Source organism: Triticum urartu, chromosome 5 (assembly GCF_003073215.2).
Source record: "Triticum urartu cultivar G1812 chromosome 5, Tu2.1, whole genome shotgun sequence".
NCBI lineage: Eukaryota > Viridiplantae > Streptophyta > Magnoliopsida > Poales > Poaceae > Triticum > Triticum urartu.
In genome coordinates this window covers 386,315,162-386,387,250 of record NC_053026.1, presented here as the reverse complement: position 1 = coordinate 386,387,250, position 72,089 = coordinate 386,315,162, and the positions used below count along the sequence as shown (strand labels likewise).

The 72,089-nt window shown below is 45.2% G+C and overlaps 2 protein-coding genes across 2 annotated transcripts; both read right to left on the bottom strand.

Annotated features, from left to right (window-relative positions):
• Positions 1-25,868: 25,868 nt before the first annotated feature.
• On the bottom strand, positions 25,869-32,826 carry LOC125509197 (L-ascorbate oxidase-like). The gene is made up of 2 exons (XM_048674110.1): positions 31,908-32,826; positions 25,869-27,087 (listed from the first exon to the last, which is right to left on the bottom strand). The coding sequence occupies exons 1-2, from the start codon at positions 32,706-32,708 to the stop codon at positions 26,128-26,130; spliced, it is 1,761 nt and encodes a 586-aa protein (XP_048530067.1). The 5' UTR covers positions 32,709-32,826; the 3' UTR covers positions 25,869-26,127.
• A 5,037-nt stretch (positions 32,827-37,863) lies between these two features.
• LOC125509196 (protein NO VEIN-like) lies at positions 37,864-49,761 on the bottom strand. Its single transcript, XM_048674109.1, is given in 13 exon segments — positions 37,864-39,232; positions 39,609-39,866; positions 40,776-41,093; positions 41,273-41,657; positions 42,516-42,628; positions 42,710-44,258; positions 44,260-44,867; positions 45,061-45,273; positions 45,384-45,497; positions 45,499-47,186; positions 47,834-47,942; positions 48,598-48,711; positions 48,952-49,761. Coding segments are annotated over 10 exon segments (6,138 nt in total). The 5' UTR covers positions 46,906-47,186; positions 47,834-47,942; positions 48,598-48,711; positions 48,952-49,761; the 3' UTR covers positions 37,864-38,059.
• Between the last annotated feature and the right edge of the window lie 22,328 nt (positions 49,762-72,089).

Genomic DNA, 72,089 nt, shown 5'->3' with positions numbered 1-72,089 from the left:
TTGTTTGACGGTAGCATTATAAGATGATCTCTCACTAATTATCAAGAAGTGTTCTCCCTGAGTATGCACCGTTGCCAAAGTTCTTCGTGCTGAGACACCACGTGATGATCGGGTGTGATAAGCTCTACGTCCATCTACACGGGTGCAAGCCAGTTTGCACACGCAGAATACTCAGGTTAAACTTGACGAGCCTAGCATATAGCAGATATGGCCTCGGAACACGGAGACCGAAAGGTCGAGCGTGAATCATATAGTAGATATGATCAACATAGTGATGTTCACCATTGAAACTACTCCATCTCACGTGATGATCGGACATGGTTTAGTTGATTTGGATCACGTGATCACTTAGAGGATTAGAGGGATGTCTATCTAAGTGGGAGTTCTTAAGTAATATGATTAAATTGAACTTAAATTTATCATCAACTTAGTCCTGGTAGTATTTTGCAAATTATGCTGTAGATCAATAGCTCACGTTGTTGCTTCCCTGTGTTTATTTTGATATGTTCCTAGAGATAATTGTGTTGAAAGATGTTAGTAGCAATGATGCGGATTGGATCCGTGATCTGAGGTTTATCCTCATTGCTGCACAGAAGAATTATGTCCTTGATGCACCGCTAGGTGACGGACCTATTGCAGGAGCAGATGCAGACGTTATAAACGTTTGGCTAGCTCAATATGATGACTACTTGATAGTTTAGTGCACCATGCTTAATGGCTTAGAATCGGGACTTCAAAGACGTTTTGAACATCATGGAGCATATGAGATGTTCCAGGAGTTGAAGTTAATATTTCAAGCAAATACCCGAGTTGAGAGATATGAAAGTCTCCAACAAGTTCTATAGCTAAAAGATGGAGGAGAATCGCTCAACTAGTGAGCATGTGCCCAGATTGTCTGAGTACTACAATCGCTTGAATCAAGTGGGAGTTAATCTTCCAGATAAGATAGTGATTGACAGAATTCTCTAGTCACCATCACCAAGTTAGTAGAACTTCGTGATGAACTATGATATGCAAGGGATAACGGAAACAATTCCCAAGCTCTTCGTAATGCGGAAATTGATGAAGGTAGAAATCGAGAAAAACATCAAGTGTTGATGGTAGACAAGACCACTAGTTTCAAGAAAAAGGGCAGAGGGAAGAAGGGGAACTTCAAAAAGAACAGCAAGCAAGTTGCTGCTCAAGTGAAGAAGCCCAAGTCTGGTCCTAAGCCTGAGACTAAGTGTTTGTACTGCAAAGGGACTGGTCACTGGAAGCGGAACTACCCCAAGTGATTGGCAGATAAGAAGGATGGCAAAGTGAACATAAGTATATTTGATATACATGTTATTGATGTGTACTTTACTAGTGTTTATAGCAACCCCTCAGTATTTGATACTAGTTCAGTTGCTAAGATTAGTAACTCGAAATGGGAGTTGCAGAATAAACAGAGACTAGTTAAGGGTGAAGTGACGATGTGTGTTGGAAGTGGTTCCAAGATTGATATGATCATCATCGCACACTCCCTATACTTTCGGGATTAGTGTTGAACCTGAATAAGTGTTATTTGGTGTTTGCGTTGAGCATGAATATGATTTGATCATGTTTATTGTAATACGGTTATTCATTTAAGTAAGAGAATAAATTGTTGTTCTGTTTACATGAATAAAACCTTATATGGTTACACACCCAATGAAAATAGTTCGTTGGATCTCGATCGTAGTGATACACATAATCATAATATTGAAACCAAAAGATGCAAAGTTAATAATGATAGTGCAACTTATTTGTAGCACTGCCGTTTAGGTCATATTGGTGTAAAGCGCATGAAGAAACTCCATGCTGATGGGATTTTGGAATCACTTGATTATGAATCACTTGATGCTTGCGAACCATGCCTTATGGGCAAGATGACTAAAACGCCGTTCTCCGGAACAATGAAGCAAGCAACAGATTTGTTGGAAATCATACATACTGATGTATGTGGTCCGATGAATATTGAGGCTCGCGATAGGTATCATTATTTTCTGATCTTCACAGATGATTTGAGCAGATATGAGTATATCTACTTGATGAAACAAAGGTCTGAAACATTTGAAAAGTTCAAAGAATTTCAGAGTGAAGTGGAGAATCATCGTAACAAAAATGAAAGTTTCTACGATATGATCGCAGAAGTAAAATATTTGAGTTACGAGTTTGGTCTTCAATTAAAACAATGTGAAATAGTTTCACTACTCACGCCACCTGGAACACCATAGTGTAATGGTGTGTCCGAACGTCATAACCGTACTTTATTAGATATAGTGCGATCTATGATGTCTCTTACCGATCTACCACTATCGTTTTGGGGTTATGCATTAGAGACAGCTGCATTCACGTTAAATAGGGCACCATCTAAATCCGTTGAGACGACACCGTGTGAACTATGGTTTGGCAAGAAACCTAAGCTGTCGTTTCTTAAAGTTTGGAGTTGCGATGCTTATGTGAAAAAGTTTCATCTCGATAAGCTCAAACTCAAATCGGAGAAATATGTCTTCATAGGATACCCAAAGGAGACAGTTGGGTACACCTTCTATCACAGATCCGAAGGCAAGACTTTTGCTAAGAATGGATTTCTAGAGAAGGAGTTTCTCTCGAAAGAAGTGAGTGGGAGGAAAGTAGAACTTGATGAGGTAAATGTACCTGCTCCCTTATTGGAAAGTAGTTCATCACAGAAATCTGTTCTGTGACTACTACACCAATTAGTGAGGAAGCTAATGATGATGATCATGTAACTTCAGATCAAGTTACTATCGAATCTCGTAGGTAAACCAGAGTGAGATCCGCACCAGAGTGGTACGGTAATCCTATTCTGGAGGTCATGTTACTTGACCATGACGAACTTGCGAACTATGAGGAAGCGATGATGAGCCCAGATTCCGCGAAATGGTTTGAGGCCATGAAATCTGAGATATGATCCATGTATGAGAACAAAGTATGGACTTTGATGGATTTGCCCGATGATCGGCAAGCCATAGAAAATAAATGGATCTTCAAGAGAAAGACGGACGCTGATATTAGTGTTACTATCTACAAAGCTAGAATTGTCGCAAAAGGTTTTCGACAAGTTCAAGGTGTTGACTACGATGAGAGTTTCTCACTCGTATCTATGCTTAAGTCTGTCCGAATCATGTTAGCAATAGCCGCATTTTATGAAATCCAGCAAATGGATAAACAAAACTGCATTCCTTAATGGATTTATTAAAGAAGAGTTGTATATGATACAACTAGAAGGTTTTGTCAATCTTAAAGGTGCTAACAAAATGTGCAAGCTCCAGCGATCCATCTATGGACTGGTGCAAACATCTCGGAGTTGGAATATACGCTTTGATAAGTTGATCAAAGCATATAGTTTTATACAGACTTGCGGTGAAGCCTGTATTTACAAGAAAGTGAGTGGGAGCACTACAACATTTCTGATAAAGTATATGTGAAAGACATATTGTTGATCGGAGATAATGTAGAATTATTCTGCAAAGCATAAAGGAATGTTTGAAAGGAGTTTTTCAAAGAAAGACCTCGGTGAAGCTGCTTATGTATTGAGTATCAAGATCTATAGAGATAGATCAAGACGCTTGATAAGTTTTTTCAATGAGTACATACCTTGACAAGATTTTGAAGTAGTTCAAAATGGAACAGTCAAAGAAAAAGTTTCTTGCCTGTGTTACAAGGTGTGAAGTTGAGTAAGACTCAAAGCCCGACCATGGCAGAAGATAGAAAGAGAATGAAAGTCATTCCCTATGCCTCAGACATAGGTTCTATAAAGTTTGCCATGCTGTGTACCAGATCTATTGTATACCCTACACTGTGTTAAGCAAGGGAGTACAATAGTGATCTAAGAGTAGATTACTAGACAGCGGTCAAAATTATCCTTAGTGGAATAAGGAAATATTTCTCGATTATGGACGTAACAAAAAGGTTCATCGTAAAGGGTTACATCGATGCAAGTTTTTGGCACTGATCCAGATGATTCTAAGTCTCAATCTGGATACATATTAAAAGTGGGAGCAATTAGCTAGAGTAGCTCCGTGCAGAGCATTGTAGACATAGAATTTTGCAAAATACATACGGATCTGAATTTGGCAGGACCGTTGACTAAATTTCTCTCACAAGCAAAACATGATCACTCTTTGGGTGTTAATCACATAGCGATGTGAACTAGATTATTGAATCTAGTAAACCCTTTGGGTGTTAGTCACATGGAGATGTGAACCAATCACATAAAGATGTGAACTATTAGTGTTGAATCACATGGCGATGTGAACTAGATTATTGACTCTAGTGCAAGTGGGAGACTGAAGGAAATATGCCCTAGAGGCAATAATAAAGTTATTATTTATTTCCTTATATCATGATAAATGTTTATTATTCATGCTAGAATTGTATTAACCGGAAACATAATACAATGTGTGAATACATAGACAAACAAAGTGTCACTAGTATGCCTCTACTTGACTAGCCCGTTAATCAAAGATGGTTATGTTTCCTAACCATGAACAATGAGTTGTTATTTGATTAGCGGGATCACATCATTAGGTGAATGATCTGATTGACATGACCCATTCCATTAGCTTAGCACCCGATAGTTTAGTATGTTGCTATTGCTTTCTTCATGACTTATACATGTTCCTATGACTATGAGATTATGCAACTCCCGTTTGCCGGAGGAACACTTTGTGTGCTACCAAACGTCACAACGTAACTGGGTGATTATAAAGGAGCTCTATAGGTGTCTCCAAAGGTACATGTTGGGTTGGCGTATTTCGAGATTAGGATTTGTCACTCCGATTGTCGGAGAGGTATCTCTAGGCCCTCTCGGTAATGCACATCACTTAAGCCTTGCAAGCATTGCAACTAATGAGTTAGTTGCGGGATGATGTATTACAGAACGAGTAAAGAGACTTGCCGGTAACGAGATTGAACTAGGTATTGGATACCGACGATCGAATCTCGGGCAAGTAACATACCAATGACAAAGGGAACAACGTATGTTGTTATGCGGTCTGACCGATAAAGATCTTCGTAGAATATGTAGGAGCCAATATGGGCATCCAGGTCCCGCTATTGGTTATTGACCGGAGACATGTCTCGGTCATGTCTACATCGTTCTCGAACCCGTAGGGTCCGCACGCTTAAGGTTTCGATGACAGTTATATTATGAGTTTATGAGTTTTGATGTACCGAAGGAGTTCGGAGTCCCGGATGAGATCGGGGACATGACGAGGAGTCTTGAAATGGTCGAGACATAAAGATCGATATATTGGACGACTATATTCGGACATCGGAAAGGTTCCGAGTGATTCGGGTATTTTTCGGAGTACCGGGTAGTTACGGGAGAAGCAATGGGCCTTGATGGGCTTTAGTGGGAAGAGGAGAAAGGGCCAAGGGGCTGCTGCGCCCCCCTCCCCTCTGGTCCGAATTGGACTAGGGAAAAGGGGGCCGGCCACCTCTCCTTCTCCTCCACTTCCTTCTCCCTTCCTCCCCTCTTGGTGGACTCCTACTAGGACTTGGAGTCCTAGTAGGACTCCACATCCTGGCCGCACCAAGCCTTGGCCGGCCTCCTCCTCCTCCATCCTTTATATACTGAGGCAAGGGGAACCCCATGGACACACAAGTTGATCTTCGTGATCGTTCCTTAGCCGTGTGCGGTGCCCCCCCTCCACCATATTCCACCTCGGTCATATTGTAGCGGTGCTTAGGCGAAGCCCTGCGACAGTAGTACATCAAGATCGTCACCACGCCGTCGTGCTGACGGAACTCTTCCCCGACACTTTGCTGGATCGGAGTCCGGGGATCGTCATCGAGATGAACGTGTGCTAGAACTCGGAGGTGCCGTAGTTTCGGTGCTTGATCGGTCGGGCCGTGGAGACGTACGACTACATCAACCAAGTTAACGCTTCCGTTGTCGATCTACCAGGCACGTAGATCACACTCTCCTCTCGTTGCTGTGCATCACCATGATCTTGCGTGTGCGTAGGAAATTTTTTGAAATTACTATGTTCCCCAACAAATAGTAGCCCCTGAGGCAGTGCGTTGTCAAAAGTGACGGCGCGCAGAGGATCATAATCCCAGGTCTAATATGCCGCCTTCATACGTAGGTGGCGAAGTGTCCGGTGGCAAGCCGGAATGATGAATTTGTCGAGCTAAAGCGGCAACTTGACGTGGCAGATGCCGACATCGCGCTTGTCAACAAGCGGCTTGACGAGGCACAAGGTATGTAATTCCTCCGGCGGCACCTGGTAAGAGGAGCTTTATGCCAGTATCTTACAATGTGTGCGCTTGATGCAGATGGTGTTGCTGCCATGGAGAATCTTCGGGCGGAACTTGCCCGAGCCAAGGAGCAAGCCAGGAAAAGTGATGCGGCTGCTGGAAAGGCAATTGAAGAGCTGAAAGCCGAACAAGCTGGTCACTGCCGAAGCAAGAAGGAAATGGCCGAGATGGCCGTGAAGCTGAAGAACGATGCTGACCGTTGCAAGCTTCTTGAAAAAGAAGATCGGGCGGAACAGACGGACCTGGAGAAGGTCGTTGCCGATGCCAAGGATGCTCGCTCTGCGATGAGAGCTATGAAGGAGGAGCTGCGTCAGACCGGAGAGATCACGGCTGGAAAGCCCTTTATGCTGCGGAGGAAGTTCTGTGATCCTAAACATGCTCTGTTAGACCGGATGTGGAGTACGGCGGACACCTATCTGGATTTGGCAGCGAGTGTCGCAGATGCGGCCGAACACTTCCGAGATCAAGAAGATCGCGAAGTGGAAAAGCTCTTTTGGTCACAGTTCCACAATCCAGAGCATCCACTGTCATTAGCCGATCGTTTGGCCGAATGGGCCGAGCTAAATAGGTTGTCCGGACTCGCCATGAAGTATGTCATGAGTCATCTGTGGCCAGAGAGGCCAGAGTCGAAAAGTTATTTCAACTTGGTGCAGCAGTTCCTTGGTGCGGCGCCGCATGTCAATGCGATGAAGAGGTCAGCGTGCATAGAGGGTGCGCGGATGGCTCTTGCCCGTGTCAAGACATACTGGGCGGAAATGGAGGCCACCGCTCTTGCATCCCCAGACTCAGATGGAAGCCGAGTACCTGCTGAGCACTATTTTCAGGAAGTTCTGCAAGGCGCTCGTTTAATAGAGACGCAATGCTCGAAGGATACTATATTCGAATAGCATATATTATTGTGAAACAATATTTTGATAAATTGTAGAAGCTTTTTATACTTGTGCCTGCAAGTATTATAATACCTCATGTGCGGTCGTTTAACATATATGTATATATAATCTGAAAGATGCCAGTCGTCGGCTTCAGCCCCCACGCACATAATGCGGGGGTGTTCGCAGAAGGCGCATTTTCACACTTGATCCAACGTCTTGGTCCTACAAAGGAGGTGATAGCGCAGCGAACTAGGCAATCGGACTATGATGCTTTATCGCTTTCACTTAGCCATAGGAGTTTGACAGTGAGGCTACTTATATAGCCCCTGGTGGCGCCTGCGCTCGCCCGAACTCGGGGCGCGTATGTGCCTGGTCGGGAAGCGGCCCTTCGTTAATGCGGAGGAATCCTAAAGATTCCGGTAAGTCATCGAGTGGTTGACCAGTCTCACGCTATATCATGACAGTCAGTTTTCGGCTTTCTATACTGAGGTGCTCGCCTGGCCGAACCGGGGCACAATCGCAGTAGTTCTCCTGGTGCCGCCTTAGCCGATAGAGCGGAATGTAAGGTAGCAAAACACAGGAGCCGGGCAAACCCAACATTTGACCAAAGACATGATTCGGAGCTGATGCATATAAGGCCAAACTCGCAACGCCGAACACTCCCTAAGGTATTCGGTCTTTATGAGGGCGGGCGGGATAACGCCCTTAGTAATAAGCTCCTAGTGTCCAGGTACGCGCAAAACTCTGACGTGGCCACATGCCAAAACGCCAGCCCCCTCCTTGGTTATACCAAGAAACCAGGGGATGTGTATCAACAAGAGACAGTAAAAAAAGGTTTACGCATGGTCTTAATCTGAAAAGAATCCTCAGAACGGGTCCCTGCTGCATGTCTGCGCCTGTGTCTCCGTTGTGCCGTATGCTGGACGGGCGTAGCACGGTGTTCATCTGTAAAAAAGAGGAACTTAGTTTAGGAAAGATCGTGTCGAACATGAGTTATACTAAATAAACAAAGTATAAATCAAAATGGGTAAAATTGAGCTTCATTGTCTCTTGTTTTATATGCGCGGAGCCCCTGGTACAGGGGTATACGGCTATTAAGCCTTTATCAATTGTATGTTTATGCCGGACTCGTCTAGCCGTGTCTGTGGTCTTGACGACCTATTTAAGTGCCGTGGCTGGTGAAGCCACTTTATTGTGGGGCTGTCAAGGCAGCCGCACTGTCTTCCGCGCGGGAGGAACACTCAATGTTTTCCCTTTAATGAGATGATGCCTCGTGGACCGGGCATCCTAAGCGTAAGAGATGCATAATGCGGTATTGCGTTAAAGCGGGCGAAAGCTTCGCGACCCAGCAGTGCTTGATAGCTACTTGAGAATGGGGCGATGTGGAAAGTTAGCTGTTCGCGACGGAAGTTATCGGGGGAGCCGAACATAACTTCTAGCCGGAGAGAACCCATGCAACGGGCATCCAGGCCAGGCGTTACCCCTTGAAAGAAGGTTTTGCTATGGCGAATTGTTTTTGGGTCTATCCCCATGTTGCGGATTGTGTCCTGGTATAATAGGTTTAGACCACTGCCGCCGTCCATCAGGACATTTGTAAAGTGGAGTCCGCCGATTATTGGATCTAATACCAAGGCAGTCCAGCCTGCGTTCCGGATACTTCTAGAGTAATCCTGATGGTCGAAGGTGATCGGTTTTAACAACCATTGGCGAGACTCCTTTGGGATAGGCCGTATGGTGCGTATCTCTGTTGGCGCCATTCTGTTCGTCACGTGAAGTAAGCTTACTGTTTTGACTTCTTGTGGGAAATCATTTTGTTTCCTGGTGCTCTGCTTGTGGGGTTCGTCGTTGTCCTCACTTGGTGTGTCGAGCCCCTTGTGTTCGGTGTTGAGTTTGCCGGATTGCTTGAAAACCCAACAATCTCTGTGGGTATGGTTCGCAGGCTTCCCGGGAGTACTGTGTATTTGACATATTTTGTCCAAGATTTTGTTTAAGTTGGATAGCTCGTCCCTGTTATCCTTGAGGGGCGGCTTTCTCTGATTCTGCCACGAGCTTTTGAATCCGGTGTTGACCGCCGTGCTCTTTGGGCTGTTTCCCTTATTCCGGCACTGGTCCTTGCTGCGTCGGGATTTTCCGTTTCCATCCCTGACTTCGGATGTACTTGGGTCACTGGTGCTACATCTTGCCAACCAGCTGTCCTCTCCTGCGCAAAAGCACGTCATGAGGCTTGTTAATGCGGCCATTGTTCTTGGCTTTTCTTGGCCGAGGTGTCTGGAGAGCCATTCGCCTCGAACGTTATGCGTAATAGCTTCTAGGGCTTCGGCGTCCGGACAGTCGACTATCTGATTCTTTTTAGTAAGAAATTTGTTCCTGAATTTCCGGGCTGACTCTCCGGGCTGTTGAGTTATGTGACTGAGATCGTCTGCATCCGGAGGGCGGACATAGGTCCCTTGAAAATTTTCTCGGAAAGCATCCTCAAGCTCTTCCCAACTTCCAATGGTGTTTTTGGGAAGGCTTTTGAGCCAATGCTATTGGAAATATGCCCTAGAGGCAATAATAAATTGGTCATTATTATATTTCATTGTTCATGATAATCGTTTATTATCCATGCTAGAATTGTATTGATAGGAAACTCAGATACATGTGTGGATACATAGACAACACCATGTCCCTAGTAAGCCTCTAGTTGACTAGCTCGTTGATCAATAGATGGTTACGATTTCTTGACCATGGACATTGGATGTCGTTGATAACGGGATCACATCATTAGGAGAATGATGTGATGGACAAGACCCAATCCTAAGCCTAGCACAAGATCGTGTAGTTCGTTTGCTAAAGCTTTTCTAATGTCAAGTATCATTTCCTTAGACCATGAGATTGTGCAACTCCCGGATACCGTAGGAGTGCTTTGGGTGTGCCAAACGTCACAACGTAACTGGGTGACTATAAAGGTACACTACAGGTATCTCCGAAAGTGTCTGTTGGGTTGGCACGAACTGAGACTGGGATTTGTCACTCCGTGTAAACGGAGAGGTATCTCTGGGCCCACTCGGTAGGACATCATCATAATGTGCACAATGTGACCAAGGAGTTGATCATGGGATGATGTGTTACGGAACGAGTAAAGAGACTTGCCGGTAACGAGATTGAACAAGGTATTGGGATACCGACGATCGAATCTTGGGCAAGTACAATACCGCTGGACAAAGGGAATTGTATACAGGATTGATTGAATCCTCGACATTGTGGTTCATCCGATGAGATCATCGTGGAACATGTGGGAGCCAACATGGGTATCCAGATCCCGCTGTTGGTTATTGGCCGGAGAGTTGTCTCGGTCATGTCTGCATGGTTCCCGAACCCGTAGGGTCTACACACTTAAGGTTCGATGACGCTAGGGTTATAGGGAAAGTATGTACGCGGTTACCGAATGTTGTTCGGAGTCCCGGATGAGATCCTGGATGTCACGAGGAGTTCCGGAATGGTCCGGAGGTAAATATTGATATATAGGAAGTATGATTTTGTCCACCGGAAGTGTTCCGGGCATCACCGGTAGTGTATCGGGACCACCAGAGGGGTCCGGGGGTCCACCAGGTGGAGCCACCAGCCCCGGAGGCATACATGGGCCAATAGTGGGAAGGGACCAGCCCCTAGGTGGGCTGGGGCGCCTCCCCACCAAGGCCCATGCGCCTGGAGAGAAGAGGGGGCAAACCCTAAGGGCAAATGGGCCCTAAGGCCCATGCCTGGTGCGCCTCCCTCTCTCCCCTTTGGCCGCCTCCTAGATGGGAAATGGGGGCTGCCGCCACCCCTAGGGAGGGAACCCTAGGTGGGGGCGCAGCCCCTCCCCTTCCCCTATATATACTTGAGCAAAGGGGCAGCCCAAGATGCGATTCAATCTCCCTGTTGGCGCAGCCCTACCCCTCTCCCTCCTCGTCTCTCGTAGTGCTTGGCGAAGCCCTGCTGGAGTCCCGCGCTCCTCCACCACCACCACGCCGTCGTGCTGCTGCTGGATGGAGTCTTCCCCAACCTCTCCTTCTCCCCTTGCTGGATCAAGGCGTAGGAGACGTCACCGGGCTGTACGTGTGTTGAACGCGGAGGTGTCGTCCGTTCGGCACTAGGATCATCGGTGATTTGGATCACGACGAGTACGACTCCATTAACCCCGTTCACTTGAACGCTTCCGCTTAGCGATCTACAAGGGTATGTAGATGCACTCTCCTTCCCTCGTTGCTAGATTACTCCATAGATTGATCTTGGTGATGCGTAGAAAATTTTGAATTTCCGCTACGTTCCCCAACAGTGGCATCAAAGCTAGGTCTATGCGTAGTTTCTATGCACGAGTAGAACACAAAGCAGTTGTGGGCATCGATATTGTCAATTTACTTGTCTTTACTAGTCTTATCTTGATTCGGCGGCATCGTGGGATGAAGCGGCCTGGACCGACCTTACACGTACTCTTACGTGAGACTGGTTCCACCGACTGACATGCACTAGTTGCATAAGGTGGCTAGCGGGTGTCTGTCTCTCCCACTTTAGTCGGATCGGATTCGATGAAAAGGGTCCTTATGAAGGGTAAATAGAAATTGGCATATCACGTTGTGGTTTTGGTGTAGGTAAGAAACGTTCTTGCTAGAAACCTATAGCAGCCACGTAAAAACTTGCAACAACAATTAGAGGACATCTAACTTATTTTTGCAGCATATGCCTTGTGATGTGATATGGCCAAAAGGATGTGATGAATGATATATGTGATGTATGAGATTGATCATGTTCTTGTAATAGGAATCACGACTTGCATGTCGATGAGTATGACAACTGGCAGGAGCCATAGGAGTTGTCTTAATTTATTTATGACCTACGTGTCAACATAAACGTCATGTAATTACTTTACTTTATTGCTAAAGCGTTAGCCATAGTAGTAGAAGTAATAGATGACGAGACAACTTCAAGAATACACGATGATGGAGGTCATGATGATGGAGATCATGGTGTCATGCCGGTGACAACGATGATCATGGAGCCCCGAAGATGGAGATCATAAGGAGCAAAATGATATTGGCCATATCATGTCACTATTTGATTGCATGTGATGTTTATCATGTTTTACATCTTATTTGCTTAGAACGACGGTAGCTTAAATAAGATGATCCCTCACTAAAATTTCAAGAAAGTGTTCCCCCTAACTATGCACCGTTGCGAAGGTTCGTTGTTTCGAAGCACCACGTGATGATCGGGTGTGATATATTCTAACGTTTGAATACAACGGGTGTAAGCCAGATTTATACACGCAATACACTTAGGTTGACTTGACGAGCCTAGCATGTACAGACATGGCCTCGGAACACGGAAGACCGAAAGGTCGAACATGAGTCGTATAGAAGATACGATCAACATGAGATGTTCACCGTTGATGACTAGTCCGTCTCACGTGATGATCAGACACGGCCTAGTCGATTCGGATCATGTTTCACTTAGATGACTAGAGGGATGTCTATCTGAGTGGGAGTTCATTAAATAATTTGATTAGATGAACTCAATTATCATGAACATAGTCTAAATTGTCTTTGCAAATATGTTGTAGATAAATAGCTCACGTTGTAGCTCCCTGTTTCAACACGTTCCTAGAGAAAGATTAAGTTGAAAGATATTGTAAGCAATGATGCGGACTAGGTCCATAGTCCGAGGAGTGTCCTCACTGCTACACAGAAGGCTTACGTCTTTGATGCACCGCTCGATGTGCAAACCCCTACAACGTCGTTTGTGGATGTTGTGAACACCTGACAGACACATCCTGATGACTATTTGATAGTTTAGGGCACCATACTTTACGGCTTAGAATCGGGATTCCAATGACGTTTTAAACGCCATAGAACATATGAGATGTTCCAAGAGCTGAAATTGGGATTTCAGGCTCATGCCCGTGTTGAGAGGTGTGAGACCTCTGGCAAGTTCTTTTTGCCAACAAGATGGAGGAGAATAGCTCAGCTAGTGAGCATGTGCTCAGAATGTCTGGGTGCTACAATCACTTAAATCAAGTGGGAGTTAAACTTCCAGATAAGATAGTGATTGATAGAGTTCTCTAGCCACTATCACTAAGCTACTAGATCTTCGTGATGAACTATGACATGCAAGGGATGGAGTTGATCCCGGAGCTGTTCGCGGTGCTTAAGACCGCAAAAGGTAGAAATCAAGAAGGAGCATCAAGTGTTGATGGTTTAACAATACCACTGGTTTCAAGAAGGGCAAGGACTAAAAGGGAAACTTCATGGATGGCAAACCAGTTGCCGCTCCAGTGAAGGAACCCAAGGTTGAACCCAAACCCGAGACTAAGTGCTTCTATTGTAAGAGGAACGGTCACTGGTAGCGGAATTACCCCAAATGCATGGTAGATAAGAAGGCTGGCAACTTCAACAAAGTATATACATGTTATTAATGTGTACCTCACTAGTACTCCTGGTAGCACCTGGGTATTGGATACCGGTTCAGTTGCTATTATTGGTGACTTGAAGCAAAAGCTATGGACTAAATGGAGACTGGCTAAGGGCGAGGTCACGATGTATGTTGGAAGTGTTTCCAAAGTTGATGAGATCACCATCGCACGCTCCATCTGCCTTCGGGATTAGTATTGAACCTAGATACATGTTATCAGGTGTCTAGTTGAGCATGAATATGATTAGATCATGTTCATTGCAATACGGTCATTCATTTAAGTTAGAGAATAATGGTTATTCTGTTTTACATGAATGATACCTTTCATGGTCATGCACCCTATGTGAATGGTTCATTGAATCTCGGTCGTGGTAATACACATGTTCACGCCAAAAGATGTAGAGTTAATAATGATAGTACCACTTTCTCGTGGCACTGCCGCTTAAGTCATATTGGCGTAAGATGCATGAAGAAACTCCATGTCGATGGATGTTTGGAGTCACTTGATTTTGAATCGCTTGACACATGCGAGCCATGCCTCATGGGCAGGATGACTAAGACCCCATTTTCAGGTACAATGAAACAGGTAAGTGACTTGTTGGAGATCATGCATGCTGATGCGTGTGATCCAATGAGAATTGAAGCGTGCAGTGGATATCGCTATTTTCTCATCTTCACTGACGATTTGAGTAGATATAGGTATATCTACTTAATGAAGCACAAGTCTGAAACGTTTGAAAAGTTCAAGCGATTTCAGAGTGAAGTTAAGAATCATCATAACAATAAGATCATGTTCCTACGATCTGATCAAAAGGGGATTTTCTGAGTTATGAGTTTGGCAATCACTTAAGACATTGTGGAATTGTTTCACAGTTGAAGCCACCTGGAACACCACAAGGTAATGGTGTATCCGGACGTCATAATCGAACACTATGAGATATGGTGCGATCTATGATGTCTCTTACCAATCTACCGTTTTCATTTTGAGGTTATGCGTTAGAGACAACTGCATTCACTTTAGATAGGACACCATTTAAGTCCATTGAGACGACGTCATATGAACATTGGTTTGGCAAGAAACCGAAGTTGTCGTTTCTTAATGTTTGGTGCTGCGATGCTTAAGGCTTCAGCCGGAGAAGCTCGAACCCAAAGCGGACAAACACATCTTCATAGGATACCCAAAGGTGACAGTAGGGCATACCTTCTATCTCGGATCCAAGGGCAAATTGTTTGTCACTAAGAACGGGTCCTTTCTCGAGAAGGAGTTTCTCTCGAAATAATTGAGTGGGAGGAAGATAGAACTTGATGAGGTTGTCGAACCTTTACTTCAACCAGAGAGTGATGCAACACAGAAAGATGTTTTCTGTGGCGCCTACGTCTGTTGAAGAGGAAGTTAATGATAGTGATCATGAAGCTTCGGATCAAGTTGCTATCGAACCTCGTAGGTCGACAAGGATATGTACTACTCCTGAGTGGTACGGTAATCCTGTCTTAGATATCATGTTGTTAGACAACAATGAACCTACGAGCTATGGAGAAGCGATGGTGGGCCCGTATTCCGACAAATGGTTAGTAGCCATGAAATCCGAGATAGGATCCATGTATCAGAACAAAGTATGGACTTTGGCGGACTTGGCCGATGATCGGCAAGCCATTCAGAATAAATGGATCTTTAAGAAGAAGACGGACATGGACGGTAATGTTACCGTCTATGAAGTGCGACTTGTGGGAAAGAGTCTTTTCACAAGTTCAAGGAGTTGACTACGATGAGAATTTCTCACCCGTAGCGATGCTTAAGTCCGTCGGAATCATGTTAGCATTAGCTGTATTTTTCGATTATGAAATCTGACAGATGGATGCCAAAACAAGTTTTCTTACCAGTTTCCGTAAGAAAAGTTTGTATGTGATACAATAAAAGGTTTTGTCGATCCTAAGGATGCTAAAAGGTATGCTTGCTCCATCAATCCTTCTATGGACTAGAGCAAGCATCTCGGAGTCAGAATACATGCTTTGATGGAGTGATCAAAGCTTTTAGGTTTATACAATGTTTGCTAGAAACTTGTATTTACAAGAAAGTGAGTGGGAGCACTACAACATTTCTGATAAGTATATGTGGATGACATATTGTAAGATCCGAAATAATGTAGAACTTCTGGAAAGCATAAACGGTTGTTTGAAGAGTGTTTTTCAAAGGAAGACCTGGATAAAGCTGCTTACAAATTGGGCATCAAGATCTATAGAGATAGATCAAGACGCCTGATGATACTTTCAAAGAGCGCACACCTTGAAATGTTTTTGAAGGAGTTCAAAATAGATCAGTCAAAGAAGGGGTTCTTACCTGAGTTGTATGGTGTGAAGTTGAGTAAGACTCAAAGATTGACCACGGCAGAAGAAAGAGGAAGGACGAAGGTCGTCCCCTATGCTCTTGTCATAGGCTCTATACGGTATGCCATGCTGAGTACCGCACCTGATATGTGCCTTGCCACATGTCTGGCAAGAAGGTACAAAGGTGATCTAGGACTGGATCACTAGATAGCAGTCAAAATTATCCTTAGAGGAATAAGGAAATGTTTCTCGGTTATGGAGGTGATAAAGAGTTTGACATAAAGAGTTACGTCGATGCAAGCTTAACACCTATCCGGATAGCTCTGAGTAGAGATACCGGATACGTACAATGGAGCAATAATTTGGAATAGCTCCAAGTGGAACGTGGTAGCAGCATCTACGATATAAAGTTTTGCGAAATACATAGGGATCTGAATATGGCAAGACCCGTTGACTACAACCTCTCTCACAAGCATAACATGATCAAACCCAGAACTGTTTGAGTGTTTATCACATAGTGATGTGAACTAGATCGTTGAGTCTAGTAGACTCTTGGATGTTGGTCACATGGCGATGTGACCTGTGAGTGTTAATCACATGGCGATGTGAACTAGATTATTGACTCTAGTGCAAGTGGGAGACTATCGGAAATATGCCCTAGAGGCAATAATAAATTGGTTATTATTATATTTCATTGTTCATGATAATCGTTTATTATCCATGCTAGAATTGTATTGATAGGAAACTCATATACATGTGTGGATACATAGACAACACCATGTCCCTAGTAAGCCTCTAGTTGACTAGCTCGTTGATCAATAGATGGTTACAGTTTCCTGACCATGGACATTGGATGTCGTTGATAACGGGATCACATCATTAGGAGAATGATGTGATGGACAAGACCCAATCCTAAGCCTAGCACAAGATCGTGTAGTTTGTTTGCTAAAGCTTTTCTAATGTCAAGTATCATTTCCTTAGACCATGAGATTGTGCAACTCCCGGATACCGTAGGAGTGCTTTGGGTGTGCCAAACGTCACAACGTAACTGGTGGCTATAAAGGTACACTACAGGTATCTCCGAAAGTGTCTGTTGGGTTGGCACGAACCGAGATTGGGATTTGTCACTCCGTGTAAACGGAGAGGTATCTCTGGGCCCACTCGGTAGGACATCATCATAATGTGCACAATGTGACCAAGGAGTTGATCATGGGATGATTTGTTACGGAACGAGTAAAGAGACTTGCCGGTAACGAGATTGAACAAGGTATCGGGATACCGACGATCGAATCTTGGGCAAATACAATACCGCTGGACAAAGGGAATTGTATACGGGATTGATTGAATCCTCGACATCGTGGTTCATCCGATAAGATCATCGTGGAACAAGTGGGAGCCAACATGGGTATCCAGATCCCACTGTTGGTTATTGGCCGGAGAGTTGTCTCGGTCATGTCTGCATGGTTCCCGAACCCGTAGGGTCTACACACTTAAGGTTCGATGACGCTAGGGTTATAGGGAAAGTATGTACGCGGTTACCGAATGTTGTTCGGAGTCCCGGATGAGATCCCGGATGTCACGAGGAGTTCCGGAATGGTCCGGAGGTAAAGATTGATATATAGGAAGTATGGTTTTGGCCACCGAAAGTGTTCCGGGCATCACCGGTAGTGTACCGGGACCATCAGAGGGGTCCGGGGGTCCACCAGGTGGGGCCACCAGCCCCGGAGGCATACATGGGCCAATAGTGGGAAGGGACCAGCCCCTAGGTGGGCTGGGGCGCCTCCCCACCAAGGCCCATGCGCCTGGAGAGAAGAGGGGGCAAACCCTAAGGGCAGATGGGCCCTAAGGCCCATGCCTGGTGCGCCTCCCTCTCTCCCCCTTGGCCGCCTCCTAGATGGGATCTGGGGGCTGCCGCCACCCCTAGGGAGGGAACCCTAGGTGGGGGCGCAGCCCCTCCCCTTCCCCTATATATACTTGAGCAAAGGGGCAGCCCAAGACGCGATTCAATCTCCTTGTTGGCGCAGCCCTACCCCTCTCCCTCCTCGTCTCTCGTAGTGCTTGGCGAAGCCCTGCTGGAGTCCCGCGCTCCTCCACCACCACCACGCCGTCGTGCTGCTGCTGGATGGAGTCTTCCCCAACCTCTCCTTCTCCCCTTGCTGGATCAAGGCATAGGAGACGTCACCGGGCTGTACGTGTGTTGAACGCAGAGGTGTCGTCCGTTCGGCACTAGGATCATCGGTGATTTGGATCACGACGAGTACGACTCCATCAACCCCGTTCACTTGAACGCTTCCGCTTAGCGATCTACAAGGGTATGTAGATGCACTCTCCTTCCCTCGTTGCTAGATTACTCCATAGATTGATCTTGGTGATGCGTAGAAAATTTTGAATTTCTGCTACGTTCCCCAACAAATGTCGGGCTGGCCCTTTAAGCTTGAGGGGTAAGTATTTTATGGCGTGAAGGTCATCTCCTCTGGCCATGTGTATGTGGAGGATATAATCCTCGATCCAGACCCCAGGGTCTGTTGTTCCGTCGTACGCCTCTATGTTTACGGGCTTGAATCCCACTGGAAATTCATGGTCCAACACCTCATCGGTGAAACATAGGGGGTGTGCGACACCCCTGTATTTGGGTGTGCCATAATGTTCGGATATTTGTTGTGTTGCATTGCTTACTAGAGCTTGCTTTCTTGGCCCGTAGATAGATCTGGCTGCCATCTTTTTGATGCGGATCCTTTGGTGGATCGCGTGCCGGCTTGTGTGCGGCACCGCTTGCCGCTCCATGCTGGCCATGCGGTCGTCTATCTGACCGGGTGGCTTTCCTATTTTTTGACTGCGGGGGCTCTAAGGCCTCCTCGTCAAATTCAGGTCGTAGCTTTCGCTTTGGATAGCTTTTTGTGCGGCGACTGCCGCCATATTTGTCTGCGGTGTTGTGTACTTTGCTCCATCTGATTCTGAGTGCATCTTCCGCAGTTTTGAGCTTCCGCTTCTGCTTTTTCAGGCTAGGCACGGTGGCGATGAGCCTTTCGTGGAGGTTCTTCTGCTCCATGAGCCTATCCGGCGTAAGGTCGTCCGGACTGTTGTTTTCGCCGGGGACGGGGTGTTCGATTTGTTTATCCGAGTTGCCCTGTTCGGACGGCTGCTCGAAGGCATGTTTGTCGTCCGCCGGCTCGTCCTGCTCTATGCCTGGGTCTGTATGGCTGCTGTCTCTATCGAGGCGGGGCTTGGAGCGGCGCTTACGTCGCCGCTTTGATTGCTTTTCGAGTGAACGATCCCTCGTTGCATCCCTGTGTTCCTCGTCGTCGCTTCCTTTGGGTGTGTCCACCATGTATACATCATGAGACGAGGTGGTTGTCCAGTGCCTTATAGGCGTTGGTTCATGTTCATCTCCTACATCGTCGTCCATACCATTGATGTCTTCGGATTCGAAGTCGAGCACGTCGTTTAAATTATTGACAGTGGCTACGAAGTGGGTGGTGGGTGGGCATCGAATTTCTTCGTCGTCCACATCCCAATCCTGCCGGTCATACTCCGGCCAGGACTCTCCTGACAAAGAGAGAGACCCGAGTGAATTCAGGATGTCGCCGAAGGGCGAGTGTTGAAAGATGTCTGCGGCGGTGAACTCCATGATCGGCGCCCAATCGGATTCGATTGGTAGGGGCGCGGAGGGCTCGGAGCCCGGAGAGGAGTCCGTCACCTTGGAGTCACGGGCTTCGCAGAGGACAAGGCTGGTGTTCAGCTTGATCTCCATAGAGATTGCAGCCCTCGAGGCGGTGTCTAACCACCCATCCTCGATTGGTGTGATCGGCTCCGAGCTAGGGGTCGGAGCGGACACAGGTGCGGCCTCCAGGGCACTGTTCGGCGGCAGAGCTAAATCATGCCCATCGTGACAGTGCGGCGCGCTCGGCTGTGGCTCGAATCCGTCGAAGATCAAGTCTCCGCGGATGTCGGCCGTGTAGTTCAAACTTCCAAATCTGACCTGATGGCCAGGGGCGTAGCTTTCGATCTGCTCCAGATGACCAAGCGAATTGGCCCGCAGTGCAAAGCCGCCGAATACGAAGATCTGTCCGGGGAGAAAAGTCTTACCCTGGATCGCATCGCTGTTGATGATCGGAGAAGCCATCGGGCCTAAAAGTGACGACACAGAGGAACTCTCAATGAAAGCACCAATGTCAGTGTCAAAACCGGCGGATCTCGGGTAGGGGGTCCCGAACTGTGCGTCTAGGCGGATGGTAACAGGAGACCGGGGACACGATGTTTTTACCCAGGTTCGGGCCCTCTCGATGGAGGTAAAACCCTACGCCCTGCTTCATTAATATTGATGATATGGGTAGTACAAGAGTAGATCTACCACGAGATCAGAGAGGCTAAACCCTAGAAGCTAGCCTATGGTATGATTGTTGTTCGTCCTACGGACTAAAACCCTCCGGTTTATATAGACACCGGAGAGGGCTAGGGTTACACAGAGTCGGTTACAATGGTAGGAGATCTACATATCCATATCGCCAAGCTTGCCTTCCACGCCAAGGAAAGTCCCTTCCGGACACGGGACGAAGTCTGCAATCTTGTATCTTCATAGTCCAGGAGTCCGGCCGAAGGTATAGTCCGGCTATCCGGACACCCCCTAATCCAGGACTCCCTCACCTATGTTCGCCTCGGCGTCTCATGGCTCACAGTTTTGAAAAGATCTGGTCAAGGTCAGGGACGTGTTCCGTCAACATGTTAAATTTGAGGTCAATAACGGTGCGTCAGCTCGCTTTTGGTTGGATTGGTGGTGTGGAGATGCCCCCCACGTGACCTCCTTTTCCGGTTTTGTTCTCGTATTGTCCTTATCCTGATATCTCAATCTCTGAGCTCTCTCGCAACAACTAGGACTTGGGTTTTCGGAGATCCCCTTCTCCTGAAGAGTTGGGGGACTGACATCGTCTTGCTGCTCTGTTCCCTGCTCTCCCGGAGGAGGCGGACTCTGTCTCCTGGCCTCACACTGCGTCTGGGAAGTTTTTGGTCAAGTCTCTGCACGCTAGGCTTATTTCTGGTAACCCCTCCTCCAAGTTTAAGCATATCTGGGCAGCTAGGATCCCTTCGAAGATCAAAATTTTCCTCTGCCAGGCCTTTAGGGGCCGGCTTCCTTCCGCCGATCAGATTCAGAAGCGAAACGGTCCTGGCTCTGCCTACTGTGCGTTGTGCTCTAACCTTGAAGACACTAATCTTATTTTCTTCCACTGTGTCTTGGCCAACCTGGTTTGGGGGTGTGTCCGTTCTTGGATGAACACCTCCTGCCCCCCCTCCCCGGTTCCTTCTCTAACATCCGTTTGTTGACGGCCAACTTATAGGGTCAGTCCAGGAGGCTATTTTGGATTGGATTGGTTGCGCTCTGCTGGGCGCTTTGGACTACTAGAAACAAATTCACTATTGAGGGTGTTTTTTCTAATAAACCTGCTGACGTCCTATTTAAAATGTGTATTTTCCTGCAGTAGTGGAAATTATTGATTAAATCGGCGGACCATGACGGTATGGAGGGGCTGATCAACAAAGTGCAGGCGTTTGCAAACCTGATGTCTTCTCCGTCCACTGGCGCTTCGTCGTAGCTGTTGGGCCTTTTGTGTGCGTAGGTGGTGGCCTGCGTGCCCCTTTTGCTTCTGTCGGGTCTGCGTGCCGTTGAACTGATGTCCTCTTGTTCTGTTTGCCCTGTGTTGGGTGGTTCGTTGACTTTGGTTGGTCTATGTGGGCTCTTTTGGTTGTTGCTACCACTCCATATGACTTTATTTATAAAGTTGGACGCATGTTTTTTCTCTAAAAACAGATCGGAACCATTGTGCACCCAGCTTCAAAGCTGCTCAATGCTAAGTCCGTCCAACAACGGTAACACACAACATGAATTTGTTCCAAAAGACAGGGCGATGTCGCTGCCATTTCTGCCGGCAATCTGATGAAGCTGCTCGAAAATGCTCAACGTTTAAACTATTACATTTTGCTCACTGTAAAATCTACAGTATATATAAGTGCATTGGTACAGCATGGACGTATGATAGTACTTTTTTTTTGCGGTTGATAGTACATTCATACTAGTGAATGCATCACACCCACACAGAATAAAAGAAGAATGCATTACTAATAGGATTTTCATATGATGGAACAAATGAATGAATGCACCGAACCAATGTTACTAAACTTCCACACGTTTGATCGATCGTGATCGGTTAGTGGCCGCCGCCCTTGGTGCTGACGCAGCGCCTGATCTCCTCCGGGAGCTCGCCGACGCGCTCGATGCCCTCTGTTTCTGCATTATCTTATGTATTCACTGAGCGACTGCTGGTTTTGATTGGCTTCATACTATCTTCCATCCTGATCCATATTGCCTAGTTGCTATTAGCCTTTGTGCTTTCACTTCATTGAATACTTGACTATGGCTTGCCTAGTGTAGTCTACCTTCCGCTGTATGGTAATAGGTTTAATTCTATTGTTTGTCTTCGAAACTTCCATGTTTTGAAGACTTTCATAAAAATCGCCTATTCACCCCCCCCCTCTAGTCGATCACTAGCACTTTCAATAAGCCTTGCAAGTAATATGACTAATGAGTTAGTTACGTGATGATGCATTACGGAACGAGTAAAGAGACTTGCTGGTGACGAGATTGAACTAGGTATGATGACACCGACGATCGAATCTCGAGCAAGTAACATACCAATGACAAAGGGAACAATGTATGTTGTTATGCGGTTTGACCGATAAAGATCTTCGTAGAATATGTAGGAACCAATATGAGCATCCAGGTTCCGCTATTGTTTATTGACCGGAGATTAGTCTCGGTCATGTCTACATAGTTCTCGAACCCGTAGGGCCCGCACGCTTAATGTTCGATGATGATTTGTATTATGAGTTATGTGATTTGATGTACCAAAGATTGTTCGGAGTCCCGGATGAGATCACGGACATGACAAGGAGTCTCGAAATGGTCGTGAAATAAAGATTGATATGTTGGACCATGTTATTCGGATACCGGATAGTTTCGGATAAAACCGGAGTGCCGGAGGGGTTACCAGAACCCCCCGGGGAAGTAATGGGCCTTAGTGGGCCTTAGGGGGGAGAGAGGGCAGTAGCGAGGAGGTGCCCCCCTCCCCAAGGGGAGTCCGAATAGGACTAGGGAAGGGGGCGCGGCCCCTCTTTCCCTCTCCCTCTCCCTCTCATTCCTTCTTCTCCTACTTGGACTAGGAAAGGGGGGACCGATTCCTACTTGGAGTAGGATTCCCCCCCTTGGGCGCGCCCCTTGTGGCCGGCCGGCCTCCTCCTCCCCTCCTTTATATATGGGGGAGGGGGCACCCCATAGACACACAAGTTGATCTTTAGCCGTGTGCGGTGCCCCCTCTATAGTTTTACACCTCGGTCATATTGTCGTAGTGCTTAGGCGAAGCCCTGCATCAGTAACTTCATCATCACCGTCAACACGCCGTCGTGCTAACGGAACTCACCCTCGGCCTCAGCTGGATCAAGAGTACGAGGGACGTCACCGAGCTGAACGTGTGCAGATCGCGGAGGTGCCGTGCGTTCGGTACTTGATCGGTTGGATCGTGAAGACGTTCGACTACATCAACCGCGTTACTAAACGCTTCCGCTTTCGGTCTACGATGGTACGTGGACACACTCTCCCCTCTCGTTGCTATGCTTCTCCTAGATAGATCTTGTGTGATCGTAGGCAAAATTTTGAAATACTACGTTCCCCAACAGCTTTATCGTGTATGCTCGACCGGGCGGCCTTGGCTGGACACATCTCCCCTGTCATTTCCCACCTCCTTCCCCAAGGCATCACTCACCTCTAGTATGCGGATGACACGATCATTCTAGTGGAGTTGAATGACTGATGTATCGCTAATCTCAAGTTTATCCTTCTATGTTTCGAAGCCTTGTCGGGGATAAAATCAACTTCTGTAAAAGCAAGGTGATTGTTACGGGAGTTGACGAGGCCGAAGCGCTGCGGGTTTCCCACCTGCTTAACTGCTCTCTGGGAGCTTTTCCCTTCAAATACCTAGGGCTCCCTATCTCTCCTTGTCATTTATGTACCAATGAATTCAAACCTTTGGTGTCTAAGGTGGGCAACTAGTCTTATCATGGCGTGGTAGATATAACACCTTTGCTGGCAAAGTGTCTCTTATCAATTCTTGCCTTTCCTGGCTTCCTATGTTCACTATGTTTTTTTTAACTTTCTAAAGGTTCTCATGCGGTTTTTGACAAACATAGATGGGCATTTTGCTGGAACTCTGCGGATAACAAACGTAAATACCAATTTGTTTAATGGGATACCATTTGCAAACCAAAAAGCCTTGGGGGGCTTGGGATTCTGAACACCTAGGTGATGAATAGCTGCTTCACCATTAAATGGTGGTGGAGGATTATGACCGCCACTCCCAGCATGCTCTGGTTCAATATTCTCAAAGCTAGGTACTTCCCAGCTGGTAGCCCTATGTTCGCCTCGGCGTCTCGTGGCTCACAGTTTTAAAAAGATCTGGTCAAGGTCAGGGATGTGTTCCGTCAACATGTTAAATTCGAGGTCAATAACGGTGTGTCAACTCGCTTTTGGTTGGATTGGTGGTCTGGAGACGCCCCCCTCGCGACCTCCTTTTTGGTTTTGTCCTCGTATTGTCCTTATCCTAAGTTCTCAATCTCTGAGCTCTCTCGCAACAACTGGGACTTGGGTTTTTGGAGATCCCTTTCTCCTGAAGAGTTGGGGGACTGGCATCGTCTTGCTGCTTTGTTCCTTGTTCTCTCGGGAGAGGCGGACTCTGTCTCCTGGCCTCACACTGCGTCTGGGAATTTTTCAGTCAAGTCTCTGTATGCTAGGCTTATTTCTGGTAACCTCTCCTCCAAGTTTAAGCATATCTGGGCGGCTAGGATCCCCCGAAGATCAAAATTTTCCTCTGGCAGGCCTTTCGGGGCCGGCTTCCTTCCGTTGATCAGATTCAGAAGTGGAACGGTCCTGGCTCTGCCTACCACTGTGCTCTAACCTTGAAGACACTAATCATATTTTCTCCACTGTGTCTTGGCCAAGCTGGTTTAGGGGTGTGTCCGTTCTTGGTTGAACACCTCCTAGGCCCCCGGTTCCTTCTCCGACGTCCGTTTGTTGACGACCAACTTACAGGGTCGGTTCAGGAGACTATTTTGGATTGGATTGGGCGCCCTCTGCTGGGCGCTTTGGACTACTAGAAACAAATTCACCATTGAGGGTGTTTTTCCTAATAAACCCGCCGACGTCCTGTTTAAAATGTGTATTTTCCTGCAGCATTGGAAATTATTGATTAAATGGGCGGACCCTGATAGTATGGAGGGGCTCATCAACAAAGTGCGGGCGTCTGCAAACCTGATGTCTTCTCCGTCCGCTGGCGCTTCATCGTAGCTGTTGGGCCTTTTGTGTGCGTAGGTGGTGGCCTGTGTGCCCCTTTTGCTTTTGTCGGGTCTGCGTGCCGTTGAATTGATGTCTTCTTGTTCTGTTTGCCCTGTGTTCAGTGGTTCGTTGACTTTGGTTGGTCTGTGTGAGCTCCGTTGGTTGTTGCTGCCACTCCGTATGAGTTTATTTATAAAATCGGACGCATGTCTTTTCTCTAAAAAAAAGATCAAAACCCTTGTGCACCTAGCTTCAAAGCTGCTCGATGCTAAGAGCATAATTCTTTTGATGTCAATTCTGGGCATTGCCAATATTTGGCAACATCAAAAGTTGCCAAAATTTGACAATTTTTTGTGAGACTGACAAAAAAAGCTTGTAGCCAACCAATCACTAGTCAATATTTGGCATTTACCAAATATTGGCGTGTTAACTTTTGGCATCAAACCAATTATGCTCTAAGTCCGTGCAACAACGATAACACACAACATAATCTATTCCAAAAGACAGTAATGTCGCTGCCATTTCTGCCGGAAATCTGATGAAGCTGCTCGAAAATGCTCAACGTTTCGAGGAATCCGACGGGAGAGAAAAACTATTTGCATTTTGCTCACCGTAAAATCTACAGCATATATAAGTGCATTGATACAACATGTACGTATGATAGTACTTTTTTTGCGGTTGATAGTACATTCATACTAGTGAATGCATCACACCCACACAGAATAAAAGAAAAAAATAAGAAGAAGAATGCATTACTAATAGGATTTTCATATGATGGAACAAATGAATGAATGCACGGAACCAATGTAGCTGAACTTCGACACGTTTGAAAGTGATCGGTTAGTGGCCGCCGCCCTTGGTGCTGACGCAGCGCCTGATCTCCTCCGGGAGGTCGCCGACGCGCTCGATGCCCTCCTCGAAGGCGACCCCCATGCCCATGAAGAAGTGCGCCTCGATGTGGCAGTGGAAGGCCCACACGCCGGGGTTGTCGGCCCGGAACCGCAGCGCCGTCCAGCCGAAGGGGTGCACCGCCACCGTGTTCTTCATCACGGGGTCCCTCAGGTTGTAGGTGGCCGGGTGCACCGCCGGGTCGAACCGCCCCACGCCGTACCCGAGCGTCCAGAAGTCGTGGCCGTGGAGGTGCCACGGGTGGGTCTCGCTGTTGTTGGGCGCCAGCATGTTGGCGTTCTGCAGCACCACGTCCACCACCGACCCGAACGCCAGCCGGTACAGCCCGTCGCTGGTGGTGGCGTTGGGGTTGGCCTGCACGCCGTACACGTCGTACCCGGTGTGGTTGTACGTCTCCGGCGGCGGGCGCTGGTCGAAGGCGCCCAGCAGGCCGTGCTTCAGGGCCACCAGGTAGGGCGTGTGCGGCAGCGTGAAGGAGACGTTGTTGATGGCCCACTTGATCCGCCCGTCGATCTTGTTCTGCGAGTTGAGGAGGAGGATGGTCCGGTCGGCGCGCGGCGGCGGCGGGTGCGCGTGCTCCGGGTGCGCCACCGTGGCGAGGCTCTGGTTGATGCGGTAGGCGCTGTCGTTCCACGCCGGGCCGGCGGGGGGCGCCGTGGGCGGCGGCGCGCGCGGGCTGCTGCGGCCGCCGTAGTAGCTGAGCACGGCGGTGCCGGTGGGCGTGCCGGGCTTGCGGCTCACCACGTTGGAGGCGAGCCAGTAGTTGCGGTTGGGGTCCTGGTCGGCCTTGATGAGCACGGAGTAGGTCTCGCCGGAGTAGATGTTGAGGTTCTTCACCACGAACGGCTTCACGTAGTGCCCGTCCGTCTCCACCACCGTCATCTCGTGGCCCTGCATGCATGCGGTTACGTTCGTTAGCCAACAGTATATCCATTATTTTCGCAGCCTTAATTTGCATGGAGATTAATTATGGGTCTGTTTAGAAATCAGTCGACTGCGAAGTCTCAATCAGGTGACGTCATATATGTTAAATTAGGCCTGTTTTATCTTGTGGGCCGCTGGCTTGTATTTTTCCTCCTGCGGGCTTATGTTCTGGGTCATAAAAGGCATGGTGGGCTTCACCCACGTGGTCACGGTCAACATCTTCCTCCTCAACTACAGCGTACAAACGAATGTCGTTCAACCAAGGCCTGTATAATATGATCGATACACACAAAGACTGCTGTATAATATAGATCGATCAGCTGCTCAATCAATTAACTCTAAATACCGCAACAAAAAAATCAGTTACCCCTAAAAAAAGCTGCTCACTCAATTGCACTGGCTTGGGGGTACAATGTCGCTCATCGTCCATTCCTCCTCTTCGTGTCATCTTTCTTCTCTTTTTATTTTTCCTTTTTATCATTTCATTCAAATAAAATTTTATACTTTAAAAGACAAAAATCAATCTTTCAAATAACAAAGAAATAGAAACAAACAAATGAAATTATTAAGTTGATATGCATGAGAGGAAACTTGATCTTCATTTGATTTGAATAGCCAAAATAAATAATAAAATAATAAAAATTTCCGTTTTTCCGAAAAAATAAATGAAGGTCTCCATGAGGAAAAAAGCTCGTAAATCTTATTTTGTTGCCACCCCTGTCTCCATAAGAAATGAAGTTATTGTACATACGCAACTATCCCCCGTCTCCCACCGCCCTCTGACAAAAACAAAGTCCAATTGCAAGCATGTTGCAAGACGTTTAGTTCTAGTCGGAGGACGACACTTGCAGTTGAATGCCTAGTGTACATATACAACCCCCGACCCACTTCTCCCACCGCCCTCCAAAAAAACAAAGTCCAGTTGCAGGCATGTTGGAAGACATGCAGTTGCGGTCAGGGGTGACACATGCAGTTGCATGCCTAGTATACACATGCAACTGTCTCCCTCTCTCGTCGTCCTTCGACAAATAAAGTCTAGTTGCATGCGTATTGGAAGACATGCAATTGCAGTCCGGGCCGATGCTTGCAATTGCATGTGTAGTGTACGCATGCAACGGCCCCCACCTCTCGCACCCCCCTCTAACAAAGCAAGTTCAGTTGCATTCGTGTTGGGAGACATGCAACTGCAGTCGAGGGTTACACTTGCAGTTGCATGCCTAGTGTACACATGCAACTCTCCCCTCTCCCATCCCCCTTCGGCAAAACAAAGCCCAATTACACCTGTGTTGGAATACATGCAATTGCAGTCTGTGCTGATGCTTGCAATTGCATGTGTAGTGTACACATGCAAATGCCCTCCCCCGCCTCTCCCACCCCTCCAACAAAACAAAGTTCAGTTGCATTCGTTTTGGGAGATATGCAATTGTAGTCGGGGCGACACTTGTCGTTGCATGCCTAGTATACACACGCAACGCCCCCCCCCCTCGCCTGCCGCCCTCCTACAAAACAAAGTCTAGTTGCATCCGCGTTGGAAGACATGCAATTCCAGTCTAGGTTGATGGTTGCAAATGCATGCCTAATATACACATGCAACAATTCCCCCTCCCGCCACCCCTTCGACAAAACAAAGTCAAGTTGCATCCGTGTTAGAAGACATGCAATTGCATGTGTAGTGTACACATGCAATTGCCCCCACCTCTCCCAGCCCCTCTAACAAAAACAAAGTTCAGTTGCATTCGTGTTGGGAGGCATGCAATTTTGCGAGCAGGATATGGTTGCAATTCGTGTTGGAAGACAATTGCAACCATGCAACGTGCAAAGATATGTCCAAAAAAATGCTAAAAACACAAAAATGTAACCCCCTACTTTTTTTGCGAGCAAAATTAAAGTGCTAGTTGAATAAGAACACAAAAGAACAAAAAAACACCTAGATCTAAACTACGAAGAATTTCTGCTAGTTATATCTGCTACTGGAAAACTCTATTTGATCCATACTACTGGAATTGAAAAAATACTCCCATATCTATGGGTATCAGTGAATGAATGAAAATATACAAAAGAGAAAAAAAAGACCAAACAAAAGGGGTGAAGGAGATAACTTAATTCATCGCTCGTGGAAAAGGAGCACATGCATCTGCCGGCCCCTCTCCGTCTTCCGATCCGTGTAAACAATGTCGCAGCCCAACAAAAAAAATAACGACAAAAAATGGCAGCTAAACACCTGCCACAGCCCACCGCCCAAGCTAAGCACCCGACACCAAAAAAAGGCCCAAAATAGACAAACAAATGAAAGCAGGCCGGCCGCACGCCCTACACAGGCCAATCGAGACAAAACAAACCCCATGCGCGAATCCTGACGCAAGAAACAATCCAACGGTTAACATGTCGACTTAGACTTCCCGAAGTCTAAGTTGACTGAGATTTAGCAGCACCGATTAACTATGCTATCGAAAATACAAGCGCGCAAATAGGCAAAAACGTTGTTTACGCAAATGGGTAAAGTGTGACAAAAAGGATTAGCTAGCGAATCTCCATTCTCCATTGCAATGGCATATATATATGGGGTGAGTTTTGGACGATCTCGACGTATGGCAGCAATTTCCTTGGCGTTTCCTATGTTTGCTAGCGTATTTGCTCATGATTTCCCTGTCACACCTTGTTCCTCGAAATGTCATGACGGTGAGACACCTTTATTAGGTTAAGTATACATACATGTTGCCTTCGCCCTTGCGCTTTCACATCGTCGTCAACTTGTTAATTCCGTTTCAAAGATTGGAGAGCGGCATGGCAGGGCAGAAGATAAATGTTGGGTTTGTTGAGCAGTACTGTTCCCAACGCTGGACTGGAACATTGTGCTGTGCGCGATATAGACGTGGCCGCTAGCTAGCTTTCATCCAAATCAACCAGCTAACATTATACTAGTATAATTATCTGTGGAACCTAACATATATAATTAAATAGTTGAATGATATGTGTACTCCAACCAACCCCTCCAATCAACGATTTCTAAGTGATCGGGATCAATCGATCGATCATTTGAACCCCAGCTCTGACGTGTATGTGGAATGAGAATAGATAAACACCACAGGGCTAAGAAGCGTGCGTAGGCATGTGTACGTTACTGGGAAATGATCTTAATCCTATCTGTATCTTCCTCACGCTAACGAGTGGATTATGTTGTTAAACTGAACCTACGTGATACGCGCAACAAGATAGGCCTTCCTACGTGATATGCGTAACAAGATATAGGTCATTGACTAGCCAGGAGTCTGCATGTGTTGCTTGTCGCGGGTACATACCGTACTACTACACAAGTTGCATGTTAGCTATACTACTCAAATGTATAATTCTTCTGTCCCATATTGTAAGAGTGCTTTTTGTGTCAAAAATATTCTTGTATTATGAGACGGAGGGAGTGTAGTGGCCAACTAGAACTAGACGTTACATGCATGTGGGTGGTCAGTGGATCGATCCAGTTCATCCTACTTGGAGGTTAGCGGTGGATAGACACAGTGCTACGCGGTTACTTCTAGTCCACGTCCATATATCGATCCAGACACGCGCGCACTCATTATGTTGCATGGTGATGGGTACTGGGTACCACCTATATACAGTGTTTACGCTGGCCGCTAGCTCTATATGGGTAGATGAGAACGTCTGAAACGTCTAGGCTCGAAGTGGATGCAAGTCAATATCTGACAAGGATCCTTGGACCATTAGGTGCAATGTCTTAGTTGTTGTTTTGTTTCGAGCGACGACGTACGTACGTGTCTCAAGTCCTGGACTTCGACGTGGTTTACAAATGCTACTGGCTGGCTAGCCAGGTGGTTTCTGCGAAATGACTCAGGCCATGTTTGGTTTATAAGTCCTAAGACTTTTTTTAGTCCCAACTTATAAGTCTCAATTCCTTAAAAAGTCCCTATCTATTTGGTTTCTGGGATTTATAAGTCTCTATAAGACCATATTACAACTAAAAGTCCTTATAAGTCCCTCCTTGAGAGTCTTATTTCATAAGTTTCAAATGCCCACTTTAAGTTCCTATAAATCCTTCCTGTTTGGTTTAGATGGGACTTATAGAAACTTTTTTAAGTCCCTAAACCAATAAGTCCCTGGAAACAAACACCTTCTCAGCTTCTACCTGCCCATTTGACTCTGGCGGTACAGCCAAACAGAGAAGAAGGTCGATCAACTAAAGCATATGTTTCCGGATCTTGAGGTTTCCACTTGCATCCATTTTGGAATCAGTACTAAACTAGTCCATGGAGAGGCTTATGTATCGTAGATGGAGGTCCAAGTCGCCGGCCGGCCGTTGATCTGGATTGTAGTAACAACTAATATAAAATCTTCAAGGGCGATAACTTGCTTGGAGGGAAGCTCGCCCGAAACACGGCTTCATGTTACAGCCGGCCGGCCTTGATTGCCGGCTAAGCAAAGATACTACCCGGAGTATACTATTACCACTAATGGTAGCAGTGGCAAGCTGGCAGCAAGAAGAACGTGGCGGAGGGCATCGAAAATCAGATCCTCCTCGGTGCAATGTGAATATCTGACCGTGGTCTGCCCCGATCTCTCTTGTCGGCCTGCATGCGCGCACATGCATCCACATGTCCCTGGTCGCCTTTGCCGGCTATACGTTCGTATTGTTATTTTCACTCACACGTACTACGTCTCCATGTGCACACCTCCCAAACGAAGCAGTCAGACAGAACCAAGACCAACTTACGTACGTGCAGCTACAGTACGTGCTGAAGAAAGAAACTTTGAACACCGTCAACGATTGAATTTACCTCGATCTCGAAGTTGAGGGCGGAGAGGGAGGTGACGCTGGCGATGCGGAAGCGGTACGTCCTGCCGGGCACCACGGCGAACACCTGCGGGGCGCACTCCGGGTGCGTCGCGTTGCAGGCGGCGGCGGCGTCGGACGCCATGGCCGAGCAGTTGTACCTGCCGCGGCCGTTGATGAGCAGCGACTGGGGCTCGCCGACCCACACGATGGGGACGGCGGCGAGCCCCGCGGCCTGCTCGTAGGTGCTCTTGTGCCACCAGTCGTTGAGGAGGACCTCGTGCTCGCCGCCGTCGTACGCGAACGGCTCGGCGTCGGCGCTGCCGGGCGCGGCCGCGACGACGATCATGCCGTTGAGCCCGGCCGAGCGCTGCATGCCGTAGTGCGCGTGGTACATGTAGGTGCCGGGGCGGTCCACCACGAACCTGTACTCGAAGGTGTCCCCCGGGAGGATCGGGCACTGCGTGACGCCCTCCGTGCCGTCCGCCCACGGCGTGCCCAGCTGCCGGATGCCGTGCCAGTGGATCGCCACGTTTTCCGTCATCAGCAGGTTCTTGACGGTGACCACCACGGTGTCGCCCTGCACGGCGCGGATGGTGGGGCCCGGGGTGCCGCCGTTGATGGTGACGGCCAGCTTGCGCACGCAGTCCGAGTGCGTGAACTGGTAGCTGATGTCCCATTGCTCGTGCACCGTCTTGGCCTCGGCGACGGCGGCGAGCGCCCACAGGAAGAGGAAGAGGCAGCAGAGGAGAAGCTGTTTCGCGCCTAGCAACGACGACTCCATTGCTGCGCCACCACCGCTCATGGCCTACGGCTAGCAAGCTGAGGAGAGGATGGTGTGGCCTTGGCTAGGGAATGTCCGTTGCTATGTGCCGGAATGGGCAAGGGCACGCGCTCGCTATGGTTTGCTCTGTTGTCCGGTGTATTTATAGGGACCGGGCTTGAAACCATCCATGCCATTGGCATTGCCATGCCGGTCTCTCTGATCCAACGGGCGACTGGCAGTACGTTTGGTGCTACTAATCCATCATCGGTAGCAAGTTGGCACTAATTCATTCCTGTCTTCTTCAAAACTGAAACGAGGTGGAATTAAATAGCTCTCAAATAAAATAGAAGAGGTCGGTGAAAAGTACATACCGCGCCACTGTAAATGAGGGAGCGTCGCAGCGTCGGTCAGCCCGTATATACTGCCCATATTAGCCCCGTGCTGTATACATTCTTCGAGATGATGTAGACTAATAATGCTAAACATACAAAGAGTTACACGCAATTACACGCAGCCTAGAATTTTTTTTATCTACTAACCAATCATAAACTTGCCCTCCCTGATTTTCAGGGGGTGGGCCGCCTCACCACCTATTGACCAATCAAATTAACCCTTTTTATAAAAGCTTGTACTTCCTCCATCACAGTTTAGAAGGCACAGCTAAATTTGCGTGCGTTTCCACAATAGACAAGGTTTAGGGCGCATTGCATTTATTTTTAATAGCTAATTAGTACTCCGATATACTATTTCTATATGCATGCGTAGTGTGAATGCTATTTTTTAGTCCATCCCACAACCAATAGATAACCACCTAGATCCCAGAGAATTTCTAAGCGCGCCTTCTAAACCGTGACGGAGGGAGTAACTCGTTTGTACGTGTAGCATTACTCTGCTGTAGACTGCATGCATGCAAATGGTTTTTCTCTAAAAAAAATGCATGCATATGATCAGATCAGATCAGGTTTTCAACGGTCGCCGAGCCCGCGTGCATACGTTAGTTGGACAAGTTCCTTTGAGGCAGCTGGGTGTTCCCTTTGCTCTCTTTAGTCTCTTTATTACACTTTACAGGCGTGCATATTGTCCTTCCGCGTTTGGAACATTCACCTTACAGCTCTACGTACTCCGATCTTGAGTGAGTAGTAGGGCAGCAGGCTCGAACTTTGTTTGCACATTACATATATCTGAAGAAGCATTCCATGCTCGCTCTGCCATTGGTTAAGCTTGGCGCTCCTGAGGTTGCCTCCATCGGGTGCATGTTACCGTTGCAGCACCCTAACCGCATGGTTAGCTGAGGTCATCGCGTTTCTCCCCGTGTCTTTCTGTCAGTGAAAGCGCATCTTCCTACGGAGTAGTACGTGTCAACGTCTGCGTACGTGTTGTTAATTGAAAGTTTTAGTACTACTGAACGTCAACGGTTATTTTCTCAACAAGGTTTGCACCCGGGACAAGAGCGGTTTCTGACACTTCTCTTTCTACATAAAACGAACATAAGCCGCGAAATGTCCAGTACGAAATTTCGTCCGGTGTCCCCCGCTAAAAGATACGTTTGGTCCACGCGAACGAACAGTATCAATTTTTTATATTTTTTTGCGAAGCGAACAGTATCATTTTTAACAGGGAGCGCACCAACTAGGAAGTTGCGAGCATGACAAGCATGCATGCATGGCTACACTTAATTAATTGCGAGCTGGTGGTCTTATAGCTTGATTTTTTCGGACGCGCTTGCTGATTCTCTGCTGATTTTGCTCTGTAGCTTTGACTGTTGACTGGTATTTGTTTTCGCGAGCAACTCACAGATGCTTCGCGCCTTCATCCTCAAATATGACAAATATGACCCTTCAAACGTTGAGTGACCGATCACTTCTCAAATTTATAAAACTACATCCGAACACTTCATACTAAAATTTTTAAACCCATACAAAAGCATGCAAAGAAAAAACCTACATGCTATGTAGATTACCTAAAGCTACTCCTCATCGGAGATGTCGACTATCTCCGTGCCCGGCTCCGGGTACATGGGCGGCAGCTGCAGCTCCGCCGGCACCTTCGACACATGGGTTCGGGTTGCAGGAGGCGGATGGGCTAGGGTTGGGAGACGGCGGACGGCTTAAATAGCCGGATTTTTGCCTCGGGCAGCAAGCCGGAGCGTCGCCACACGACCTTCACATCGCGGCGACGGAGAAGACGTCCGTTGGACTGCCGGGTTTCTGGGCGATTCCGCGTGGGACCCCATCCTCAACCCTACGTGGGGGACGCGTCCGGGCGTCCTCATATCCGCCTCATATTTGGGTTAGATATGAGGGGTGCGGTCAGCCCTGACGTTTGAGTCCCGTTTTAGACTTTTCTTTTCACATACCGAAATGCTTGGGCTTTACACAAGAACATTTGGAGTTTTGGACATAAAAATATGCATGTTTAATTTTTTTCCATACTTTTTTCACATTTGCAAAAATGGCTTTTGCCGCGCATGGGCATATGCTCCCTAGAGCCGAATTTGGTTTCCGTGCCAAATTTTGCTACTAATTTTGTTATTACCTGTCGCACTGTAATCGTGTTTTGCAACAACCGTGAGTAGTTGAGAACTGAGATTGGCGGTGAGCAAAATCAAGGGCACGTTCAAGAATCAACTGCGATGATATGCTCATAATTTCATCACTAAGAAAACTATTATTCATGACAGCTGGTGTTATTTGACAGTATCCCCTTACCTGGTTTCCCAGAAATCGATCATTCCCATTCTCACGTGTACTACTAATTACAACTAGAAAAGATCTTTAGAAAAGCAAAGCTGTTAGCCAGCTTTATCTTCGACCTTCCAGCCTTCGCTTCCTTGACATTTTCTGTTCACCGACTGTTTGGATGCGGCTTGGTTAGAAAATAATGATGTCTTCTTTCTCTTTCTCCTTTTTGCAAAGAAATTATTGTCGCTCTTTTGAACTGGAATGTTCTGATTTATCAAAGCGATTCTCTTTCCAGAACAGAATGTAAAAGATTTCACTCGCTTTGAGTTAGCTGTCTAGCTAATTAATTATATCACCAATGCAGAATTATTTCACGTGTGGTGCACACTGTGTAGCTCATCCACAGATGATATAATTTCTTTCTCTACGGAGTAAAAAAGCTTGAACGAAGCAAAAGACTCGTTATTTTCATTAATTAACAAAAGTTGTGAGAATTGTCCGTCTTTTTTGCTTTTCTAACAGAAATTGTTGCCTTTTTTGAGTTTAGCTTACATTTCCTTTTTTCTGATTTTACTGTTTACAGGGAGCATTTGAGCTCGATCCGGATTAACCATTCTTCTGTTTTTAGTGGATTTTTTTATAGATGATTCCAATCTATTTATCAAACATCAAGATATTACAAAGAATACTAGAATTAATAGAAATTACATCCAGGTCTGTAGACCATCTACCGACGACTGCAAACACTCAAGCGAGCTAAAAGCATGCCACTGTCATCGTCCTCCCTCACCGGAGCTGGATAAACCTTGTTACTCTTCTTCCGATGTCAATTGATAAACTATTCAGTTGAACATTGTGTAGCTCATCCACAAGGGATGTTATACCGTGTTCTCTACGGTTTTTCCTTTTCCTTTTTGACACAATCCTCCATACGTACCAGACTGATTAAGCACGGGTATAATTAATTAAGGCAGTTTGCGTACGTTTAACACAGAGGCGGCTCTAATTCGTAGCTCTGCACTCAAGCTCATGTCATGAAACAGTAGCGTGTACGTATATGTCATGCATATGCAGACATGCCCTTATCTGCATCAAACCATTGCTCCTTTTATTTTTGTTGCAATGAAAATCATGACGTTGCTGTACTTAAAACAAGGCACTGAGAATCTGGAACGATTTTTCATTTTATTTTTTTATTTTTATTTTTGAAACGAGGCAAATTGCCATTTTCATTGATTAAGAAGAAGGAGAATTGCCCAGTTAATTGACGGAAAACCAGGCTAAAACCGATACAATCCAGTCCATAAAATGGGCACCACCGGCCAACCTGGCCACCGACATGAAACACAGAGCTGCGGGACAGCTGCACAAGCCACGGCGGCACATGCCAACAGATGGCCACACACACAAACAACCGACAGCTCCGACTTTGACGACGAGCATCAGGAGGAAAATATGCAGGACTTGCGCTGACCGTGCTCACCGCAAACGACCACTGAGTGCCTGTCATCGTCGCCGCCTGGACTTGCTCCACCGCAGCTCCGACTTCAAAACAACCAGGCAACCCACGGAAGAGCACTTTGGACACGCCGGGAAAATCCGACTATCAAAGCCCGAGCCGCGACCGAAGCTCCTCTCGACGCCGTCATCGTTGCCATACAGAAATCAATGCCCCCGAAACAGCCTCCTCAGCAAACCACGCGGCGAAGATGCCGCCAACCACCGCGGCGAAGATGCCGTCCACCACCGGTCTCCAGTTGTAGCCGGCTCCAAGACGATGCCCTCAAGGAGGAAGAAGACGTGAAGGCGCCTTCATCGCCTGATCCCGCGGATCAGAGGTTTTCCTCCAGAGCCAAGGCCGCGGGAAGAGGGGAGAGATAGCACACTGTAGCGACGCTTCCAAGAAAGAGAGCGAGTGAACAACGTTTTTAAAAGACGAACTATCCTTTACGCCATTAAATTGCTATTTTCTGCGCAGGCAAGAAATATGTTATTATTCGCATGTCATGACCGTAACACGGTTTTGCACGCGAGGTCATATTTTGCCTAGTAGGGATTTGACTTTTCCCTGGGCTTGTTTTTTAACACAGTACGTGCCCTGTTGATCAACGCAAGCAATGTTGTATCCAAGCACAAGCTACCTTATTCGATAGGTAGTTATGGATGAATTTCTGGAGCATTTACCTGTATAGACGAGTGAAGGGACACGGTCAAAAATCAAAACGCACGCTCTTGCCTCTTCGTTCATGGTAAGTCAAAAATCAAAACACATGCTCTTGCCTCTTCATCCATGGTAAGTCAAAAATCAAAACACACACTCTTGCCTCTTCGTCCATGTTAACTCATACATACCACTCCCTCCGTCCCATAATATAAAAATGTTGTGTTAAAAACACTTTTATATTATGAGACGGAGGGAGTAGCTCGGAAAGTGAGAGGAAATTATGCTCAGCGCTGGAAGCGGAACGTCGACAGAGACACCTGACAGACCAGCGCCCGTGCTAATCGTAAACTGGAGACAGACATTCACTCACTAGATTGCCATCACTAAACACGTTCAGGTTCAGGTAACATCCGCCAAAGGGACAGGTTAGAGAGCTACACCTACACTAGTAGTACTTCTCTACACATGAGCTACACTGCTACACTAGTTATACACAAAATCTAAGAGTTACACAAATCACGGAGGCATCGGTGCGTGAGGCTTGATCAAGATGCAGATTCATCGGGGGTCGGCGATTTCGAGTCGGACTTCAGCGAAACTGAGATTTGGTTGAGTTTTCTATATTTTTTCGACATAACAAGAGCAAAATTCAAATCGTCGACCTTCTGGTGGCAGAGCTTCTGTGGATTCTTCATCATCATTATATTGGCTTTGTCTGAGCCTTTCAGCACGACATGGGCGATGCTGAACGAATCCCCTTTCTCCAGCGCGAATTGCCATTCATTGGGTGTGATGTGGAACCAGTCCTTGTTTGAAGTCACGGTCGCCTTCACCTCCACATACTCTGCCGCGCCACCCTCGGGCGTGATGACAATGTCATAGGGAAACCCAGATTCCTTCTCTTCATTCACCCACTTGACATTGCTAGGTCCCAACTGCCCGGCAAGGTATTGGTGTACCGCAGCTTCACCAAGCCTGCCGGTTCTTGACCGCTCGTCTGGCTTGTGAACTGTGGCTTTCCCAGGCGTGCCAGCTCCTGACCCGCTTCCATCTTCTGCAACATCAGCAAGTTTCTCATCAACGTCGGTTAGCTCAGTTTCATCAATCAGACTTGGTGAGCTTCCTGCTTCCAAGTCCAAACAAGCAGGCTCATCATCAACTTCCATCGTACTCTGTATGCCTAGCATATGTTCTGTTGTTGGATTCTCTTTCACGGCATGATCCCCTTCAATCTTGATGGGAACCGAAGTATCTTCCATGGGTCCACACACGACAGGCTTGCTAAGCTCTGATGAAGATGCAATATCATTCACCTTTATCTCTTCCTGGCTTATGTAAGAGGTTTCAAGATCAGGTGCTGTTTCAGGATTATTTGGTGGGTGGCTTTCAATGATTCCTGGGTTCTTCTTACGCTTGAGGGGGCGTCTGGGTTCATCCGGAGGTTGGAGTTCAGCTGTTGGGGGACTAAATATTTCCTCGGCGACAAACGATGAAGAAAAGGACCAAGCAGGTTCCTGTTCAGGCAACGGAGGCACCTTCTGATTATTGACAATAAAAAACTCAATTTGTTCCACTGCGGAGCCAGATTTTGACATGGTTTTGACCATGTGAAGAAAATTTGCGAAGTGTAGATCAACAGATCCATCAAAGAAAAGTTTAGAAATTTCCAGAAGAATCGAATGTGAATCAGCTTCTTGAGTAGCATATAAAATGTTTCCCTGGAAATGAGTAACAAATAAAATCAATTTCAAAACCGATGATGTTACTTAGCGAAAATCTGAAAGTTTCGATGCAACGCGTCGAGCATGTCCACAGATGACAGTAAGGTCGACATCAAATGTTATTGCTAATAAATGCAACGTAAGATCATGGCAAGATAATTTATATCGTATTTTCCAGCTGTACATATATTAGGGGCTGAGAATATATCTAATTTTTCAGGAGAGTGGTTTTCTACACCCCACAGCTCGGTGTTTTCAGGTGTCCTGCGAGATCTTTAAGAAATATTATCCTACCAACATGCATAAAGATGGGATAAATGATGACGGTGAGTCGGTACTAACTATAAACACTGAAAGAAAGTCAGATACTAACCTGTAAAAGACAAGAGCATTCAAATCTTCCCTCACAAGAACTATCACGTCCTTTCAGCATATACTTGTAGGATAACTTCTCAACAACAATAACTTCAAGACTGCTAAGCTTCGTGGCCTCATTTTGCTGAAATTTATTGTAAGTATCTCCATGCATCTTGTAGATGTAACGTTGCATATATGGTAAAAGCCAATTAAGTAAACTAGCCTTTCCTCTGTTGTTCCCTGTACCAGAATGCATTGGTTCACGGTACACAACCTGTGTGAAGGTGGCAATTGTGGATGAGAATCATACAACAAATGGTTGATCTAAAAATCATACAACAAATGGACACTAGCTATCACAAATTGACTTGAATACATATTGAGCGTATGCTCCTACTTCCTTCTGATAAGCTCAACATTTGAAGGGTCATTGAAGTAAATATGCATGTGTAACTGCACAACTGGCAACACAACGAGGACCATATACCTAATATGGTAATTTTCTGTAATTTATTGGAAAAATCTGAACTCGTGAGATTAAATGATGAATGAGGCTTACGGTTTTCTATCATTACTCAAACTCATTGTATTAGTCAGTTACAAACATATTTAATAAAACTCAAACAAGATTAAGATCGCTGGGTTCAGGCAAAAGAATGAGCATATATTGTGCAAACTCACACTGAAGTCTCAGTAAGATTTTGAGAGTAAAATACTCTAAATGTAAAGGAAAATTCAGCAGGAGGGTTAGATTTTGGTCTGCAACTCCATTTACTTCCGAATTCTAAAAAGATAGAAAATAAATTTGGTTCAACTTAAGGCACACAAATTATTGATATTTTTGCTAGGATACTTAGTATTCCTTCTTCACAATTTTATACTGAAGGTTGAATTTCACAGATATCCTGATTTTGCACTCTGTATGAGAACTCAACTAACATACCAGAAAAAGGAAATATGCAATACAACATACAAGCAAGAATGCCACTTATCCGAATATCGATTCTGTCATGTGGTACGATCTAAACAGTTTGGTGATTCTAAGATTCTAGTCAATAGAATCTATGATTTACGATTGTGACAGCTATGATCATATGATTTGAGATCTTAATATCTTATGCATAGAGTTCCGATCCAATTCATAATCTACGATTTTGACAACCTTGTACAAGATTTTTATTACCTTAGAAAGTGCCGGAATACCTATAATGTTCATCAATGCAGCAACCCTCCCATCGAGTTTTTGTTTGTCGTCAAGAGAAAGTACACCAAATTGTATAAATTCGACCTCACGAGTGTTCTGAAATTGCTGCTTCAGCTCATCATCATCTGCCCAGCAAACAAGACCAAAAGATGGATGGAGGGACACCCATGTGCAACCCAGGGTTGGCAATACCGTTGTTTCCAACTTCTGAAGAGATTCTTTCAAGAACAAGATATCGTCCATCTTATAACTTCCAGAATGGAGATCATTAGCCCATCTCACAAATACACGAAACACCTACATAGAGTACCAAAGTGGATTTAATAATGTAGACGAAAACGTCTAGCAGAAAGCCCTAAGCTACCATAAATTGTATTTTTTTTTTTTGGCCCCGAGGGAGTAGAATCATATTAAGGCTGAAACTGCCAACCCTACACTATGCAGGTTTGGTATTTCGTGCATGAAAAACAACTTACATGATTGGCTACTTGTGAAGGCACTGCAACACTTGATAACCGAAGCAGTACCTCAAGGTACTCAGATGTCGTTGGTATCTTTGGAACACCACATGTCTCAGTAAAGAATTCATGGAGGCTTGGATAAGCCACAGACAACATCTTTCTCGGAAACATATTCCCCTTCATTAAAATGGATGCATATATCTTTTCACAACAGCCTGTTGGGTCATGCCAATACAAATCATTTGAAGACATAAATCTCCCGGTTACAGAATCAGTTGATGGTGAACCATGCAGTGGTGTAAATATAGAGCAGAGTGGTAGGAAATCGCGTTTAATGTTGATCTCTCCACTAGCAGCACCTTCTGACATGAAGGTGTAGAATTTGCACATCTGGTCCATTCTGAAGAAAATGCATGTAAAGAATTGCAAGATTATATGGAGCTATGGAGAAATAGAATCAAAATATATATCAGGTATGTACTCCCTCAGTCATAAAATGTAATACGTGTTTAACTTTTCAGTCTCCCATGTGCGATTTTGACTACTTTTCATTTAATATAGCTACTTGTTTTAGTAAAGGACATATATGACATAAAAGTATATTATAAGAAAAATGCAACAATATTGTTCTTACATACCATATTCATATACTTTCACAAATATTAGTGGTCAGAATTTCAAAGTGTTGACAGCGCACATTATAATGTGCATTTATATCTTGGAAAATGGAGTGCTATGTAGTGTTGTTGGATAGCTGCAAATATTTAAGAATATAATTGTCCTTATACAGTTTAATCCACATTCTAAACTTGCATAGCACATAATATTTAATGTTAACTTTTGTGACAGAATATTTATCTAATGTTACAGCTGAAAATGGAGTGCCATGCAGCGCACATTATAATGTGCATTCTAAACTTGAACATAGGCGAATAGTTTTGAAATGTCAAGATAACTAAATAAGTAATATCTGGTGTTTGACAAAATAGGCAAAATCTGATGGTCAAGCAAAAAATAAGTAATATCTGGAAATGTCACCGCATGTTCTAATTTATAGATAACATAACTTTACTTGGTGTGAGACAAGATAAAAGTTAGTACATTATTAGAAATTTAATGAAATAAATCACTCCAAAACAAACGTCATCCTACCTTACCCTTGGTGTGAGACAAGATAAAAGTTAGTACATTATTAGTAACTACTAACTAGTAGTAGCATTTTTCTGTTGTTCAAACAGTAGATGGAGACACCCCATACCTTGCACTAAAATTAGTTTGTGATGCTATCCAATGATTGAGGATCAATAAAGCGTCACTGTGGGATACTGTTGTCTTGAATCCAATATCCTTCCTAAGTAATGTGCTTGATAACTATTCCACAGGAACAAGGTAAGACATTATGATGAAAACACAATATAGTTTGGCAAGGATAAACTACTACCAAGTACTAACCAGTGGTTTAGCATATGGGGCGACGCTACCAAGAAGAGAGCGCACATTTTTAAAATCACAAAATAGATCTCTTGCGTAATGAAGGTCCTCATCCATACTCGATGCTATCCACTTGAAGTTTCACAGACACTTCATAAAGGAAGAGTCAACTTTTCTCTTTTCACCACAATCTGTTGCATTTGTGAGACTCCTAGATTTTGTACTATAACAATCATTCCAGTATTTGTCTAGAACCTTCAGAAGATATATACAATTTTCTCGCAAATTCTTTGAGGTGAGTATTGATAACATAGTCGTCAATTCTGGTGACTCCCAGTCATACACAATATAAGGTGTTTCAGGTATGCCACCTTGGAAGGGAGTACCATTTTGAAAGTCATCAGCCTCATATATATTTTTCTCAACTTCCATTACCTGAACAAAATCAGTCACGCCTAACTGCTCGAAAAATTGCCTCCAACTTTGCAAATTGAATTGCAATGAAGCGGAACTATGATGTGTCAAATAACAAGTGTCAAGTTCAATCCATGCCATATCTACATTCTGAAGGAGCTTGCCTATGTCCACAGAATTTCCATAATGTTTACTGAAGTGAATGGGTACATCAGCTGGGCACTTATAGCCATTATTCGTAAGTAAGACAGGCATCTTGCGTAATTCTGAGACAATCTCTTCTTTCTCTGGGTTGCAGCTTATACAGGGGGCCCGAAGATGTAGCATGATAAAACTCATATACTCTGTCATCATTTTCTCTTCTGGATTAGCATCTGTAGCATTAGACAATGACACCAGGATGTGATTTTTTATAATGTCATGTCCAGACAACTTCAGCACACCAACTTTCAATAAAATATCTATAAGGTCATTTGTTCTCGTCTCTTCGACAATGTAACTATTTTTGCAGGACATGGAGAGGATGTGTGGGCTCACAATGCGAAGGCTACTGTACAGAACTGGGAAGCTCTGCATGCTGATTTTGGATCCGGGCGGAGAGTCGAGAAGATCACAATTCAACCATATTGGGCCATCTGCTATACAGCTAAATGAACCATCTGAAAGTGGGATGCATTGCATTTTCCTGAGAGAACATAAAGTGTCACTTTCAAAATTTGTTCTAAAGGGAAGATCCTGAGAAGAATGAGACAGCAACGCCGAATGAAGTGTAACAAACCAAGCACATAGCCATTCCAGTCCCAGTGACTCAATGCAACCATCAGTTTGGCAAATAGATGACATAACATCAGTCAAAACTTTCGGTCCATACTCATGTATACCTAAGGCCCTTGATAATGTATCGGATACAGTAACATCTTTTGACAAATATCCAAGGTGAAGATGTTCACGGAGTATGGTATCAGGCAATATCTTTCTAGCCTGTTCATCCCAACCCCTTAGTGTGTTGCATGGGTGGACCCACTGCAAACTGGAGCCCTCCAAAACCATGCAGCAGGTCAGGCGCAACTTGGAAAGGATCAAATGAGGGAGCTGAGAAAAGAACCCATGAACTTCTCCCGGTAGAGGCACAAAACTCATCAAGGCTGTAACAGCCCACTTCTTCTCTAGAAGAAGGCAAGACAAAATCTCCTTGAAGAATGAATTTAAGACCGTAGTTCCTTAGAGGAAGGAAAGCAAACACAGGTTGTTGCTTTAAATAAGGTTCATATTCTCCATCCTCTGTCTCCTGCAAAGAAAATGCCATAGCTATCTCTGTGCTACAGACATCATGACGAACAAGCGAGCCCTGTAATTTCTTAGTAACTACCAACCAGCTCACTGTCTCATTCCCACGTGAGACTTTCACAATGCCATCGGCAAGAGATTTTCTTCTCGTTATTAGAAATTTCTCACTGAGCATATTTTTGAATTTGATGCATTTTAGCCTGTGAAGGAACAAGAGCAGAGATGGGTCAAGATCTGAAAACATGGACACGACGGAGCACATACCAGTGCCCTCCCTGAAGTTTGACCTGAAAGGGAGCAAAATACAAGTTTTCCAGGAGGAGCATGCATCGTAGCTGTCTTCAGGAGATAATATTCTACTCAAAGGATTAGTATCAAAAGGTGGAATTGCAGTCGGCAAGATAAAACCAATCTGGCCTTCTGTAATGTCGAATTTCACATGAAAACCATTTGAATGGATCTCTGGAGCATCAGTTACCTGCAAAAGAATGAATATGTGTTTGTCAAAATTAGGATAATACTATGTAACTCAAAGGAGAACACAAAGTCATAAGAGATGGAAAAGGAAAGGTACACATATAGTTAAACTGACTGATGAAACAAGAGATATATGCACTTAAGATGGTAGCCATATATAAATTCAATTGAAAAATAATTCTATTTACACCTACCCGAAATACTGACTTGAATCCAATGCCTTTATTTCCAATATACCCCATGTTTGACCCTTTCTTTGTAGAATTACCAATGTCACACAACGCTCTAATGTTATCAGCAGAAAAGCCCGTCTCGTTATTAAGAACAGCAATTCCATCATCCTGAAGAACAAACGCTAATGTTGGTTCGACATCCTTGAGATAAGTATTGTCATCAGCATTCTGTATCTGAAATATAGAAGAATAATGACACCAAATCAATATCTGCAGACACGCACCACTCCCAAGCACACAGAAGAAATAAAATAAAAGAGGAATGAATGGGACTAAAAGCATACTAGCTCAAGGATTATGTGAGAGTCCTGAGAATATAGCTCTTGTGAGAGACAATGAAGGGCTCTGCCAAGTCGAGCATGCTGCTTTTTCAGCAAGCTGCTTTTTCAGCAAGCTGCTATCAGTATAACTTAGTGTCTGATCCAAACCAAACTCCTCTTGACGTATAGTTTCAATAATAACAGCTGCTTTCTCAAGATTTATTTCTTCAATCGCTGGGGGCTTGTTAGTAGCTAGTAATTCGGCCATATCTGCCTTGCTTCCATCATGATCTAACACTTGCATATTTTCATCATCTATAGCCTCCAATCTAGGAGACGATTTACTTCTCTTATTTACTACTACCATGTTATCATCTGTGGTAGTAAGCATGTTAGTATTTTTATGTGGATGACCTCCAGAAACAGCCGATGCATGACAAGAAGATGAATTAGTTTCTCTGTTTCCATAAGCATCTTCAGTCCGACATGTTGTGGGACAATCTTCAACCCATTCAGCGATTCCAAGTGATGATCCAATGTTGCGAAGCATGCAAAGCTGCCAAGTTTCATTGCATGCATGCAAGATGGATGAATAGCAATTCTTAGTAACAGTCCGAAGTCCTGACAATAGTATATCTGCTGCCAGACTCCAGAATTCAGAAGGTAGATGGCCAAGACAGTCTAGTATAAATTTCGCGATCAACTGAAGAGTGTGGTCAATGTTTAATAAGCTTTTAGACGTAATCTTTCTTACACAAGTGTTCTCAGGATTTCCTTGAATACGACCAATATAGTGAGAAGAAAAGCTATGCTGTTCAGCAATTTGTGTATGCACTTCCTCGTACATATTTGTCCCCCCTTCAGAACCAGTGCTGGTCAAATCGATGTTGCTATTCATTATAGCATCTATTGCTCGTTGTGCATAACACTTCAGTAACGAAATTGGAGCATTGCTAGAACCATTGTAAATGTGTAGCAAGGATAGCAGCTTCACTGCCACTTGAAACGGTGATTGCTGAATGACAGCTTCTAGAAAATGCTCAACAGTGGCTGATGGATCTATTCTAACGAACCTGCCATCTCTGGTCACAATGCATGACAAATCTTGAATTGGACCTGTATTTACCAACCAATGTATTAAGGAGCCCAGTGAAGGAGCAAACAGCATATCCCAATTTGACCAAAGAAGAAGATCAGACAAGAAGGGAGCCTTGAGTAAGCACTTAATTGCTTCTTGTGAAGAAACTGAACTAGGATAAGATTGTGGAGCAATATCATTCCCCAACACATCACCATTACCTAGCAAAATCCCAGACCAGCGTTTCTGCAACAGTGCAATGGAGAACTTTATGGTGTTTGTTTGCATGCTCTTTCTTTGAGCCTCAACAGTGCCAATGAGTCCTCCTAATTTGTTTTGCACTATATCAACAGTGATTGTTGGAAACTGCCTTTTCAGAAGCATAAGGAGACTATCCACTGAAAATTCACCATTTTCCAGCCAGTTACTCTCAGCTTGACAGAGTAAAACTTCAATTTGTTCATGCATTACACAAATTTCCAGAGAGGAAGAACTAGAAAGCTCCCCATTTAAGAAACCACTCCAGTTAGGGGGGAAATGATGAACATGTCTATCCAAAAACTCAAGGAAAGACCCATGGCCAAGAGCACTAAATTGATGGGCTGAAAAATGGCTCGTTACCCATGATTCACATTCATGAAGTTTCTTCAGAGAGAAAATATTCTTCAGTTGCAAAGATCCTTCACTTACTCCAATGTTGGATTAAAAATATGCAATTGTTCTTTTGATGACATCATCAATTGGAACACCTGCACAAACCAATGCCAAATGTGAATAGGTCTTCCGCATATACTTATGGTTCTGAAAAGGCAGTTTCCAACAACACCCGCATAACAGTGTTGTCTCCGCCTCTCCGAATGACTCGGTAGGCCCAAAATAAGCGAATATCCATTTTGGTTCCTGAACTCATCTGATCTCGGTGAACAGTAAAATCAAAATAAATACTAGAAAAATTCAAAAAAATCTGTTTTTTTTTGCATGCAAGATATTTTAGTGCGCGAGGTCCGCTCCAAATTTCAGCGCATTTGGACATCTGAGCAGCTCTCAGCAAAAACAAAAAACAAAATCGGTCCCGAACAGTAAACTTTTTCATTGGCACAGTGGTAAAGCTGCTAAGGTCACGGGTTCAAGTCCTGGAAACAGCCTCTTGCAGAAATGTAGGGAAAGGCTGACTATAGACCCAAAGTGGTCAGACCCTTCCCCGGACCCTGCGCAAGCGGGAGCTGCATGCACCGGGCTGCCCTTTTTTTAGTATTTCTTTTGATTTTACTGTTCATGCACAGGAGCAGATGAGCTCGGGAGTCATTTAGCCGCTCTCCAAAATAAGCAGCTATTCACGCACACACACACATGCACACAAAAATAAGGAGGGGGGGGGGGGAGAGAGAGAGAGAACTGTCTCGGGGTTTATTGCTGCCCTCATTACTGCATCCAGGTTTATGATCCGTGCCTTCAGGAACGTCAAGTTCTAATGACGGACATAAAGGAGCTCCGATTAATCTAACCTGCATGTATCCGTGTAGAAGGTGAATACAGATACCAAAATGGTAACGTTACGTCATAACAAAAAAACCTCTAGCTGGGGGAAATATAAAATGAATCATAAATATTTAGCTACATTACATAATTGGACATTAATGGACGCATCAGAGTGAACAGAATAAGTGTCAACATAGTAAGACTGACTTTGATATCGTACATATATGTGGATACAAGCTAGAAGCTACAGAAAGGAGCAAACAAAACATGAAATGGACTGTCGTACATATCATTCAGATCTCCTTGTCCCCGCAAGAAAGTATATGTTCCTCTATTTACGTCATGATATTTAAATTAGTGCAAACAACTAGGACCAGGTTTCAGATTAAGTGCAGGGGAGTGCCAAGTAATTTTTGCAAACCACATACACGAATTTATGAAGTAGAGAAATTTGCAACTAAGGGAGATCCAGTATCAACCCAACCCAATAATAAACTTAGGTTGAGTGGATTTTACGCCCAGTGGCCAGATATATCATGTGACAGCTGACTCGGAGCTAAAACGAGTAGAAGCAGCATCCTCATCATACGTACAGCATGGGGAGAAAAGGAAAAAATTCAAGGATATGTGAGCAGACATATAAAATGTATAAATTGCATATAAACAAGATAATCAACTTACAGCAGCATTGAGCAAGCCAATGGAAGGGTATTGCGTGAATATTGTTTTCACTCTGTTCATTTGTTCTGGGGTTACCGTGTCACAGTCATAGGTCTTTAGCATGGATTCCAGGATCTGCATGATGACAAGTTAAAGAAGGTTGCATCAGAAATAAAGAGGCTGGCTGAACTGAACACATCATCATCTGACCTCTGCTTTCAGTGATTTTAATGCGTTGAGATGCAAATATGGATCTATGAGTTATGATGGAACAAGTAGCATATTCATAGGGTGATGATTCCTTGAGATCCTAGTTATTATCTCAACGAAACATGGATTCACCATTACAATATGTAATAAACTTATAAAGCATACCCTGTCAACTGGATGTTGAAGGCACGGCTCCCTCCAGGTCGCTATAAACTCCTGCAGCTCATCCAAGCTCAGGGTGTATGGTTCTTCATGTTTTTGCTGCTGCTTCTTCTTCTTCTTCTTCTTCTTATTCGAGGGAAGTTTGGACCAAGAGTCCGGGCAATCCCGCTGCTTCTGAAAGCTGAAGAGAGATGTTTTTTCTTCATGTTTTTGCTTCTTGATGGGCCGCTCTACCACCCGAAACCAAGAGGCTGGCCAATCGTGGTCGGACATTTCATCATCATCTGAATCAACGCGCATACGAAAGCCCGGGACCTTCTCGACAGTAATTTGTCCGCCTTGAGATCCGCCGCCGGCCACGATACCAGAAGAAAGTGCGGCCGCCAGGTGAGCAGGGGAGCCGGCTTGCTGGCCGAACCTGGGGCCACCGCCACCGCCACGGCCACCGAATCCGCTCCCGTCACCAAACACGATCTGGCCGGCATTATCCCTGCCGCTGCCGAAGTTGCCGGCGAACGGGCCAGCGCCGGCGCCGAAACCAGCGGTTCCACCGCCTAGGCGGCCGCCGTTTCCTTGTCCAGCGCCGAAAGTCCACACCATCCCTGCATGCGGAAGGAATCCTCACAAACGACTGAGATTGGGTGGGGATTCGAGAGGGATTGGGGAGAGAGCGAGGGAGGAAAGGCGGGGCGGGATTAAGAGTCTTAATTCTTCAGCGATGGTCTCTGGGTTCAGTTACGCAGGGGTTTTTCTTGGACAAAAGATTCCCATTGACCGCACGATCCAGCGGCCACCCGCGCGAGCGTGGCGCCTCCTGCTTTCCTCTGCCTCGGCCCGCTGTACTGACAGAACTTTGGCCTGTTTGGATTGCGCCCATGCCTGCCCGACCAAAACGGGGGCAAGCTAAAATATTGGCGAAGGAATTCGTCATCAGAAAGGGCCTATTTGGATGGTAGCCCACGGCTGCCATGCCAAATTCTTAACGTTGACTGGAGTGCTTGGCGTCCGTTTGGATTGCAGCCAAAGTTTTGGCTCACAGCCAATTATTTGGTCACCCGATGAGCTTCTGTGTACGCACGCTGACGAGTTTTCTGACGACGAATTCCTTCGCCAATATTTTGGCTTGCCCCCGTTTTGGTCGGGCAGGCATGGGCGCAATCCAAATAGGCCAGAAACTCGCCAGCGTGCGTACACAGAAGCTCATCAGGTGACCAAATAATTGGCTGTGAGCCAAAACTTTGGCTGCAATCCAAACGGACGCCAAGCACTCCAGTCAACGTTAAGAATTTGGCATGGCAGCTGTGGGCTACCATCCAAACAGGCCCTAAAGCCCCTCAGCCAGGCTCGGAGGCGCAGGTGAGGAAACGCGACGCCCAACTCATGCGACCAGGCGTGCGTCTCTGGGAAAGAATTGGTGGGGTCACCTCTTGGCCGAATCTGTCGCTCTATACGGTCATCTTCACCTCACCTCACCGTCCAAACTTCCGTCACCATTCCCTCACTTCAAGCTCTTTATCCCGCGTGGATTGACACTGACGAACAGGTAAGCGGTGCTTCTTCTCCGCCCGGCGGTACACGATGGCGGCAATTCGTGTCCTGAAATGTCCCGGTGTCCCATATAGTTTATTCGGGAATAAATTATTTTTTTGCGGCGGCATCTCTCAGCAGCTATAACAGATAATTTTCCACCACGGATTGATGGAAGTTTTTGCCGAATTTAAGGAGTTCGTAGTAGTTACCATATCATAGTGTCAAGGCTCTCCAACAACAATTGTTATGCAATCATGAAGATTTCACGGGCGACTTAAAACCGTGCCTGTAGTAAATGATTTGCATAGAAATAAGAGTCCACAATTTAAAACGGTTGATAATAAAAATGCTTACCAAAATAGCAAAATGAAGTGTTTCACTTGAAATACAATATACGCAGAAAGCTCCAAAGTATGTAAACAAAGATGATTGGTAAATTGGAAAATCACCCTGCAAACCTGGAAAATTCCAGTACTCAAATTCTCAAATAGATGTGAATCAGAATAAAATTTTGGAATATCATAGTAATCCAATTCTCAAACAGATGGGAATCACTCCCCAAATTTGGAAATACCGTAACCTAATTCCCAATAGCAACACCGTTTTTTAGATTAAAAACCCTAGCCATAGTTCGAGTCAATGGGAAGAAAGATCAAAGAAAACAGAGGCTTGGACTTGAAATAGATGAGGAAGTTACCTTGCCGTGATTTTTCTCCAGCGATCGAGGGAAAAGCGGCGTGCCACCACGCGATGGTGAGTCGCGGGTCAGCCTACAAGATAGGGCGAGGCCATGAGGACTGGGTACGGAGGAGGCAAGAAACCAGAAGGCAATACACGCAGATCCACAGAGATCGATCGATTAGATTGATCTAACTATCGTGAGGGCATGACCGCATGGGCCGTTAGATGGGCCGCGCGAGCGCTCAGTCGCTGGTGGTGTCTTCCGGTGTCCAACAACAAATTTTACCGGTGTCACATGTCTACCTGGCCTATATATATAGCGTAGTCAGAAAAATTAGCCGGTGTCCTGTGACACCGGTTGGTCTTACGTAGGTCCGCCCCTGTCCTTTCTCCCACGTGTTCCGTCCTCCTTCCGGCTACATCGATGGTTGTGAGTTCGACCACTCCTTCCTCTTTGTTCGTTCCAGCTAGATATGTGAGCATGTGATAGGAGTATATCTGTAAGCATGTTGTAGCATTGTACGCTGTCGATATATTGGAATGTGATGTTGTGGTAGCTAATGGTGATGGATTTGTAGCATGCTAGGTGTTGCTTGTAGGATTTGATGAGCTTCATGTTGTTTTCATGTCGGCAAGAATGATAATATGGTAGGTATGATACTAGTCTGTGAACCAGAGGATGCGTGGTATGCTAGTTTGAAAGTATGTAGAGGTGTGGTTGTGTGTTGAACTCCATGGTATGATATAAGATTGAAGAACGGTCACAGGGTAGTATGTTAAACTTGATGATCTATGTGTACTATGCTTATTGTCCATGTTTAGTGCTCATTCATACTATCCATGTTTAGTGTTCTCCACTCTTGATGATACTAACGCTTGTAGGACATGAACACACAAAAGTTTAGTCAGGACATTGTTGACAGTGCCCTGCACCGGGGGTGGCTCTCTCAGGAGAGCTCGGCCTCGTTGCCTACGAGGGGCCCACATGGCCCAATACAAGAGAGAAGCCCTAGGAGAGCATCGGAGGCCTTCGTGCCCTCCAAGGCTAAGGGCGGCGGCGCCCCAGATCGCATCTACTAACGTGTAAACCCTAGGCCTCCCTGTCTATATAAAGGGAGCTCAGGGAACCCTCTAGACCATCTATTCTCAGATAGGCAAACTCTCGGTAACAATATCATACACTATTGTAACTCCTCGCACGCAGCATCCCTCCACGATGAGGGATCTGACAGTATTTTGCATTGTCAATTTTCTTGTCCGAGAAGGCGAAAAGAAAGTAGGTGGAACAAACCCCCTCGTGACGCCTTCCCAGGGTGCCGTCGAGGGAGATCCCTAGCACCGCCAGCAGCAGTCCACATCACATCCCTTTCTGCCACCGCTGTCGCCGGCGTAGCCTGTGGTGGCGGTGGGCCTGGTGCCGAAGGGCCAATGTGATGGATGCGGTAGGGATCCCCATGGAGCGGCTAGGGCAGGGCCATTGGGGAGCACGCGCACATCGGCCAGGGCGTCGTCCTTGGTTGTGCAGCGGCAGTGGTCTTCCCTATGGATGGCGGGAACCCGTGGGTTCTCCGGCGACGGCGGGCGCGGCGGTGGCCGTGGATCTGGATCCCACCCACTCGTCGGTTTTGCCTATGGCCGGTCGGCGGTTGAGGGGTCGGCGAGGGTTGTTGGTTCCCTGTCGGCTATTCTTGACTATCTTCGGCACCTCTCTTGTGTACACCATAGTTCACTATTCTTGACTATGATGAAGCCCGAATAACTATTAGCACATCGTCGGCAGCTAGAGTCGAGCGATTGTCAGAACTTTGTACAAAAAGACATCATGCCACCAATGAATTGAACCAAAGCAACACTCGAGGTAAGCATAGCAAGAACATCAAAACCCTCACATCCACATGTGATCCGGATCACAACTTGCACCTACTCATATAACTGCTCATGATGCCAATGTAGGGAAACGTAGCAGAAAAGAAAAAAAATCACACCTACGCACACCCAAGATCAATATGAAGATGCATTACGGGTTGGGATCATGATCGTTCCCGTCACTGAGTTGCAGTGGAAGAAGAATGTGTCGGTGTAGATCATACTTGGAGTACCTCAAACCGTCGACGAACGATCCTGCGAACTGCCCATGAATAGTCCCTCGAACCAAAGATCAAAAGCACAACCTCTCTACTTGGTTGCAAGCGTGCAACCTTCACAATCCGGCAGCGCTTCGCCGTCCAGAGCTAATCGTCGCTAGAGAATTAGAGGGAGGAGATTAGAACCACACTGGGCTTCTAATTATGAGAATTAGAGGAACTAGACCTAGCTCTAATTAGTCAACTGGGACCGACTAGAACTAGAAGAACTAGAGGAGGCTCCAAAACTTGTGTCAAAAGGGACCAAAAACCTTTACTATATATAGGTGGAGGGGGGGAGGAGGCGTCACACATGGGGGAGGGAGTTTCCCCCTTGTGGTCAGCCAAGAGGAGGGGGAACCCCCTCCAATTCGGCCTCTCCTTTCCTTCCACAAGGAGGGATGGTGCGCCACCTCCACTTGGGCCCAGGTGGGTGATACGTTTCCAACGTATTTATAATTTTTGATTGTTCCATGCTATTATATTATCCATCTTGGATGTTTTATATGCATTATATGCTATTTTATATCGTTTTTGGGACTAACCTATTAACCTAGTGCCCAGTGCCAGTTGTTGTTTTTTCCTTGTTTTTGTCTTTTACAAAAAATCAATACCAATCGGAGTCCAAACGAAACGGAACTTTTTGAGGATTTTTCTTGGACAAGACGCCTAGGAAGCTTCGGGAGGAGGCCAGAAGGGCCAAAGATGGGCCACAAGCTCACAAGGCATGCCCTAGGAGTGTACCCCCCAAGCATGTGGGCCCATCGTGGCACCCCTAACTCTAATTCCAGCTCTATAAACACCCAAATATTCCTCATATACCAGAGGGCACACCAAAAATACCTTTCCGCCGCCGCAAGCTTCTGTTCTCGTGAGATCCCATCTTGGGGCCTTTTCCGGCACTCTGCCGGAGGGGGATTCGATCACGGAGGGCCTCTACACCAACCTTGCTACCCTTCCGATGATGTTTGAGTAGTTTACCATAGACCTATGGGTCCATAGCTAGTAGCTAGATGACTTCTTCTCTCTCTCTTTGATCTTCAATACAATGTTTTCCTCGATGTTCTTGGAGTTCTATTCGATGTAATCTTTTTTGCGGTGTGTTTGTTGAGATCCGATGGATTGTGGGATTATGATCAGATTATCTATGAATATTATCTGAGTCTTCTCTGAACTTTTTTATGCATGATTAAGATAGCTTTGTATTTCTCTCAGATCCATTGATTTGGTTTGGCCAACTAGATTGATCTTTCTTGCAATGGAGAGGTGCTTTGTGATGGATTCAATCTTGTGGTGTCCTCACCCAGTGACAAAAGGGGTAGCAAGGCACATATTTGTATTGTTGCCATTAAGGATAAAAAGATGGGGTTTTTACCATATCTTTTGGATCTATCCCTCTACATCATGTCATCTTGCTTAAGGCGTTACTCCGTTCTTGTTAACTTAATACACTAGATGCTTGTTGGATAGCGGTCGATATGTGGAGTAATAGTAGTAGATGCAGGCAGGAGTCGGTCTACTTGTCACGGACGTGATGCCTATATCCATAATCATTGCCTTGAATATCATCATAACTATGCGCTTTTCTATCAATTGCTCAACAGTAATTTTTTACCCATCGTATGTTTCTTTCAAGAGCGAAGCCTATAGTGAACCCTATGGCCCTCGGGTCTATTTATATCATATTATTTTTAGATCTATAAAATCAAAAACTCAAAAATACCTTGCTGAAATTTATCTACCTTTACTTTATTTTACATTTTTACTTATCTTTTATATCAATCTCTATCAGATCTCACCCTTGCTAGTGACCGTGAAGGGATTGACAACCCCTTTTTCGCGTTGTGTGCAAGTGTTTGTTAGTTTGTGCAGGTGCATCTATTGAGGACTTGTGTGTTCCTCCTACTGGATTGGTACCTTGGTTCTTAACTGAGGAATATACGTATCTCTACTTTATTGCATCACTCTTTTCTCTTCAAGGGAAAATCAACGCAAGCTCAAGAAGTAGCAGTGGGCCAAGTTGTTTGATGTCGGCTAGGACTACGTCGGTATTTCCCCAAAGAGGAAGGGATGATGCAGCACAACGACGGTAGGTATTTCCCTCAGTGATGAAACCAAGGTTACCGAACCAGTAAGAGAACCAAGCAACACAACGTAAACAGCCCCTGCACACAAATAACAACCACTCGCAACCGACGTGTTAAAGGGGTTGTCAATCCCTTTCAGGTAACAGCGCCAGAAATTGGTGCGCGGACGGGATGAAGTTGTAATAGATTGAATAAATAGATCGCAAATAGAATAAAGTGAAGCAAAGTATTTTTGGATTTTTGGATTAATAGATCTGAAATTAAATGGAAAATAAAAGTAGATCGCAAAGGCAAATATATGAGAAAGAGACCCGGGGGCCATAGATTTCACTAGTGGCTTCTCTCGAGAAAAATAGCAAACGATGGATAAACAAATTACTGTTGGGCAATTGATAGAAGTTCAAATAATCATGAAGATATCCAGGCAATGATCATTACATAGGCATCACGTCCAAGATTAGTAGACCAACTCCTGCCTACATCTACTACTATTACTCCACACATCGACCGCTATCCAGCATGCATTCAGTGTATTAAGTTCATGGAGAAACGGAGTAATGCAATAAGAACGATGACATGATGTAGACAAGATCTATCTATGTAGAGATAAACCCCATCGTTTTATCCTTAGTAGCAACGATACATACGTGTCGGTTCCCCTTCTGTCACTGGGATCAAGCACCATAAGATCGAACCCACTACAAAGCACCTCTTCCCATTGCAAGATAAATAGATCAAGTTGGCCAAACAAAACCCAAATATCAGATAAGAACTACGAGGCTATAAGAGATCATGCATAAAAGAGATCAAAGAAACTCAAATACTTTTATGGATATAAAAAGATAGATCTGATCATAAACTCAAAGTTCATCTAATCCCAACAAACACACCACAAAAAGAGTTACATCATATGGATCTCCAAGAGACCATTGAAGGAAATATGCCCTAGATGCAATAATAAAGTTGTTATTTATATTTTCTTATATCATGATATATGTTTATTATTCATGCTAGAATTGTATTAACCAGAAACTTATTATGTGTGGATACATAGACAAACAGAGTGTCCCTAGTATGCCTCTACTTGAGTAGCTCGTTAATCAAAGATGGTTAAGTTTCCTAGCCATGGACATGTGTTGTCATTTGATGAACGGGATCACATCATTAGAGAATGATGTGATGGACAAGACCCATCCGTTAGCTTAGCACGATGATCCTTTAGTTTGTTGCTATTGCTTTCTCCATAACTTATACATGTTCCTATGACTATGAGATCATGCAACTCCCGAATACCGGAGGAACACTTAGTGTGCTATCAAACGTCACAATGTAACTGTGTGACTATAAAGATTCTCTACAGGTGTCTCTAATGGTGTTTGTTGAGTTGGCATAGATCGAGATTAGGATTTGTCACTCCGAGTATCGGAGAGGTATCTCTGGGCCCTCTCGGTAATGCACATCACTATAAGCCTTGCAAGCAATGTGACTAATGAGTTAGTTATGGGATGATGCATTACAGAACGAGTACAGAGACTTGCCAGTAACGAGATTGAACTAGGTATTGAGATACCGACGATCAAATCTCAGGCAAGTAACATACCGATGACAAAGGGAACAACATATATCGTTATGCGGTTTGACCGATAAAGATCTTCGTAGAATATGTGGGAGCCAATACGAACATCCAATTTCCTCTATTGGTTATTGACCGGAGACGTGTCTCGGTCATGTCTACATAGTTCTCGAACCCGTAGGGTCCGCACACTTAACGTTCGGTGACGACCGGTATTATGAGTTTATGTTTTTTGATGTACTGAAGATAGTTCAGAGTCCCGGATATGATCACGGACATGACGAGGAGTCTCTAAATGGTCGAGACATAAAGATTGATATATTGGATGACTATATTCAGACACCGGATGAGTTCCGGGGGTCACCGGATAATTATCGGAGTGCCGGGGGGTTAACGGAACCACCGGGGGAACTAATGGGCCACATGGGCCTTAGTGGAGAGAGAGAGAGGGCCGACCAAGGGTCCGCACGTCCCCTCCCCTCTAGTCCGAATTGAACTAGGGAAGGGGGCAACACCCCCCTTTCCTTCTCTTCTCTCTCTGTCCTTCATCCCCCCTTCCTCCTCCTAGTAGGACTAGGAAAGGGGAGTCCTACTCCTACTAGGAGGAGGACTCCTCCTCTCCTCACGCGCCCCCAAGGGCCGACCGGCCTCCCCCCTTGCTCCTTTATATGCGGGGGCAGGGGCACCCTAGGACACACAAGTTGATCATTGATCCCTTAGCCGTGTGCAGTGCCCCCCTCCACCATAATCCACCTCAGTCATATCATCGTAGTGCTTAGGCCAAGCCCTGCGTCGGTAGCTTCATCATCACCGTCATCATGCCGTCGTGCTGACAAAGCTCTCCCTCGACACTAAGCTGGATCGAGAGTTCGTGGGACGTCACCAAGCCGAACGTGTGCAGATCACGGAGGTGCCATACTTTTGGTACTAGGATCGGTCGGATCATGAAGACGTACGACTACATCAACCGTGTTGTCATAATGCTTCCGCTTACGGTAGGGTACGTGGACAACACTCTTCCCCTCTCGTTGCTATGCATCACCATGATAGATCTTGCGTGTGCATAGGAATTTTTTTGAAATTACTGCGTTCCCCAAAAGTGGCATCTGAGCCAGGTCTATGCGTAGATGTTATATGCATGAGTAGAACACAAAGGAGTTGTGGGCGTGGGTATATACATATTGCTTGTCGTCACTAGTTGATTCTTGATTCAGCGGTATTGTTGGATGAAGCGGCCCAGACCGACATTACGCGTACGCTTACGCGAGACTGGTTCTACCGACGTGCTTCGCACACAGGTGGCTGGTGGGTGTCAGTTTCTCCAACTTTAGTTGAATCGGATTCAATGAACAAGGTTCTTTCTGAAGATCAAAAAGCAATCACTATACCGCGTTGTGGTTTTTGATGCGTAGGTAAGAACGGTTCTTGCTCAGCCCGTAGCAGCCACGTAAAACTTGCAACAACAAAGTAGAGGACGTCTAACTTGTTTTTGCAGGGCATGTTGTGATGTGATATGGTCAAGACATGATGCTAAATTTTATTGTATGAGATGATCATGTTTTGTAACACAAGTTATCGACAACTTGCAGGAGCCATATGGTTGCCGCTTTATTGTATGAAATGCAATCGCCATGTAATTGCTTTACTTTATCACTAAGCGGTAGCAATAGTCGTAGAAGCAATAGTTGGCGAGACGACAACGATGCTTTGATGGAGATCAGGGTGTCAAGCTAGTGATGATGGTGATCATGACGGTGCTTTGGACATGGAGATCAAAGGCACAAGATGATGATGGCCATATCATATCACTTATATTGATTGCATGTGATGTTTATCCTTTATGCATCTTATTTTGCTTAGTTCGGCGGTAGCATTATAAGATGATCTCTCACTAAATTTCAAGGCATAAGTATTCTACCTGAGTATGCACCGTTGCTACAGTTCATCGTGCCGAGACACCACGTGATGATCGGGTGTGATAAGCTCTACGTTCACATACAACGGGTGCAAGCCAGTTTTGCACACGCAAAATACCCGGGTTAAACTTGACGAGCCTAGCATATGTAGACATGGCCTCGGAACACTGAGACCGAAAGGTCGGGCGTGAATCATATAGTAGATATGATCAACATAGTGATGTTCACCATTGAAAACTACTCCATCTCACGTGATGATCGGACATGGTTTAGTTGATATGGATCACGTGATCACTTAGATGATTTGAGGGATGTCTATGTAAGTGGGAGTTCTTAAGTAGTTTGATTAATCGAACTTTAATTTATCATGAACTTAGTACCTGATAGTATTTTGCATGTCTATGTTGTTGTAGATAGATGGCACGTGATGTTGTTCCATTGAATTTTAATGCGTTTCTAGAGAAAGCTAAGTTGAAAGATGATGGTAGCAACTACACAGACTGGGTCCGTAACTTGAGGATTATCCTCATTGCTGCACAGAAGAATTACGTCCTGGAAGCACCGCTAGGTGACAAACCGCTGCAGGAGCAACGCCAGATGTTGTGAACACCTGGCAGAGCAAAGCTGATGACGACTCGATAGTTTAGTGTGCCATGCACCCTTGATGAGTGGTCTATTTTTACTAAATCTTGATAGTAGTGATACACATGTTCATAGTATTGAAGCCAAAAGATGCAGAGTTGATAATGATAGTGCAACTTATTTGTGGCACTACCGTTTGGGTCATATTGGTGTAAAGCGCATGAAGAAACTCCATTCTGATGGACTTCTGGAATCACTTGGTACTTGTGAACCATGCCTCATGGGCAAGATGACTAAAACTCCGTTCTCCGGAACAATGGAGCGAGCAACAGAGTTATTGGAAATTATACATACTGATGTATGTGGTCCAATGAACATTGAGGCTCACGGCGAATATCGTTATTTTCTCACCTTCACAGATGATTTGAGCAGATATGAGTATATCTACTTAATGAAACATAAGTCTGAAACATTTGAAAAGTTCAAAGAATTTCAGAGTGAAGTGGAAAATCATCGTAACAAGAAAATAAAGTTTCTACGATCTAATCGTGGAGGAGAATATTTGAGTTACGAGTTTGGTCTTCATTTGAAACAATGCGGAATAGTTTCGCAACTCACGCCACCCGGAACACCACAGCGTAATGGTGTGTTCGAACGTCGTAATCTTACTTTACTATATATGGTGCGATCTATGATGTCTCTCGCTGATTTACTGCTATCGTTTTGGGGTTATGCTTTAGAGACAACTGCATTCACGTTAAATAGGGCACCATCTAAATCCATTGAAACGACACGTTATGAACTGTGGTTTGGCAAGAAACCCAAGTTATCATTTCTTAAAGTTTGAGGCTGCGATGCTTATGTGAAAAAGCTTCAACCTGATAAGCTCGAACCCAAATCGGAGAAATGTGTCTTCATAGGATACCCAAAGGAGACTGTTGGGTACACCTTCTATCACAGATCTGAAGGCAAAATATTCATTGCTAAGAATGGATCCTTTCTAGAGAAGGAGTTTCCATCGAAAGAAGTGAGTGGGAGGAAAGTAGAACTTGATGAGGTAACTGTACCTGCTCCCTTATTGGAAAGTAGTTCATCGCTGAAATCAGTTCCAGTGATTCCTATACCAGTAAGTGAGGAAACTAATGATGATGATCATGAAACTTCTGATCAAGTTACTACCGAACCTCATAGGTCAACTAGAGTAAGATCTGCACCAGAGTGGTACGGTAATCCTTTTCTGGAGGTCATGTTACTTGACCATGACGAACCTACAAACTATGAGGAAGCGATGATGAGCCCAGATTCCGCAAAATGGCTTGAGGCCATGAAATCTGAGATGGGATCCATGTATGAGAACAAAGTGGGGACTTTGGTTGACTTGCTCGATGATCGGCAGGCAATAGAGAATAAATGGATCTTCAAGAAGAAGACTGACGCTGACGGTAATGTTCCTGTCTACAAAGCTCGACTTGTTGCAAAAGGTTTTCGACAAGTTCAAGGAGTTGACTACGATGAGACCTTCTCACCCGTAGCGATGCTTAAGTCCGTCCGAATCATGTTAGCTATTGCCGCATTTTATGATTATGAAATTTGGAAAATGGATATCAAAACTGCATTCCTTAATGGATATCTTAAAGAAGAGTTGTATATGATGCAATCAGAAGGTTTTGTCGATCCAAAAGGTGCTAACAAAGTGTGCAAGCTCCAGCGATCCATTTATGGACTGGTGCAAGCCTCTCGGAGTTGGAATATACGCTTTGATAGTGTGATCAAAGCATATGGTTTTATACAGACTTTTGGAGAAGCCTGTAGTTACAAGAAAGTGAGTGGGAGCTCTGTAGCATTTCTGATATTATATGTAGATGACATATTGTTGATCGGAAATGATACTGAATTTCTAAATAGCATAAAAGGATACTTGAATAAGAATTTTTCAATGGAAGACCTCGGTGAAGCTGCTTATATATTGGGCATCAAGATCTATAGAGATAGATCAAGATGCTTAATTGGACTTTCACAAAGCACATACCTTGATAAAGTTTTGAAGAAGTTCAAAATGGATCAGGCAAAGAAAGGGTTCTTGCCTGTGTTACAAGGTGTGAAGTTGAGTCAGACTCAATGCCCGACCACTTCAGAAGATAGAGAGAAAATGAAAGTCATTCCCTATGCTTCAGCCATAGGTTCTATCGTGTATGCAATGCTGTGTACCAGACCTGATGTGTGCCTTGCTATTAGTTTAGCAGGGAGGTACAATAGTGATCCAGGAGTGGATCACTGGACAACGGTCAAAAATATCCTTATTGGAATAAGGAAATATTTCTCGTTTATGGAGGTGACAAAGAGTTCGTCGTAAAGAGTTACGTCGATGCAAGCTTTGACACCGATCTGGATGACTCTAAGTCTCAATCTAGATACATATTGAAAGTGGGAGCAATTAGCTAGAGTAGCTCCGTGCAAAGCATTGTAGACATAGAAAATTTGCAAAATACATAACAGCTCTGAATGTGGCAGACCCGTTGACTAAATTTCTCTCACAAGCAAAACATGATCACTCTTTGGGTGTTAATCACATACCAATGTGAACTAGATTATTGACTCTAGTAAACCCTTTGGGTGTTAGTCACATGGAGATGTGAACTATTGGTGTTAAATCACATGACGATGTGGACAAGATTATTGAGTCTAGCGCAAGTGGGAGACTGAAGGAAATATGCCCTAGAGGCAATAATAAAGTTGTTATTTATATTTCCTTATATCATGATATATGTTTATTATTCATGCTAGAATTGTATTAACCGGAAACTTAGTACATGTGTGAATACATAGACAAATAGAGTGTCCCTAGTATGCCTCTACTTGACTAGCTCATTAATCAAAGATGGTTAAGTTTCCTAGCCATGGACAAGTGTTGTCATTTGATGAACGGGATCACATCATTAGAAAATTATGTGACGGACAAGACCCATCTGTTAGCTTAGCACAATGATCGTTTAGTTTGTTGCTATTGCTTTCTCCATAACTTATACAAGTTCCTATGACTATGAGATCATGCAACTCCCGAATACCGGAGGAACACTTAGTGTGCTACCAAACGTCACAATGTAACTGGGTGACTATAAAGATTCTCTATAGGTGTCTCCGATGGTGTTTGTTGAGTTGGCATAGATCGAGATTAAGATTTGTCACTCTGAGTATCGGAGAGGTATCTCTGGGCCCTCTCGGTAATGCACATCACTATGAGCCTTGCAAGCAATGTGACTAATGAGTTAGTTACGGGATGATGCATTACGGAACGAGTAAAGAGACTTGTCGGTAACGAGATTGAACTAGGTATTGAGATACCGACGATCGAATCTCGGGCAAGTAACATACCGATGACAAAGGGAACAACGCATATCGTTATGCGGTTTAACCGATAAAGATCTTCGTAGAATATGTGGGAGCCAATATGAACATCCAGGTTCCGCTATTGGTTATTGACCGGAGACGTGTCTCGGTCATGTCTACATAGTTCTCGAACCCGTAGGGTTGGCACACTTAACGTTCGGTGACGATCGATATTATGAGTTTATGTGTTTTGATGTATCGAAGATAGTTCGGAGTCTCGGATATGATCATGGACATGACGAGGAGTCTCAAAATGGCTGAGACATAAAGATTGATATATTGGATGACTACATTAGGACACCGGATGAGTTTCGGGGGTCACCGGATAATTATAGGAGTGTCGGGGGGGTTATCGGAACCCCCGGGGGAACTAATGGGCCACATAGGCCTTAGTGGATAGAGAGGGCCGGCCAAGGCAAGGCCGCGTGCCCCCTCCCCTCTAGTCCGAATTGAACTAGGGAAGGGGGGGGGGCGACGCCCCCCTTTCCTTCTCTTCTCTCCCTCTCCTTCCTCCCCCCTTCTTCCTCCTAGTAGGACTAGGAAAGGGGAGTCCTACACCTACTAGGAGGAGGACTCCTCCTCTCCTGGCGCGCCCCCAAGGGCCGGCCAGCCTCCCCCCTTGCTCCTTTATATACGGGGGCAGGGGGGCACCTTAGGACACACAAGTTGATCATTGATCCCTTAGCCGTGTACGGTGCCCCCCTCCACCATAATCCACCTCGGTCATATCGTCGTAGTGCTTAGGCGAAGCCCTGCGCCGATAGCTTCATCATCACATCGTCGTGCTGACAAAGCTCTCCCTCGAGACTCAGCTGGATCGAGAGTTCGTGGGACGTCACCGAGCCGAACATGTGCAGATCACGGAGGTGCCGTACTTTCGGTACTAGGATCGGTCGGATCGTGAAGACGTATGACTACATCAACCGCATTGTCATAACGCTTCCTCTTACGGTCTACAAGGGTACATGGACAACACTCTTCCCCTCTCGTTGCTATGCATCACCATGATAGATCTTGCGTGTGCGTAGGAATTTTTTTGAAATTACTGCGTTCCCCAACAACCATTGTATTGAGCATTCAGCGAGAGAGCGGAAGGTGTCTAGCTACTAACTACGGACCCGAAGGTCTACAAAGAACTACTCACACATCATAGGAGAGGCACCAATGAAGGTGGTGAACCCCATACAAGATGGTGTATAGATTGGATTTGGTGGTTCTGGACTCTGCGGCGGCTGGATCAATATTTCGTCGACTCCCCTAGGGTTTTGGGAATATTTGAGTATTTATAGAGCAAAGAGGCGGTCCGGGGGCACCCGAGGTGGGCACAACCCACCAGGCGCGCCTGGGCCTCCTGGCGTGCCCTGGTGGGTTGTGCTCTCCTCGAAGCACCCTCAGGCACAGCCAGGGCCCGTTAGGTGTCTTCTGGTCTATAAAAAATCTCCGTAAAGTTTCGTGGTATTTTGACTCTATTTGTTATTGATTTTCTGCGATGTAAAAAATATGGAAAAAACAGCAACTGGCACTCGGCACTATGTCAATACGTTAGTACCAAAAAATGATATAAAATGATTATAAAACATCCAAGATTGATAATATAACAGCATGGAACAATAAAAAATAATAAATACGTTGGAGACGTATCAGCATCCCCAAGCTTAACTCCTACTCGTCCTTGAGTAGGTAAGTGATAAAAATAGAATTTTTGATGTGGAATGCTGCCTAACATGGCATGTCATATTCTTTCTTTATAGCATGGACATTTGTACTTTTATAATGTTCAAAGTAATAGTCTAGTTTTGACATGATAATTTAAATACTCAAGCATATCAACAAGCAACCATGTCTTTCAAAATATCAATGCTAGAAGAAAGAGGGGATGCCACTCGGGGGCATCCCCAAGCTTAGTTGATTGCTCTCTTTTGGATAATAGCGGGGGATGCCGGGGCATCCCCAAGCTTAGGCTCTTCTTACTCCTTATTCCTTCATCCATCGTGAGATAACCCAAAACTTGAAAACTCTAATCACACAAGACTCAACAAAACCTTCGTGAGATCCGTTAGTATAAGAAAAATAAATCACTACCATAAGTGATGTATCAAACCAATTCATATTTTGTTCTTGCATTATATCTACTGTATTCCAACTTTTCTATGGAAAAAACTCATCAAAGAAAACCATAGAGCCATCAAAACAAGCACACAACGCAAAGAAAACAGAATCTGTCAAAACAGAACAATATGTAGCAATATGACTATTTTGAATATTTTTGTGACTCCAAAAATTCTGAAAAATTAGGACGACCTGAGAAATTTGTATATTGATATACTACAAAAGGATGTGTATTTTATGGCTCTCTGGTTAAAAATGAGAATTATTTTCTTCAGCGCAAAAGTTTCTGTTATTTCAGCAAGATCCTTTTGATGTCGGCTAGGACTACGTCGGTATTTTCCCAAAGAGGAAGGGATGATGCAGCACAAGGACGATAGGTATTTCCCTCGGCGAAGAAACCAAGGTTATCAAACCAATAGGAGAACCAAGCAACACAACATAAACAGCCCCTGCACACAAATAACAACCACTCGCGACCCGACGTGTTAAAGGGGTTGTCAATCCCTTCCGGGTAACAGCGCCAGAAATTGGTGCGCGGACGGGATAAAGTTGTAATAGATTGAATAAATAGATCGCAAATAGAATAAAGTGCAGCAAAGTATTTTTGTATTTTTGGATTAATAGATCTGAAAATAAATGGGAAATAAAAGTAGATGACAAAGGCAAATATATGAGAAAGAGACTCGGGGGCCGTAGATTTCACTAGTGGCTTCTCTCGAGAAAAATAGCAAACGATGGGTAAAAAATTACTGTTGGGCAATTGATAGAACTTAAAATAATCATGACGATATCCAAGCAATGATCATTACATAGGTATCACGTCCAATATTAGTAGACCGACTCCTGCCTGCATCTACTACTATTACTCCACACATCGACCGCTATCCTGCATGCATCTAGTGTATCAAGTTCATGGAGAAACGGAGTAATGCAATAAGAACGATGACATGATGTAGACAAGATCTATCTATGTAGATATAGACCCCATTGTTTTATCCTTAGTAGCAACGGTACATACGTGTCGGTTCCCCTTCTGTCACTGGGATCAAGCACCATAAGATCGAAACCACTACAAAGCACCTCTTCCCATTGCAAGATAAATAGATCAAGCTGGCCAAACAAAACCCAAATATCGAAGAAGAAATATGAGGCTATAAGGGATCATGCATAAAAGAGATTAAAGAAACTCAAACACTTTCATGGATATAAAAAAGATAGATATGATCATAAACTCAAAGTTCATCCGATCCCAACAAACACACTCCAAAAAGAGTTACATCATACGGATCTCCAAGAGACCATTGTATTGAGAATTCAGCGAGAGAGAGGAAGCCATCTATCTACTAACTACGGACCCAAAGGTCTACAAAGAACTACTCACGCATCATCGGAGAGGCACCAATGGAGGTGGTGAACCCCATCTGAGATGGTGTCTAGATTGGATCTGGTGGTTCTGGACTCTGCGGCGACTGGATCAATATTTCGTCGCTTCCCCTAGGTTTTTGGGAATATTGGGGTATTTATAGAGCAAAGAGGCCATCTGGGGGGCACCTGAGGTGGGCACAACCCACCAGGGTGCGCCTGGGCCTCCTGGGGCGCCTTGGTGGGTTGTGCTCTCCTCGGAGCACCCCCTAGGCGCAGCCATGGCCCATTAGGTATCTTTTGGTCCATAAAAATCTCCATAAAGTTTTGTCGCATTTGGACTCCGCTTGGTATTGATTTTCTGCGATGTAAAAACATGGAAAAATAGCAACTGGCACTTGGCACTATGTCAATAGGTTAGTACCAAAAAAGTGATATAAAATGATTACAAAACATCCAAGATTGATAATATAACAGCATGGAACAATCAAAAATTATATATACGTTGGAGACGTATCATTGTTTTTTCCGGTTTGGCCTTTTAAGGCTAGTTAGTATTAAGTTTAATATAAAAGTATTTTAGTAAATATTAGACCCTTTTATATATAATTTAACAGTCCCGAAAACATTTCCCACCTATATATTATTTATCGGTAATAGCTGGTATAACCCGATGCTCTCCGAAACCCTTCTGGTCACCCCTAAACGCTTCCGGATCCTCTCAAAAGTATTCTGAATATTAATGAAACAATTTCACAAATATGTTCTCATCACTCCCGTCCTACTAACACCTAGCATATCGTGATTGTCTTAAACTTGTGATCACATAGGTTCGGTAACTCATGGACATGAACGAAACCGTCCGTTCAATGACCGATACCAGAACCGTGGTCGTCCATATCGACCGCTATGAGCACACGAATGAAATTCGAATTACCTTTGGTTATCATGTGATGTTCCCTTTGCTTCGCAATACTTCACAAAACCTGGGATGCATCGGTATCCTCCTGAGTCATCACATGCTCATTATACCATTATCCCCGTTACCGGTTTTGCTCTTCTTTCTCGTTGTTGTGTTCCTGCATCCCTGTGATGTAGTCACCTGTGTCTAGCTAGATGATGATGGATGTCGTCACACTGAGAGGGCCCTAACAATATCTCTCCATCGTCTGAGGAGAAAATCCCACTCTTGAGCTATCTAGTCCCTTGTCTAACTTTCCGATGAACCTGTAAGTCGTCGTTATGATCACTGTGTTACAGGTGATGTTTGAGCAACCCAGTCTACCGTACGGTAAGAAGTGACTACAATACTCTCATGGTATAAGGAGCAAAATCACATGTTAACACTTCGTGTTATTACATTTGATTACAAACGATATTATCTCAATTTATAGCAAACAAGTTTGGGTCGATTCAATATGATCGTTCTTTCAACGTCATAATCTCAATATTGTTTTAGGACTATCATTACAGTTAACGATATCCTAAGATCTGGAAAACGTGATCACCAACAACACTTGATCTAGTCTTAGAGGCGAGACTAGGAACCTTTATTTTATCCTTTCATCATTTCACACATGCATACGAGTTTTCCACTGAATCACATATTCCAGGATCATAGCAGCTATAACATGAAATCTAAACACTTAATAATGAATATGGAAATATAATAATACAATATTATTGCCTCTAGGGTATATTTCCAACAGTCCATTGATGCGGTTAGGACACATCTTTATACTTGTAGGTATAGTGACTTTGTTCACCTCAAAGGTGGCTTCAGGTGGGTCTTTGTATTTATGTTGTCAGACTTTGTTGAATAACTTAATAAAGATGGTTGCATGCATCATTTCGATGCTGAGCCGGGGTCATCCTCCTTTTTGAAAAAAAAATGACTTGTCTGAGAGCCAGTTCCCATTGTCCTATGTCGAGGACTGATGTCGCTTGAAGCTACATCGGTATTTCCCCAAAGAGGAAGGGATGATGTAGCACAACAGCAGTAGGTATTTCCCTCAGATATGAAACCAAGGTTATCGAACCAGTAAGAGAACCAAGCAACACAACATAAACAACCCCTGCACACAAATAACAACCACTCGCAACCGACATGTTAAAGGGGTTGTCAATCCCTTTCGGGTAATGGTGCCAGAAATTGGTGCGTGACGGGAGAAAGTTGTAATAGATTCAATAAATAGATCGCAAATAAAATAAAGTGCAACAAAGTATTTTGGGTTTTTGGATTAATAGATCTGAAAATAAAAGCAAATAAAAGTAGATCGCAAAGGCAAATAATATGAGATAGAGACCCGGGGGCCGTAGGTTTCACTAGTGGCTTCTCTCGAGAAAAATAGCAAATGGTGGGTGAACACATTACTGTTGGGACATTGATAGAACTTCAAATACTCATGAAGATATCCAGGCAATGATCATTAGATAGGCATCACGTCCAAGATTAGTAGACCGACTCCTGCCTGCATCTACTACTATTACTCCACACATCGCCCGCTATCCAGCATGCATCTAGTGTATTAAGTTCATGGAGAAACGGAGTAATGCAATAAGAATGATGACATGATGTAGACAAGATCTATCTATGTAGAGATAGACCCCATCGTTTTATCCTTAGTAGCAACGATACATACGTGTCGGTTCCCCTTCTATCACCGGGATCAAGCACCGTAAGATCGAACCCACTACAAAGCACCTCTTACCATTGCAAGATAAATAGATCAAGTTGGCCAAACAAAACCCAAATATCGGAGAAGAAATACGAGGCTATAAGCAATCATGCATAAAAGAGATCAAAGAAACTCAAATACTTTTATGGATATAAAAAGATAGATCTGATCATAAACTCAAAGTTCATCGATCCCAACAAACACACCCCAAAAGAGTTACATCATATGGATCTCCAAGAGACCATTGTATTGAGAATCAAGTGAGAGAGAGAGAGAGAGGAAGCCATCTAGCTACTAACTACGGACCCGAAGGTCTACAAAGAACTACTCACGCATCATCGGAGAGGCACCAATGGAGGTCGTGAACCCCATCCGAGATGCTCTCTAGATTGGATCTGGTGATTCTGGACTCTGCGGCGGCTGGATGAATATTTTGTTGACTCCCCTAGGGTTTTGGGAATATTTGGGTATTTATAGAGCAAAGAGGCAGTCCGGGGGCACCCGAGGTGGGCACAACCCACCAGGGCGTGCATGGGCCTCTTGGCGCGCCCTCGGGGCACCCCCTATGCGCAGCCAGGGCCCATTGTGTTCCTTCTGGCCCTTCAAAATTCTCCGTAAAGTTTCGTCGCATTTGGCCTCCGTTTGATATTGATTTTCTGCGATGTAAAAAACATGGAAAAAACAGCAACTGGCACTTGGCACTATGTCAATAGGTTAGTACAAAAAATGATATAAAATGATTATAATGTTGGGGAACGTAGTAATTTCAAAAACATTCCTACGCACACGCAAGATCATGGTGATGCATAGCAACGAGAGGGGAAGAGTGTTGTCCATGTACCCTCGTAGACCATAACCGGAAGCGTTATGACAGCGCGGTTGATGTAGTCGTACGTCTTCACGATCGACCGACCCTAGTACCGAAAGTACGACACCTCCGCGATATGCACACGTTCGGCTCGGTGGCATCCCACAAACTCACGATCCAGTAGACTGTCGAGGGAGAGCTTCGTCAGCACTATGGCGTGATGACAATGATGATGATGCTACCGGAACAGGGCTTCGCCTAAGCACCGCTACGATATGACCGAGGTGGATTATGGTGGAGGGGGGCACCGCACACGGCTAAGAGATCGATGATAAACTTGTGTGTCTATGGGGTGCCCCCCTCCTCCGTATATAAAGGAGTGGAGGAGGGGGAGGTCCGGCCCTCTACTATGGCACGCCCTGGTGAGTCCTACTCCCATCGGGAGTAGGATCCCCCCTTCCATGTAGTAGGAGTAGGAGAGATGGAAAGGGAAGAGAGAAGAGAAGGAAGGAGGGGGTGCCGCCCTCCCCCTTAGTCCAATTCAGACTAGGCCTTGGGGGGTGCACGACCTGCCCTAGGCAGCCCCTCCCTCTCTCCCTAAAGCCCATTAGGGCCCATATACTCCCCGGGGGGTTTCGGTAACCCCCGGTACTCCGGTTAATGCCCGAACTTACCCGGAACCATTCCGATGTCCAAATATAGTCATCCAATATATCGATCTTTATGTCTTGACCATTTCGAGACTCCTCATCATGTCCGTGATCATATCCGGGACTTTGAACAACCTTCGATACATCAAAACATATAAACTCATAATACCGATCATCACCAAACGTTAAGCGTGCGGACTGAAGGAGTCCTGGACTAAGGGGTCCTCAGGCGTCCGACCTATTAGACATGGGCCAGACTAATGGGCTGAGAAGATACAAGATTGAAGACTCTACCCGTGTCCCGATGGGACTCTCCTTGGCGTGGAAGGCAAGCTTGGCGATCAAATATGAAGATTCCTTTATTTGTAACCGACCTTATGTAACCCTAGATCCCTCCCGTGTCTATATAAACTGGAGGGCTAGGTCCGTAGACACACCCTCATAATCATAGTCATACAGGCTAGACTTTTAGGGTTTAGCCATTACGATCTCATGGTAGATCAACTCTTGTAACACTCATATTCATCAAGATCAATCAAGCAGGAAGTAGGGTATTACCTCCATAGAGAGGGCCCGAACCTGGGAAAACATTGTGTCCCCTGTCTCCTGTTACCATCGACCTTATACGCACAGTTCGGGACCCCCTACCCGAGATCCGCCGGTTTTGACACCGACATTGGTGCTTTCATTGAGAGTTCCACTATGCCATCATCAAAAGGTTCGATGGCTCCTTCAATCATCTACAACGACGCTGTCCAAGGGGAAGTCTTCCTCCCCGGACAGATCTTCGTGTTCGGTGGCTTGGCACTGCGGGCCAACTCGCTTGGCCATTTGGAGCAGTTTGAAAGCTACGCCCCTAGCCACCAGGTCAGATTTGGAAGCTTGAACTATGTCGCAGATATCCGTGGATACTTGATCTTTGACGGATTCGAGACCATGGCAGCCGCTCCCTGCCACCACGATGAACATGACGCCAATCTGTCATCGGTCCATATGCATGAGATAGCACCTATAGCTGCTCGGGCCCTAGATCCGGAGCAGCCTGCACCATCCAAAGACGGGAAGCTCAACCCCGTTGCGGAGGCCGCAGACTCAGCGGCGTCGGAGCCGCACACAGACTTAACCTCAAGTGACATCTATGTCACCGGAACCACGGACTCATCTCCGGCTATAGGTTCCGAACCTTGCGCGTCCGCATACGTCAAGCTTGATCGGTCATCAATCGTTGAATTCAGTTCCACGGATTTCTTTCGACACTTGCCTTTGGGCGACGTGCTAAGCTCGTTAAGAGAACTATCTTTAGCGGGGGGCTCACAGCCGAATTGTATCCAGCTCGAACCGGTGGCTGATGACGGAGAATTTCGCTTCCCACCCACCGCCCACTTCATAGCCACTGTCGAAGACTTAACTGACATGCTCGATTACGGCTCCGACGACATCGACGGTATGGACGACGATGCTGGAGAAGAAGAGGCCCGGAACCCGTCGTTTACTGGACGCTGGACGGCCACTTCCTCGTATTATGTATACATGATGCATGCACCAAAAGAGAATAGCAGCGATGAGAAAGAAGATCCAGTCGAGGATAAATATACGTCTCCGTCGTATCTACTTTTCCAAACACTTTTGCCCTTGTTTTGGACTCTAACTTGTAT

Bases quoted from the DNA above. Each gene is read 5' to 3' on its own strand.
- LOC125509197 (XM_048674110.1), bottom strand. From the start codon at position 32,708: ATGAGCGGTGGTGGCGCAGCAATGGAGTCGTCGTTGCTAGGCGCGAAA. The intron at 27,088-31,907 runs GTAAATTCAATC...GCATGCATGCAG, and splicing joins CCCTCAACTTCGAGATCGAG to GGCCACGAGATGACGGTGGT.